We start from the raw sequence: 72,089 nt of genomic DNA on the forward strand, positions 1-72,089 counted from the left end.
TCAACCTCCCACCTAGAGTTTAAAATAATGATGATGAGAATGATGAACGAACTTAGTGAGAATTTCAACAAAGAGATAGCAAGCATAAAGAAGGATATACAATCCTTGAAAAATAACCAGACAGAAATAAAACATACAATAACTGTAGTGAAGAACACACTAGAAGGAATTACCAACAGGTTAGATGAAGCAGAGGATCGAATCAGCAATTTAGAAGACAAAGTAGCAGAATTCACCCAATTGGAACAACAAAAAGAAAAAAGAATAAAAAAACAATGAAAATAGTTTAAGAGACCTGCGGGACAACATCAAATAGAACAACATGATCATCATAGGAATACCAGAAGAAGGAGAGAGGGAGCAAGGGATTGAGAACATATTTGAAGAAATAATGACTGAAAAGTTCCCTAACTTGGCGAAGGAAATTGACATACAAGCCCAGGAAGTGCAGAGAGTTCCAAACAAGATGAACCCAAACAGGCCCACACCAAGACACATTATAGTTAAAATGGCAAAGGTTAAAGACAAAGAGAGAATCCTAAAAGCAGCAAGAGGTAAACAGTTACTTACAAGGGAGCTCCCATAAGACTGTTAGCTGACTTTTCTACAGAAAATTTGCAGGCCGCCAGAAAGGGATCCCAGGAAATATTCAAAGTGATGAAAAACGAAAGCCTATAACCAAGATTGCTCTACCCAGCAAGGCTATCAATTAAAATTGAAGGAGAGATAAAGAGCCTCTCAGAAAAGAATAAGCTAAAGGAGTTCATTACCATCAAGCCAGTATTGCAGGAAAAGTTAAAAGGGCTTCTTTAAGCAGAAGAACGGTGAAAACAAACTAACAAAGACAAGAAATATGAATAATAAAGTGGCAATAACAATGTGCCTATCAATAATCACTTTAAATGTAAATGGATTAAAAGCTCCAACCAAAAGACATAGGGTGGCAGAGAGGATAAGAAAACAAGACCCATGCATATGCCATATACAAGAGACTCCCTTAGATCAAAGGACACTCACAGGCTTAAAGGAAAGGAATGGAATAAGGTATTTCATGTGAATAAAAATGAGGAAAAAGCTGAGGTAGCAAAACTTATATTGAACAAAATAGGCTTTAAACAAAGACTATAATAAAAGACAAAGGGTGGCCAGATGGCTCAGTTGGTTAGAGCACGAGCTTTCAACAACAGAGTTGCTGGTTCAATTCCCACATGGGATGGTGGGCTGCACCCCATGCAACTAAGATTGAAAACAGCGACTGGACTTGGAGCTAAGCTGTGACCTCCACAACTAGATTTAAGGACAACGACTTGGAGCTGATGGGCACTGTTCCCCAATAAAAAAATAAAATAAAATAAAAGACAAAGAAGAGTACCACATAATAATAAATGAATCTATCCAACAAGAGGACTTAACCCTAGTAACTATCTATGCACCTAACATAAGAGCACCTAAATATATAAAACAGATATTGAGTGACATAAAGACAGAGGTCAACAGTAACACTATCATAGTAGGTGACTTCAACACATCACTGACACGAAGGGACAGATCCTCCAGACAGAAAATCAATATGGAAACAGCAGCCGTAAATGACACATTAGACCAGTTGCATTTAACTGATATTTTTAGAGCATTTCACCCCAAAGCTGCAAAATATACATTCTCTGACCACAGTACTATGAAACTAGAAATCAATTATAAGAAAAAAATTGAAAAACACTCAAACACATAAAAGCATAATAACGTGCTACTAAATAATGAATGGGTGAACAAGTGATCAAGGAAGAAATAAAATGATACCTCGAGACAAATGAAAATAAAATCACAATGAGCCAAAATCTATGGGATGGAAAGAAGGCAGTCCTAATAGGGAAATTTATAGCAATGCAGGCCTATCGAAAGAAATAAACAAACAAAAATCTCATATCAACAGTCTATCCTTACACCTAATGGCAAAATAAGCCCAAAAGGAATACGAGGGATGAAATAATAAAGATCAGAGTGGAAATACATGAAATAGAGACAAAAAAATAAAAAAGATCAATGAAACAAGAGTTATTTTTTGGAAAATATAAGCAAAATCAGCAAACCTTTAGCCAGACTCATCAAGAAAAATAGAGACATGGGGTGGCCAGATGACTCAGTTGCTTAGAGCGAGAGCTCTTAACAACAAGGTTGCTAGTTCAATTCCCACATGGGCCAGTGAACTGCACCCTCCATAACTAGATTGAAAACAGCACCTTGACCTTGAAACGGAGTCATTGGTGGGTGACCGGTTGGCTCAGTGGTTAGAGCGAGATGCTCATAACACCAAAGTCACCGGTTCAAGTCCCACATGGGCCACTGAGCTGCACCCTCCACAACTAGATTGAAAACAATGACTTAACTTGGAGCTGAGCTGCGCCCCCCACAACCAGATTAAGGGCGGCAACTTGACATGGAGCTGATGGGTCCTGGAGGAACACTGTTCTGCAGTATTCCCCAATTAAAAAGAAAAAGAAAAATAGAGACAGGATCCAAATTTAAAAAATCAGAAATGAAAGAGGAGAAGTGACAACAGACACCTCAGAAATACAAAAACTTTTAAGAAAATGCTACGAGCAACTATACGCCAACAAACTAGATAATCTAGAAGAAATGGATAATTTTCTAGAAGCATATAAGCTTCCAAGCCTGAATCAAGAAGAAATGGAAAATTTGAATAAATGATGACTACCAATGAAATTAGATCAGTAATGAACAAGCTCCCAATAACCAAAAGCCATGGACTGGATGGCTTTACAGGTGAATTCTACCAAAATTCAAAAAAGAATTATCACCTATTCTTCTCAAACTATTCTAAAAAATCCAGAACGAAGAAGGCCCCCAAACCCTTTTTACGAAGCCACAATCACCCTGATCCCAAAACCAGACAAAGATTATTCATTATAAAATCATTACAGAACCATTACAAAAAAGGAAAACTATAGGCCAATATTCTTCATGAACATAAGTGCAATAATCCTCAACAAAATATTAGCACACTGAATTTAGCAATACATTAGAAAGATCATACACCATGACCAAGTGGGATTCATTCCTGGTATGCAAGGTTGTTTTAATATCTGCAAATCAATTAATGTGATACACAACATTAACAAAATGGGAAATAAAAATCATATCTCAGTAGATGCAGAAAAAGCACTTGACAAAATTGAGCACCCATATATGATAAAAACTCTGAACACAGTGGTAATAGAGAGATCATATCTCAACATAATAAAGTCCATATATGATAAACCCACACCTAACATCATACTCAATGGGGGAAAAGCCAAAACCATTTCCCTTAAGATAAGGAATGAGACAAGGATGCCCACTGTAACCACTTTTGTTCAACATAGTTCTGGAAGTTCTAGCCACAGCAATCAGACAAGAAAAAGAAATAAAAGGCATCCAAATTGGAAAGGAGGAAATAAAATTGTCATTATAAGCATATGATATGATTCTATGTATAGAGAACCCCAAAGACTCCACCAAAAAACTATTAGAACTGATAAGGGAATTTCGTGAAGTAGAAGGATACAAAATTAATATTCAAAAATTAGTTGCTTTTGTATATATCTATAATAAACTATCAGAAGGAGAAGTTAAAAAAACAATCCCATTTACAATTGCTTCAAAAACAATAAAATAGTTAGGAATAAATTTAATGAAAGAAGTAAAAGACCTGTACTCATAAAATTATAAGACACTGGTGAGAGAAATTAAAGAAGACACAAATAAATGGAAACACATACCATGCTCATGGATAGGAAGAATTAATGAGTCAAAATGTCCACACGACCTAAGGCAATGCATAGATTCAACGCTATTCCTACCAAACTGCTGATGACATTTTTTCACAGAACTAAAACATACAATTCTAAAATTTGTATGCAACCATTAAAGACCCTGAATAGCCATGGCAATCTTGAGAAATGAGAACAAAGCAGGAGGTATCATGCTACCTGACATCGAATCATACTGCAAGATTATAGTAATCAAAACAGCATGGTACTGGCATAAAAACAGACATATAGATCAATGGAAGAGAATAGAGAGCCCAGAAATAAATCCTTCCCTATATGTTCATTTAATCTATGACAACGAAAGCAAGAATTTGCATTGGGGTAAAGACAGTCTATTCAATAAATGGTGCTGGGAAAACTAGGCAGATATATGCAAAAATATGAAATTGGACCACTTTCTTATACCATATACAAAAATAAATTCAAAAGGTATTAAAGACTTAAATGTAAGATCTGAATCCATAAAACTCCTAGAAGAAAACAGGAAGAAAATTTGCAGACATTACCTTAGTAATATTTTTACTGATATTCGTGCAATGGCAGTAAAAAGAAACAAATGGGAATACATCAAACTAAGAAGTATTTTCACAGCAAAGGAAACCATCAATAAAACCAAAAGGCATTCTACTGAATGGGAGAAGATGTTTGCCAATGATACATCTGATAAGGGGTTAATATCCAAAATTTATAAAACACTCATACAATTCAATACCAAAAAAAAAGAAAAACCCAAAAATAAATAACCCAATTAAAAATAGGCAGAGGACATGCAGAGACGTTTCTCTGAAGAGGACATACAGATGTCCAACAGACATATGAAAAAATGGTCAACCTCACTAATCATTTGAGAACTGCAAATAAAAACATCACTTTGCTTGGAATGGCTATCATCAATAAATCAACAAACACTAAGTGCTGGCGAGATGTGGAGCATAGGGAACCTGAGGGTTACTGTTGGTGGGATTGCAGATTGATGCGGTCACTATGGAAATCATTATGGTTGTATCTAAAAAATTGAAAATGGAACTACCTTATGATATGACCCAGCAATTTCACTTTTAGGTATCTATCCTGAGAAATCCAAAATGCTAATTCAAAAAAATACATGCACCCCTATGTTTACGGCAGCGCTATTCACAATAGCCAAGACATGGAAACAACTGAAATGCTCATCGGTAGATGACTGGATTAAGAAACTGTGGTACATTTATATAATGGAGTATTACTCGGCTATAAAGAAGAATGAAATCTTACCATTTGCAATGATATGGATGGACCTAAAGAACATTATGCCAAGTGAAACAAGTCAGAAAGACAAATACCATATGATCTCAGTTATATGAGAAATCTAATGAACAGAATAAATGAGCAAACTAAACAGAAATAGTTTCAGAGATATAAAGAAAAAAACTAATATTTTCTAGATGGGAAGGGGTTGAGGATGGGGAAGGTAAAGGGATTAGAAAGCACAAATTAGTAGTCACAATATTGCCACAGGAATATGAAAGGCAGTTTGGGGAATATAATCAATAATGTAAAGATTTTGTAGGGTGTCATATGGGCACTTGTCTTATTAGGGAGACCACTTCATGGACTGTGTAGATATCTGACCACTGCACTTTACAAAACCTGAAGGTGAAGCTGAATATTATTGAATGTCACCCATAATGTAATATATATATATATATATATATATATATATATATATATAGTCACAGGATGTGGAGCATAACATAGAGAATGGAGTAATGGAATTGTAACAGATATATACAATGTCAGAAGGATATTAGACTGGGGGAGGTGTTATCACTTAGTGGTGTAAATGTCTAACTATTACATTGTTCTGTACACCTGAAACCTATTAAAAATAAAGTGATTATTAATAGGTACATAGTTATTGACATTTTATTGTTCATATTTATGTCCTTCCCCCTATACGTGTTTTCTTAAAGAAGACTTTTTAACATTTCTAATAATACTGGCTTGGTGATAGTGAATTCCTTGACTTTTTCTTGTCTAGGAATCTGTTTCTCTATCTCCAATTTTAAATGATAGTCCTGCTGGGCAGAGTAGTCTTGGTTGTAGGCCCTTGCTTTTCATCACTTTTGAATATTTCATGCTATTTCCTTCTGGCTTGCCAAGTTTCTGTTGCGAAATCAATCTTATGGAAGCTTCCTTGTAGGCAACTAACTGCTTTTCTTTTGATTCTTTTAAGATTCTCTTTTTTGTCTTTAAGCTTTGGCATTTTAATTATGATGTGTGTTGATGTGGACCTCTTTGTGTTCATCTTGTTTGGGGCTCTGAGCTTCCTGGACTAGAGATCTATTTCTTTTGCCATGTTTGGGGAGTTTTCAGTCATTATTTCTTCAGATAGGTTCTCAACACCTTTTTCACTCTCTTCTTCTTGTACCCCTATCATGTAAATGTTATTACACTTGATGCTGTGCCAGAAGTCCCTTAAACTACCCTCATTTATTTAATTCTTTTTTTTTCTGTTCCAATTGGGTGTTTTCTGCTACTTTGTTTTCCAAATCACTGATTCGATCCTGTGCTTCCTCTAGTCTGCTGGTGATTCCTGCTAGTGCATGCTTGATTTCAGTTATTCTGTTCTTCACTTGTGACTGGCTCTTTTTTATGGTTTCTATGTCTCTTTATATGCATGCTATCTTTTTGTTGTAGTTCTCACTAAGTTCCTTGAGCACTCTTATAACCATTGTTTTGAACTCTGTATCTGGTAGATTGCTTGCCTCCATTTCCTTTAGTTCTTTTTCTGGAGTTTTCTGCAGTTCTTTCATTTGGGACATGTTTTTGTTTGTTTGTTTGTTTTGTTTCCTCATTGTGGTTGCCTGTCTGTGTTTGTGTCTATATATTAGGTAGATCTGCTACTTCTCCCAGTCTGGCCAAGATGGCTTTAAGTATTATAGTAGGTGGCCTGTGTGGCCCAGTGGCACAATCTACCTGTTCACCTAAGCTGTATGCTCCAGGAGTGTCCCTTGTGTTCGTTGTGTGTTGTAGTTGAGATTTAATTACTGATGGATTGTCAGTGGGTGGGATCAACCCTCAGGCTTACTAGCAGTCAGGATTGTCCATGACCACAGCATGCATGCTGCTCTGCTGGTGCGGAACCCATGAAGTGTTATTTGTCCCAAAAGGCTCTGGTGCCTGCCGAGTCCATCCTTTGGCTATGCACTTTGTTGGGCTAATTGGGTGGTGTTCTGCTGTGGTTTTAAGCTGGCCACTGGGTGTGCTAATTCTGGGGCCTCTTAGGAGGGACTCCTGTTCAGGTCAAAGTCAACACTTCTTGTGACTGGTTCAGGGCTACCTGGTAAGAGCTATAAAGTGATCCGCAGTTGGTTGCTGCCTTTGCTGAACCTGGAGGTGCATGGGAGAGGCCACAATAAGAACTGAGTTCTGCTGTCATCAGTACCAGGCCTGGGGCAGCTCAACAAAAGACCCTACCTCGAAGTCTGCCACCACCTGCCAGGTGTTCATAAGGCTCAGCCATTGAAAGAGTCTCAGGTAGTATGAGAGTTGGGTGGGTCAGGGTCTCAGGAAGTCATCAGCATGAGGCAAGTTTTGTTCAATGGGTTAATGCAGATTCAGATTCGAAACTTTCTGAGTCTGGGTCCACTCTGCAAAAGTCTCAGAGCACACTGAGGCCAGCGGCTGCCCACCTGGGATTTTCAGAACCCTGAGACTTGTCCACGAAAGACTGGAGTACACACCAACACTGGCTAGCTGCCAGCCACGAAAAAGCCTCTGGCATTGCACAAGTTGGGTGGGTGGTATTGCAGGGAGTCAGCAGGGTGAATGAGAGAGCAGAGCTCACCAGGCCAGTGAAAATTCAGATTTGGCTGTGTGTGGGAGGGCTCAATACAAGAAAGATGCCACCTTCCTACCAACTAAATGGGAGGAGGGCTCAACACAGGGACATTGGTGACTTTCTCTCCAGTGCCCGCCCTGAAGCTACAAAACTCAGTGTCCCCCTGTATGTCTCTGTATCTCCCAAGCTACAGGCCCTATACCACAGCCCAGGGTGAGTGCCTGGAGCGAGACAGTCTGTTTGTGGGCCCTTTAAGAGGATGCTTGAGTTTCCAGCCTCCTTTTATGTCACCCAGTTGGACAGAATCCCTGCTGTTTTTCATAACCAGTGGTTATGGGGACTTCTGTTCCTGGCACTGGTACTCCAGGCTGTGGAGCCTGGTGTGGGGCTGGGACATCTCATTCCTCAGGGGTCTTCTGCAGCCAAGATATCCCTCCTGATTCTTGATCACCGCACGTAGGTGTGGGGCTAGCCGGTTTCACATCTCCACCATTATCAATCTCAATGTGGCTTCTTCTTTATATCCTTAATTATAGGACTAGTCTTCAGATGGTTATCCAGGTTGATTGTTCTATAACTTAGTTGCAATTTAAATCTACTTACAGGAGGAAGCAAGCACAGAGTCCACCTCCCCTGCCATCTTGACTGCAGCTCTAGCAAATAATTCTTTTTTTCTTTCTTTTTCTTATTCTCCTCCTCCTCCTCCTCCTTCTTTCTTTTTTTTTATCAGTGAACCTCCTCATACACCTTAATTTTACAAAGTGGGATTAAAAATATGTAAAATGTTTAAATAAATTATTATTTACAGTAAAAGACACATTGCCATCAATCCCCCCCAAAACACTTGCCCTCACTTCAAACACACATACCCCACTGCTCCTGCCACCCTCTGAAGCATCTCCGGTAGTCCTCTCCAGTGAGTGTCCTTAGTTGCACTGTTGCAGCTACCTCAATGTCCTGAATCAATTCAAAACATTTACCTTTCATGGTCATTTTGACTTTGGAGAAGAGCCAGAAGTCACCTGGTGCCAGACCCAGTGAATAAGGTGGATGAGGACATACCCATAATGTTTTTATTTGACAGATATTATCATACCAGAAGTGATGTGTGACACAAAGTGTTGTCATGATGGAGGATGAAGTAAAGACACTCATGAAAGAGGACCTTAAGAACCGCCCCAGAAAGTGGCAAGAACGACAGGACAAGTGTATTTGAAGTGAGGGGGAGCATCCTGAAGGGAATCAATGGCAATGTGTCCCTTTTTTTCTTTTATTATTAGTATTTTTTAAATTAGTTTCAGGTGTACAAAACAATGAAATGTTAGACATTTACACCCCTCACATAGTGCTAACCTCCCTCCCCCAATCACAGAATACTACCACACAGAAATAACAGACAACCAACAAAAAGGAAAGAAACAATGGAGATACAGTCTTACCAGAAAGCCAAAGATAGAATGATTAGAAACCCTCATATATCAATAATCACCCTAAATGAAAATGGACTGAACTCACCAATAAAAGGCACAGAATGGCACATTGGATCAAAAAACTAAACCCAAACATATGCTGCCTTCAAGAGACACATCTCAGCTACAAGGACAAGCATAGACTCAAAGTGAAAGGGTGGAAATTGACATTTCAAGCAAATGGTATCCAGAGAAAATCAGGTGAAGCCATACTGATATCACATGAAACAGACTTCAGGGTGAAAAAGGTAACAAGAGACAAAGATGGACATTTCATAATGACACAGGGCACTATACAACAAGATCATACCAGTCATCAATATTTATGCCCTGAATCAGGGAGCACTGAAATATACCAAGCAACTACTAACAGAACTAAAGGGAGAAATTGACCAAAACACAATTATAGTAGGGGACCTAAATACATCATTGACAGCTATGGATAGATCATCCAAACATAAAATAAATAAAGAAAAACTGCCCTAAGTGATACATTAGATGAAATGGACATAATTGACATTTATAGAGCACTTCATCATAAAATATCAGACTATACATTTTTTTAATAGTGTATATGGAACATTCTCAAGGATAGACCATATATTGGGACATAAAACTAGTCTCAGCTAATTTAAGAAGACTGAAATCATACCAAGCATATTCTCTGATCACAATGCTTTGAAATTGGATATCAACTGCTAAAAGAAAGCAGGTAAAACCACATACGGGAGTTCAGTACCCCACTGACAGCAATGGACAGATCCTCAAAACAGAAAATCAATACAGGAACAAAGGCCTTAAATGACACATTAGAACTTTTGGATTTAATCAATATTTTTGGATCATTTCACCTCAAAGCAGCACAAAATACAATCAAGTGCACATGGAACATTTTTTAAGATAGAACATTTTCCATGCTAGGCCACTAAACAAGTCTTGCTAACTTTAGGAAGACTGAAATCATATCAAGCGTCTTCTCTGACCACAGTGCTGTGAAACTAGAAATCAATTACAAGAAGAAGACTGGAAAACACACAAACACATGGAGACTGAATAACATGCTACTAAATAATGAAAAGGTCAACAATGAGATCAAGGAAGAAATCAAAATACCTTGAGACAAACGAAAATGAAAACACAATGACCCAAAATCTATGGGACACAGGCAATGCAGTCCCTAAAAGGAAATTCATAGCGATGAAGGCCTACCTGAAGAAACAAGAAAATAATCAGTGTAACTTTACACTTAAGGGAACTGAGAAAATAGTAAATGAAGCCCAGAGTGAGTACAAGGAAGGAAATAATAAAGATCAGAGTGGAAATAAACAAAATAGAGACCAAAAAAACAATAAAAAATTATGAAAACAAGAGTTGGCTTTTTAAAACCATAAATAAAATTTAACCAAACTCATCAAGAAAAAAAGAGTGAGGACCCAAATTAATAAAATCAGAAATGAAAGAGGAGAAGTGACAACAGACACCACAGAAATACAAAAAATTTTAAGAAAATACTATGAGTAACTATGCACCAACAAATTAGACAATCTGGAAGAAATGGATAAATTCCTAGAATTTTCCAAGACTGAAACAAAAAGAAATACAAAATTGAAACAGAACACTTATTACAAACAAAATTGAATCAAGCTCCAAACAAACAAAAATCCTGGACCAGATGGCTTCAAGGATGAATTTTACCATTCAAAAAAGAATTATCACCTATTATCCTCAAACTATTGCAAAAAGACCTGAAAAATGGAAGGCTCCCAAGCTCATTTTACAAGTCCACTATTACCCTGATCCTAACACCAGACAAAGACATTACAAAAAAAAAAAAAAAAAAAAAAATCACTATAGGCCAATATCCCTAATGAACACAGAAGCAAAAATCCTCAACAAAATATTAGTAAACTGAATTCAGCAATACGCTAAAAAGATAATACACTAGGATCAAGTGAGATTAATTTCTGGTATGAAAGGTTGATTCAACATCCGCAAATCAATTAACATGATACACAACATTAACAAAATGAAAATTATATGGTCATATCAGCAGATACAGAAAAAGCATTTGACAAAATCCAGCATCAATTTATGACAAAAAAAAAAAAAACCCTTAGCAAAGTGGGAATAGAGGGATCATATCTCAACATAATAAAGGCCATATATGAGAAACAAAGAGCTAACATCATACTCAATGGGGAAAAGCTAAAACTATTTCCCTTAAGATAAGGAAAAATACAAAAAATTTTAAGAAAGATGCCCACTTTCAATATAGTTCTGGAAGCTCTAGCCACATCAATCAGACAAGAAAAAGAAATAAACAGCATCCAAATTGGAAAGGAAGAATAAAATTTTCCTTCTATGCAGATGACATGATTCTATATAGAGAGAAACCCAAAGATTTCACCAAAATCTATTAGAACTCATAAGTGAATTTAGTAAAGTAGCAGGATACAAAATCAATATTCAGAAATTAGTTGCATTTGGATATACCAATAACAAGCTATCAGAAGAAGAAATTAAGAAAATAATCCCATTTACAATTGCTTCAAAAAGAATAAAATGCTTTGGAATAAATTTAACCAAGGAAGTAAAAGACCTGTACTCAGAAATTTATGACATTAATGAGAGAAATTAAAGGAGATACAAATAAATGGAAACATATACCATGGTCGTGGATATGAAGAATTAATATAGTTAAAATATCCATACTACCTGAGGCAATATATAGATTCAACACAATCGCTATCAAATTACCAATGATATTTTTCACAGAACTAGAACAAATTAACCTAAAATTTATATGAAAACATATAGCGATATATGAATAGCGATAACCATCTTGAGAAATAAGAACAAAGTGGGAGGTATCACGCTATCTGACATCAAATCATGCGACAAGACTGTAGTAATCAAGGCTAAAGTAAGATGGTATTGGCATAAAAACAGATACGTAGATCAATGGAACAGAAGAGAGAGCCCAGAAATAAATCCATGGCTATATGCCCATTTAATCTATGACAATGAAAGCAAGAATTTACATTGTGGTAAAGACAGTCGATTTAATAAATGGTGCTGGGAAAACTGGACAGATGCATGCAAAAGAATGAAACTGGACCACCTTCTTATGTCTTATACAAGAATAAATTCAAAATATATTAAACATTTAAATGTAACACCTGAAACCATAAAACTCCTAGAAGAAAATATAGGAAGTAAATTTGCAAACATTACCCTTAGTAATGTTTTTACTAATATACTCTTTGTCCATGAGAAGCAAAAGAAAAAATAAACATGGGATTACATCAAATTACAAAGTTTTTTCACAGCAAAGGAAACCATCAATAAAACAAAAGGGTATCCTACTGAATGGGAGAAGATATTTGCTAATGATGCATCTGGTAAGGGGTTAATATCTAAAATTTATATAAACTCATACAACTCAACCCAAAAAAAACCCCAAAAAAACCCAATTAAAAAAATGCACAGAGGACATGAAGAGATATCTCTCTTAAAAAATAAAATCTAAAAAAATACTTGAACATGTGTCCACCTGCAAATTAATAAGAATGACAATGATGATGATGATGGTGATCACGAATTGATTATAATGTAAATCTTCCCTAACCTGGAAAAGGAAATAGATGTACAAGCCACATCATAATTAAAATGTTATTTCTGGTCTTGTATGTCTATTTTTTTGCCACGTTAGGAAACATTGCCTTCTTTTCTTTTTCTTTCTTTCTTTGTTTCTTTCTTTGTTTCTTTCTTTATTTCTTTCTTTCTTCTTTCTTTCTTCTTTCTTTCTTTCTTTCTTTCTTTCTTTCTTTCTTTCTTTCTTTCTTTCTTTCTTCTTTCTTTCTTTCTTTCTTTCTTTCTGTTTTTTTCTTTTTTTGTTTTTTAGCACCTGGATGCATGTTCATGTATGGGTTTTTTCTTAGATTTTTATTTCTTTTGTTTTTTTTTTCAGTATCAGGTGCTGTGGAGAAGCAATCCTCATACACTGTAGGCAGGAATGCAGATTGGTGCAGTTGCTATGAAAGGCAGTGTGGAGGTTCCTCCAAAAATTCAGAACAGAATTACCATATGACCCAGCAATCCCTCTCCTGGGTATCTACCCAAAAAATCTGAAAAGATTTATCCATAAAGATATATGTGCTCCTATGCTCATTGCAGCTTTATTTATGGTGGCCAAGACATGGAAACAACCAAAGTGTCCTTCAATAGATGATTGGATAAAGAAGATGTGGTATATATACAGAATGGAATACTATTCTGCCATAAGCAAAGATGAAATAGTGCCATTTGTGACAACATGGATGGATCTTGAGATTATGAATGATGCTAAGCAAAGTAAGTCAGAAAAAGTCAACAACCATATGGTTTCATTGATATGTAGGATAGAAAACTGAAAACAACAAAGGAACAAGACAAACAAATGAAGAAACGAAAACTCACAGATACAGACCAATAGTGGTTAGCAGAGGGTAAGGGGGAAGTAGGTGGTAGATGAGGGTAAATGGGGTCAAATATATGGTGATGGAAGGAGAATTGACTCTGGGTGACGAACACAAAATGTGATATATAGATGACATATTACACAATTGTACACTTAAAACCCATATAATTTTACTAACAATTGTCACCCCACAAATTTTAATTAAAAAAATAGAAAAAGAAAACAATTATTTTTAAAAATATGCCAAACTGTTTTCTTAATTGGCTATATCATTTTACATTACCACCATCAACATTTAAGAGTTCCAATTCCTTCACATTTTTTGCCAATATTAGGTGTTATCAAGTTTTTAAATTTAGCCATTCAAGTGGGTGTGTAATGGTATATTATGGTTTTATCTTACATTTCTCTGATGGCTAATAATGCTATGATGTTTAGCATCCTTCATGGTTTTTTTTATTAGTCTCAGGTGTACAAAACAATGTAATAGTTAGACATTTACACCTCTCCAAAGTGATAACCTCCCTCCCCCAATCTACTACCCCTCTGAGATCATATATAGCTGTTAAAATTCCGTTGACTCTATTCTGTGTGCTGTACTCCACATCCTGTGAATATGTATAGTGACATTCAGTATTATTCAGTTTCAGCTTCAGGTGTACAGGTGTACACTGCAGTGGTCAGGCATCTACACCATCCATGAAGTGGTCTCCCTAATAAGACACGTGCCCATCTGATACCCTACAAAATTTTTACAATGTTATTGATTATATTCCACAACCTGTCTTTCATATTCTTGTGGCTATCTTGTGGTTGGCAATTTGTGCTTTCTAATCCCCTCACCTTCTCCCTTTTATGTTCTTATTGACCATTTGTATACATATCTTCTTTTGTGAAAAATCTGGTCAAATATATTGCAAATAAAAACAAATGTATCTTAGAATTGAGTTGTTAAGAATTTCTTGTATATTCTGAATGCTTGTGTAGATATATGTATTGTGAATATTTTCTCCCAGTCTGGGACTTTTATTTTTTTTAATTAAAGTATATTGGGATGACAATGTTATTAAAGTTACATAGATTTCAGGTGTACAATTCTGTATTACATCACCTGTAAATCACATTGTGTGTTCACCACCCAGAGTCAGTTCTCCTTCCATCACCATATATTTGATCCCCTTTGGCCTCATCTACCACCACACTCCCCACTTACCCTCTGGTTACCACTAAACTATTGTCTGTGTCTATGAGTTTTTGTTTCTCATTTGTTTGTCTTATTTTTTTTATTGTTTTTGGTTTATATACTACATATCAGTGAAATCATATGGTTCTCTGCTTTTTCTGTCTGACTTATTTCGCTTACCATTATAATCTCAAGATCCATCCATGTTGTCACAAATGGTCCTATTTCATCTTTTCTTACCACCGAATAATATTCCATTGTGTATATATACCACAACTTCTTTATCCATTCATCTATTGAAGGACATTTTGGTTGTTTCCATGTCCTTACCACCATAAGTAAAACTGCAATGAACATTGGAGCACGCGTGTCTTTATGTATAAATATTTTCAGATTTTGAGCAGATACCCATGAGAGGAATTGCTGAGTCATACAGTAATTCTATTCGTAATTTTTTGAGGAACTTCGTCACTGCCTTCCATAGGGGCTGCACCAGTCTGCATTCCCTCCAACAGTGTATGAGGGTTCCTTTTTCTCCACAACCTCTCCAACACATGTTACTATTTGTCTTGTTGATAATAGCCATTCTAACTGGGGTGAGGTGATATCTCATTGTGGCTTTTATTTGCATTTCTCTGATGATTAGTGATGTTGAACATTTTTTCATATGTCTATTTGCCATTTGTATGTGCTCTTTGGAGAAATGTCTCTTCAGGTCCCCCCATTTTTTATTTGGGTTGTTTGTTTTTTTGTTGGTGAGTTGCATGAGTTCCTTGTACATGTTGCGTATTAGCCCCTTATTGGAGGCACTGTTTGCAAAAATCTTCTCCAATTCAGTTGGTTGCCTCTTATGCTTAAGTCTTTGATCCATTTGAATTAATTTTGGTACATGGTGATAGATAGCAGTCCAGTTTCATTCTTTGCACGTGGTTTTCCAATTCTCCCAGCACCATTTGTTGAAGAGGCGGTCTTTTCTCCATTGTATGTTTTTGGCTGTTTGTCAAAAATTATGTCCATATATATGTGGTTTTATTTCTGAATTCTCAATTCTATTCTATTGGTCTGTTTTTCTGCCAGTACCATGCTGTTTTGATTATTATTGCCCTGTAGTATAAGCTAAAGTCAGGGAGTGTGATACCTCCAGCATTGTTCTTTTTTCTTAAGATTGCTTTGGCTATTCGGGGTCTTTCGTGGTTCCAGACAAATCTGATGATTTTTTGTTCTATTTCTTTAAAAAATGCCATTGGGATTTTGATGGGGATCACAATAAATCTGTATGTTGCTTTGGGTAATATGGCCATTTTAACTATGTTGATTCTTCCAATCCATGAGCACGGAATGTCTTTCCATTTCTTTGTGTCTTCTTCAATTTCTTTTAAAAATGTCTTACAGTTTTCAGCATATAGGTCTTTCACATCCTTGGTTAAGTTTTTCCTAGGTATTTTATTCTTTTTGCTGCAATTGCAAAAGGGATTGTTGTTTTTATTTCTTTTTCTGAGATTTCATTGTTAGTATATAGGAATGCAATGGACTTTTGCATGTTGATTTTGTAGCCAGCAACTTTACTGTATTTGTTGTTTCTAATAGCTTTTTGGTGGAGTCTTTAGGGTTTTCTCTATATAGCATCATTGTCATCTGCAAAGAGTGACAATCTAACTTTTTCATTTCCAATTTGGATGCCTTTTATTTCTTTCTCTTGCCTGATTGCTCTTGCGAGGACTTCCAACACTATGTGGAAAAGCAGAGGTGATAGCGGACAGCTCTGTCGTGTTCCTGAACGTAGAGCAAAGTGCTTCAGTTTTTCACCGTTAATTATGAGATTAGCTGAGGGTTTGTCATATATGACCTTTATTATGTTAAGGTATTTTCCTTCTATGCCTATTTAATTAAGTGTTTTAATCATAAATGGATGTTGTATCTTGCCAATGCTTTTTCTGCATCAATTGATATAATCATATGATTTTTGTCCTTTATTTTGTTATGTGATGTGTCACATTGATGGATTTGTGTATGTTGAACCATACGTGTGCCTCTGGCATGAACCCCACTTTGTCGTGATGAATAATCTTTTTAATTTGCTAGAATTTTGTTTAGGATTTTTTTATCTGTATTCATCAGAGATATTGGTGTGTAGTTTTCTTTTCTTGTGTTGTTCTCACCAGGTTTTGGTATCAGGGTAATGTTGACCTCATAAAATGAGTTAGGGAGTACTGTTTCTTCTTCAATTTTTTGGAAAAGTTTGAGCAGGATTGGTATTAGATCCTCTCTGAAGGTTTGGTATAATTCACTAGTGAAGCCATCTGGTCCTGGACTTTTGCTTTTGGGAAGATTTTGGATGACTAATTCAATTTCTTTACTGGTGATTTTCCAATCTTCTGTTTAGATTTTCCAATTCTTCATGGTTCAGCCTAGGAAGCCTATGTGTTTCTAAGAACTTGTCCATTTCTTCTAGGTTATTGAATTTGGTGGCATATAGTTCTTCACAGTATTCTCGTTGATCCTTTGTATTTCTGTGGCATCAGTGATAACTTCCCCTTTTTCATTTCTGGTTTTGTTTATTAGTGTCTTCTCTCTTTTGATTTTAGTGAGCCTAGTCAAGGTTTCGTCAATTTTGTTAATCTTTTCAAAGAACCAGCTCTTTGTCACTTTAATTTTTTTCTATTGTCTTTTTGTTCTCTATTTCATTTAGTTCTGCTCTGATTTTTTATTATTTCCTTTCTTCTGCTGACCTTGAGTTTCATTTGTTCTTTTTTTTCTAGTTCTTTAAGGTGCATCATGAGGTTATTTATTTGGGATTTTTCTTGTTTCTTGAGATAGGCCTGTAATGATATAAATTTCCACCTTAAAACTGCTTTTGCTGCATCCCAAAAAGTTTGGAAGGATGTATTTTCATCCTCATTTGTTTCTATGTATCTTTTGATCTCTCCTCCAATTTCTTCTTTGACCTGGTCGTTCTTTAAAAGTATATTGTTTAATCTCCAAGTATTTGTGGTTTTTCCTGCTTTTTTTTTTTTTGCAGTTGATATCCAATTTCAAAGTTTTGTGATCAGAGAATATGCTTGGTATGAATTCAATCTTCTTAAATTTACTGAAGCTAGTTTTATGTCCCAGCATATGGTCAATCCTTGAAAATGTTCCATGTACACAAGAATAAAATGTATAGTCTGATGCTTTATAAACGTCAATTATATCTAATGTGTTATTTAGTTCTGCTTTTTCTTTATTTATTTCTGTTTGGATTATCTATCCATAGTTGTCAATGATGTATTTAGGTTCCCTACTATAATTGTGTTTTGGTCAATTTCTCCCTTTAGTTCTGTTAGTAGTTGCTTGTTATATTTCGATGCTCCCTGATTGGGGACATAAATATTGATGACTGTTATGTCTTCTTGTTGTATAGTCCTCGTTGCTATTGTGAAATATCCATCTTTGTCTCTTGTTACCTTTTCACCTTGAAGTCTGTTTCATCTGATATCAGTATGGGTACACCTGATTTTCTCTTGATACTATTTGCTTGGAGTGTCAATTTCCACCGTTTCACTTTGAGTCTATGCTTGTCCTTGTAGCTGAGATGTGTCTCTTGGAGACAGCGTATCGTTGGGTTTAGTTTTTTTGATCCAGTATTCTACTCTGTGCCTTTTTATTGGTGAGTTCAGTCCATTTACAGTTAGTGTGATTATTGATATGTGAGGATTTCCTATCATTCTATCTTTAGTTTTCTGGTAAGACTGTGTCTCTATTGTTTCTTTGCCTTTTTGTTGTCTATTATTTCTGTGTGGTGGTATTCTATGATTTTTTCCCTCTGTTTCTTCTTTTATTACAGTATATATTTCAGTTCTGGATTTTTTTTGAGTGGTTACCATTATGTCTATGTAAAAGAAAGTTTTATATTTAGCGTATTCCATTTTCTTCAGCATGCTTACTTTCTCCATTCCCATATTCAGGTTCAGGGCATCTTTTGATATGACCACATGACTTTTAATTTTTTATGTGTTGTATCACATTATTTGATTTGCAGATATTGTACCAATTTTGCATACTAGGAATGAATTCTCTTGATCATGGTGAATGATCTTTTTAATATATTGCTGAATTCAGTTTCCTAATATTTGGTTGAGGATTTTTGCATCTATGTTCATTTGGGATATTGGCCTATAGTTTTCTTTTCTTGTAATATCTTTGTGTAGTTTTGGAATCAGGGGTAATTGTGGCCTCATAAAATGAGCTTGTTAGCCTTCCCTTTTTCTGGATTTTTTGGTATAGTTTGAGAAGAATAGGTGATATTTCTTTCTTGAATGTTTGGTAAAATTCTCCTGTAAAGCCATCTGGTCCAGGGCTTTTGTTTGTTTGGAGCTTGTTGAGAATTGATTTAATTTTGTAACAACAAAATGTCTGTTCGGAATTTCTGTATCCCCTTGATTCAGCCTTGGAAGATGTATGCTTCTAGAAATTTATCCATTTCTCCCAGATTATCTAATTTGTTGGTGTAAATTTGCTCATAGTATTTTCTTAAAATTTTTTGTATTTCTGTGGTGTCTGTTGTCACTTCTCTTTCATTTCTGATTTTAATTTGGGTCCTCACTCTTTTTTTCTTGATGAGTTTGATTAAATGTTTGTCAATTTTATTTATGGTTTTAAAAAGCCAACTCTTGTTTTCATGATTCTTTTTATTGTTTTTTTAGTCTTTAGATTTTTTATTTCCACTCTGATCTTTATTATTTCCTTCCTTGTACTCATTCTGGGCTTCATTTGCTATTCTTTTTCCAGTTCCCTTAGGTGTAAAGTTACACTGATTATTTTCTTGTTTCTTTAGGTAGGCCATTGCTATGAATTTCCCTCTGAGGACTGCTTTTGCTGTGTCCCATAGGTATTGGGTTGTTGTGTTTTCATTTTCATTTGTCTCAAGTTATCTTTTGATTTCTTTCTTGATCTTATTGATGACGTATTCGTTACTTAATAGCATGTTATTTAGTCTCCTTGAGTTTATGTGTTTTTCAGTTTTGTTTTGTTTTTAATAATTGATTTCTAGTTTAATTCCATTGCAGTCAGAAGGGAATCTTGATATGATTTCAATCTTCTTAAATATAGAAACTTGTTTGTGGTGTATCATATGGTCTATCATGTAAAATGTTCTGTGTGCACTTGAAAGAATGTATATTCTGCTGCTTTGGAGTGAGATGCTCTAAAAATCTCAATGAAATCCACCTGGTCTAGTATGTCATTTAAGGTCGCTGTTTCCACGTTGAATTTCTGTCTGGAAGATTTGCCCATTGGTGTCAGTGCTGAAGTCCTGTATTATGATTGTGTTACTTTTGACCTCTGCCTTCATGTTAGTCAATATTTGCTTTCTATATTTAGATGCTCCTATGTTGGGTGCATAGATGTTTATTTACTAGGGTGATGTCCCCTTATTGGATTGTTCCCTTTACTATTATGCAATGTTCTTCTTTGTCTTTTATTATAGTCTTTGTTTTAAAGTGTACTTTTCCAATATAAGTATTGCTAACGCAGCTTTTGTCTCATTTCCATTTGTGTGAGCACATCTTTTTTCCACCTTTTACTTTCAGTCTGTGTGTGTCTTCCAATATGACATGGGTCTCTTGTAAACAGCATTTGCATGGGTCTTGTTTTCTTATCCACTCACCTACCCTATGTCTTCTGATTGGAGCATTTAATCCATTTACACTTAAAGTGATTATTGATAGGCATATAGTTATTGCTATTTATTATTCACTTAAAAAATCTTTTGTTTATTTTCTCCTTCCTTCTGCTTAAAGAAGTTTTTTTAACATTTCTTGTAATGGCTTGGTGGAGATGAATTTTTTTACGTTTTTATTGTCTGGGAAACTCTATATCTCTTCTTCAATCTTAAATGATAGTATTGCTGGGTAGAGTTGCCTTGGTTGTAGACCCTTGCTTTTTTTATTACTTTGAATATTTTTCCCCATTCCCATCTGACCTGTAAAGTTTCTGTTGAGAAATCAGCTGATAGTGTTATGGGAGCTCCCTTGTAAGTAACTAGTTGTGTTCCTTTATCTTTTTTTTTTTTTTATTAAAGTTTATTGGGGGTGTCAATGGTTAATAATTTACATAGGTTTCAAGTGTACAATTCTGTAATACATCATCTCTATATCACATTGTGTGTTCGCCGCCCAGAGTCAGTTCTCCATCCATCACCATATATTTGATGCCATTTAACCTCATCTATCACCCTCTCCTCCCTTATGCTCTGGTAACCAATAAACTATTGTCTATATCTATGAGTTTTTGTTTCTTTGTTTGTTTGTCTCATTCCTTTGTTGCTTTCAGTTTTACATCCCACATATCAGTGAAATCATATGGTTCTCGACTTTATCTGTCTGACTTATTTCACTTAGCATTATAATCTCAGGGTCCATCCAGGTTGTTGTGAATGGCACTGTTTCATCTCTTTTCTCATGGCAGAATAGTATTCCATTGTGTATACCACATCTTCTGTATCTAGTCATCTATGGAAGGACACTGTGGTTGTTTTCGTTTTGGCCACTGTAAATAAAGCTGCAATGAACATTAGAGCACATATATCTTTATGGATAAACGTTTTCAGATTTTTTTGGGAGATACCCCAGAGTGGGATTGCTGGGTCATATGATAATTCCATGTGTAATATTTTGAGGAACCTCCACACTGCCTTCCATAGTGGCTGCACCAGTCTGCATTCCACCAAGAGTGTATGAGGGTTCCTTTTTCTCCACAGCCTCTCCAACACTTGTTGTTATTTGTCTTGTTGATGATAGTCATTCTAACTTGTATTAGGTGGAATCTCATTGTGGTTTTGATTTGCATTCTTCTCCGATGATTAGTGACATTGAGCATTTTTTCATATATCTGTTTGCCGTTTGTGTGTCCTCTTATAACATATAAGGAGCAACAATAATTTCACGTGACTTTAATCAGAAACAACGGAGACCAGAGAACAATTGAACGACATTTTAGTGTTAAGTCAGAATTCTATATCCAGCAAAAATGTCATCCAAAAATGAAAACTGAAATAAAGATATTGTCAGATAGTGAAAATTGAGATAATTTTTGCAGTCAGAAATGCTAAAGGAAGCTCTGCATGAAGAGATACACCAGATGCAAGCTATAGACTTACAGAAAGAAATAAAGGTCACTAGAAATGGTAAATATGTGAGTATATATAAAAAGGTATTTTGTTTTTCTCCTATCAATTATTTAAATAATATATTATCATTAAAAAATTATTATGACATCATGTTATTAAGCTTATAATTTATGTAGATGTCATATGTATGACAACTATAGCACAAAAAGAGGTAAACATAACTATACTGTTATCAGATATCCGTTTAACAAGAGATGGTACAATTTTAAATCTAAGAAATATTGTAAGTTAAGAATGGCATATATTAAATTCATAGAGCAATATCAGTAAAATATGCAATGAGGTATAGCTAAGGCAATAGACAATTAAAATAGAATATTTTTAAAAAATGTTTAATACAAAAGAAATAATAAAGAGAGGAACAATACAAATGGAGCAAATAGTAAAAAAGAACAAACAGTAGACTTAACCCAGCAATATTGATAACTGTATTTTACCTACATATATTAAACATGTTAATGAAAAGACATTGTAGATTTGTTTTACCTTCATTTAAAAATTAATGTCACATAAATTAGGTATCAAAACAAGGAATATTACCATAAAGAGGGAGATTTTATTAAAATAAATGGCTTTAGTAAGACGTAACAATCTTAAATGTGCATGCTCCTAATAATAGATCTCCAAAATAATTAAAATAAAATCTAAGTTAAAGAGAGAAATAGACACATCTACAATTCAGATTGGAAATTTCAATATTCTCTCAGTGATGATTGAGTAGACAGAAAATAAGCATAAAGAACAGCTGTTCCAATTTCAATCAACTTGACTTATTGATATTTATAGAACATTCCAACCAACAACAGCACTTTCTTTCAAGTGCACATGGAATCACGAGAGCCCACGTAATGAATCATAAAACAAGATTCAATCAACTTATAAGGATTGAAGCCATAAAACTATATTCTCTGACAATGTAATTCAATTATAAATCAAACCAAAAGATCTGGAAAAAGAATTCCTAAAATTTTGAAAATCAAACAACACACAGCCTGATAACTGATGAGTTAAATAATAAATTATAAGAAAAATTCAAATATATTTTAAATTGAATAGAAATGAAACATATTAAAGGTTGTGAGATTAAGCTGAAGCAGTACTTAGAAAATTATAGTTGAATGATTAGTGTAGAAAGAAGTATATCAGTTATGGTTCATTCAGGAGACAGAAATCACACAGTAGTTTGAACAATGTCAGTTTAATACAAAGAATTAATTGTAACAGAGGATAACCTGTAGGTTTAGTGACACATTCAGCTAAAAAAGGTCTGGTGGTAATCTCACTTTCTAATTAAGTACACTATTTTTGTTGTAGTTCCTGGTGGAGGTATTTTCCCCATGGGACAGAAATAAAAATTTGACAAGTGAATTATTAGGTTTAATAGCAGTGAAAGAAGCCACCTCCACTTTCACCCCTTAACTCTTGGACCCATGAATTCTGGATATATAATTGTCTGCTTCAAAACATACACTGCTTGTTTTAAAACGAAACCCTATCATTTCAAGATATCAGTCAAATGGTGAGGTAACTGAGTCATTAGTAAGCTATCATCTTTAAAATCTGTAAGCTATTGCTGGATGATGGAATATACAGTAAGATCAGTTAATTCCATAGACACATGTCCTTTGCTGTACTTCCTTTACTGTGAAATGGCTTTCTTGATCAGATGCAATGTTGTGGGGAATGCCATGATGGTGGTTATGGCATCTGAGTGACCACAGGTTGTGATGTTGGCAGAAAGAGCATGATGGGCAAGGAAAACAAATCCATTTCCAGAATATATTTCCATTCCAACAAAGACAAATTTCTGCCCCTTCCATGATGAAAGAGGTCCAATATAATCAACCTTTCACCAGGTTGGCTGTTACAAGAATAATGACATATTTAAGGTCTATTACTGATCTTTGCTCTCAATGGATTAAGTGCTGAACAATAGTGTTAGCCAGCTCAGCCTTGGTAAGGGGAAGTCCATATTGTTGAGCTCATGTATAGTCACCATGCTTCCCAACATGGCCTTATCTATAAGACCTTTGAACAAACTGAGGTATTTGGGGCACCTCATGTCATTTTGTCCATATGACCACTATCAGCCCTAACTTTGATTGACTGCCACTGTGAGATTTTTTTAGTCAGTTCAGAGCCAATGCCAAGTAATCCTTGGAAAGTCTGAACATTTTCTAATCCTCAGTGCAGGCACTCTAGTATATGGACACAAGTCCCTTTGGGGGAAGGTTTGTTGGAAGATTTACAGTGTGTGTTTACATTAATGATGCAGGGTACTTCTTCAAGGAGCCTTGGCCTCTTTTTCAATTAAGGGCTCTGGATCTATGAATTGACATAAGTTTGGAAACAGGTTGAGAATCTGTGATGCTCTACTGTGTTGACTCAAGTCAGATGATAGATGGTAGTGTTAGCTCAGGTCTGACCCACAGTACATAAAGGACTCACCCTCTGGTCATTTCCTCAGTTTTTTGAATGTAAAATAAGAATAGACATTTGAAGTCAGACAATTAAGTTCATGAACTCATCCTAGAAAAAGTGCTACATACCTAATTGCTGAATATCACTATGGTCACCTTCAAAGTACTCCCCTTGGGAAGCTATGCATCAATGCCAGTTCCTACTCCACACTTCAAAGCAATTTTGGGACTCTTTTATCTGGAATGGCCATCAGAGCTGTCATTGTATTACGCTTGATGTCCTGAATGTCATCAAAATGTCTTCCTTTCACTATTTCTTTATCTTTGGGTAAAGAAAGAAATCATTGGGGGCCAGATCATGTGAGTATGACGAGTGTTCCAATATAGTTATTTGTTTACTGGCTAAAATCTCCCTCACAGACAGTGCCATGTGAGCTGGTGCATTATCATGATACAAGAGCCATGAATTTTTGGCAAAAAGTTTGAGTCACCTAACTTTTCATGCAGCCTTTTAGCACTTCCTAATAGCAAACTTGGTTAATTGTTTGTCCAGTTGGTACAAATTCACAATGAATAATCCCTCTGATATCAAAAAAACGTTAGCAACATCATTGCAACAAGTTTGTGAACTTAATTGCCAGAACTCATATATGAATGAGAGGGTAAGTTTTAATTCTACAACAGTCAGAGTCCATTATAAAACAAAAACAGTAAACCACACAGTGATTTGAATAGAGAGTTTAATATAAAGATTTATAAAATACAGTAAAGAGGGGACGGCCCGGTGGCTCAGGCTGTTAGAGCTCCATGCTCCTAACTCCAAAGGCTGCCGTTCGATTCCCACATGGGCCAGTGGGCTCTCACCACAAGGTTGCCAGTTCAATTCCTCCAGTCCCACAAGGGATGGTGGGCAGCGTCCCCTGCAACTAGAAACGGCAACTGGACCTGGAGCTGAGCTGTGCCCTCCACAACTAAGACTGAAAGGACAGCAACTTGAAGCTGAACGGCATCCTCCACAACTAAGATTGAAAGGATAACAACTTGACTTGGAAAAAAAAAAAGGCCTGAAAGTACACACTCTTCCTCCATAAAGTCCTGTTCCCCTTCCCCAATAAAATCTTTTAAAAAATACAGTAAAGAACTGTAGCAATGAGGTATTAGATAACAATTAGTAAAGATAATTTTAAGAATATAGGAATAAGAGCTATAAGGAATAGCCACTATCCCTGGGGCTAAAATCTAGTAGTATGGGAAAATAATGTTCTCTGGATTTTCAGTGTTCTTATAAAAACGTGTCTCCTGAGCCATGGAAATGTATACACTATAAGAGTATGTCTGCTTTCATTTTCTTGTAGAAACATTTTACTTTTTACATACAATGAGGACTAGATTTGCAGCCATTTGTTTTCTCCAGTGGTGGAGCTAATTGTTTTCCATTCTTATCTCTCCAGGAGACAAATAGTTACATTTTTGGTTAGGAACCTAAATTAGAGCATTATCTCACTGCTTGTTTACATTTCAAAAGGGGTGAGCTTGGAGTCATGAATAAATTTATAGGCTGTAAAAGCCATTGGGTTTATCTTCTCTTTGGAGAGATTTATTTATATGCCAAAGGATTAGGTAAAGATCTTTTTCATCCTGTCTCCAAGGAAACTCTCTCAGAGGAGAGGGAGAAAAATAGTCACTTTCTACATCTCTTGCATACAGAGTAATCCTTCCACTTGTTTAAGATATATTTTCTGTTTGGCTCTTATCATATCACTCTGTAGGGTTGCAAATGTGGAAGACTAATGCTCCAGTGTTATTCTGACAGTTGATTGTGCAATAAGCATAATAAGAAATCTACTTGATTCAGAAACCTCATGTGTTCATTTAGGAAAATTTAATAAACATATTAAAAATCTGACAAGCACTCAAGGAAGAGCTGCGACACTTGCTGCATGAGAACTAAGGTCCAGACTTTATTGGAGAGGGCACAGCATGATCCCCTGTATAACAGAAACATGAAATATGACATTCTGGGAGAACTTGTTAGAAATCTACACCTTGGAATTTGCCAGAAATATTTCCACCAATGTGCTGGAGAGAGTTATTTTGAAGATAGTGTCTTGCTTGAGTCACTCTTCTATGCAAAGAGGATGCTGAGGAAAACTGCTTATTGCTGGATGGCATTGATCACCATGCATTGCAGGATCTGGATGCTAGAGAAGCTGCGCTTGTTGTAGGAACTTGTTGCTGGTGAAGCCAGTTCATGCTGAAAAACCTGCCAGTGGAGCACACTGGAACAAGGAATAGAGTCCCTTCCTCCAACAATGTGTCTGCAGGAGGAAGACACTTAACATTGTACTGACAAAGCTTAACATTGTGCCTGCTGTCAAAGGCCAAGCTGAATTACTTCAGAACAAACAATGAAGTTTGAAGTTGAAGGGCAATAAAATAATAAATGACGCACAAAGAAAGGTATAATATCAATTATATATTGCTCCTTCAGTCAGGAGGGGGTAACTACTACTTAATTAGTCTTTCACCATACATAAAAAATTGGGGAAAATATATGCATCAGTTATTTTCAGATTTTACACAATAGGCAGGGAAATATTGATTCTTGAAAGAAGAAAAACAGAAAAGTTAAGCTTCATGATTGCCCTGGCCTTTTGCCTAAAGACACTTTGTAAAACATAGCATAGGGAAGTGAAGTCTAAGCAGAAGAAAGAATCTTATTGGAGTGAGGATACAAAAATTGAAATATAGAGCTGGAAATGTGACAGGAAATTGTGGGGCAGTGTATGAGAGAAGAGGAAGCTGCATAACATAAGAGCTCCAGAAATATACATAAGCATCTCTTGGTCTTTAGCAGAATACTAAGCTATGCATACTCTGGGTCAGGCACTATAAGGCAAAGAATTATAGGGAAATGTGCACTAAACAGAGATTCTGAAGTTTACACTCAGCTGTGAGACATTGATGTCTGACCAGCTAGATTAGAAAAGCTTAACTATACACCCTGGCATCTCAACTGGCCCCAGTATGACCATACATTAAGAATAGGGCTATTCTAAACCCTAAAGTGAAGACTAATGAGACATGCCCTGTCAAACACAGACAAGAGGGTCAAGAGCTCAAGAGGGTCAAGCTCGTAGAATCCACAAGTAACATACTTACATAACAGAACAAAGTTTGATGCTCCTCATAGATACACAAGAAAAAAATGCAGGTGTTCCACACATACAATTCAAAATCTCCAGCGTTCACACACACACACAAAAAAAACAACCCAAAAACCAAACAAACAAACCCTCAATATATGAAAAGCAGAAAATGTCACATAGTCAGAAGAAAAAAAGAAAGACATAAAAATGAAAGAAATGAATAGAATTAGCAGACAGGTGTGTTAAACAAATTACAAAAATTACAAATATATTCAAGCATTAAAGAAAACATGAATGTGATGAGGAGAGAAATGGAAGATATAAAAGAACCAATGTACTTTCCAGTCATAAAAGAATTATTACCTGCAATGAAAATTACTATACTAAAAACTATAATACATTTTTTTTTTAAATTGAAGAAGACACACAGAAAATGGAAAGACATTACATTTTCGTAGAATGGAAGAATCACCATAGTTAAAATGGCCATATTACCCAAAGCAATATACAGATTTAATGCAATCCCTATCAAAACCCCATGGCATTTTTAAAGAAATAGAACAAAAAATCATCAGATTTGTATGGATCCACATAAGACCCTAGATAACCAAAGCAATCCTAAGAAAAAAGAATAATGCTGGAGAAATCACACTCCCTGACTTTAGCTTGTACTACCAAGCACAATAATCAAAACGGCATGGTATTGGCAGAAAAACACGCCACACAAACCATGGACTAGAATTGAAAACCCAGAAATAAACCCACATAAATATGGACAGATAATTTTGGACAAAGGAGCCAAAAACATACAATGGAGAAAAAAAAAAACCCTCTTCAATAAATGGTACTGGGAAAAATAGGAAAGCCACATGCAAAGAATTGCTATCTGTCACCACGTACCAAAATTAACTTAAAATGAATCAAGACCTAAACATAAGACAATGAAAACAATAAACTGCATAGGAGAAAGTATAGGTACTAAACTTATGGACCTTGGGTAAAAGAGGTTTTATGAATTTGACCTCAAGGCAAGGGAGTAAAAGCTAAAATAAATGAATAGGACTATATCAGACTAAAAATCTTCTGCCCAGCAAAAGAAACCATCAACAAAACAAAGAAGCAACCAACCAAATTGGAGAAGATAATTGCAAACAATGCATCTGATAAGGGGCTAATATCCAAAGTATATAAGGAACTAATACAACGTAACAACAAAAAGACAAACAGTCCAATTACTAAATGGGCAGAGGACATGAACAGAAACTTCTCCCAACAATACATACCAATGGCCAATATACATATGAAAAAATGCTCAACTTCGCTAGTTATTAAGGAAATGCAAATCAAACCACAATGAGATATCACCTCACACCAATTAGAATGGCTGTCATCAACAAGACAAATAGTAACAAGTGTTGGAGAGGCTGTGGAGGTAAAGGAACCCTTATACACGGTTGGTGGGAATGCAGGACTGGTGCAGCCGCTATGGAAGGCAGTCTGGAGGTTCCTCAAAAAATTAAAAATAGAATTACCATATGACCAGCAATCTCTCTCCTGGGTATCAAAAAAATCTGAAAACATTTATACATAAAGACACATGTGCTCCAATGTTCATTGCAGCTTTGTTTACGGTGGCCAAGACATGGAAACAACCAAATGTCCTTTGATAGATGAATAGATAAAGAAGTTGTGGTATATATACACAATGGAATACTATTCGGCGGTAAGAAAAGATGATATAGGAACATTTGTGACAACATGGATGGATCTTGAGAGTATAATGCTAAGCAAAATAAGTCAGACAGAAAAAGCAGAGAAGCATATGATCTCACTGATACGTGGTATATAAAACTGAAAACAACAAGAGAACAACACAAAAAACAAGAAGAAACAAAAACTCATAGACATAGACAATAGTTTAGTGGTTACCAGAGGGTAAGGGGGGACATGGGCGGTAGATGAGGGTAAAGGGGATCAAATATATAGCGATGGAAAGAAAATTGACACAGGGTGGTGAGCACAGAATGTGATATGTAGATGATGTATTACAGAATTGTACACCTAAAATCTATGTAACTACTAACAATTGTCACCCCAATAAACTTTAATTGGAAAAAAGCATAATTTTAAACATTTTAAACTGGGTTGTCTTTTTATTGTTGAGTTGTAAGAGTTCTTTATATATTCTGGATACTAGAACCTTATCAGATATATGATTTGCAATTTTTTTTTTCCATTCTGTTGGTTGTCCTTTTTTAAAAAAAAGCCTTTACTTTTAAGATATTAATTAGGTTCACAGAAAAATTGTGGGGCGGTACAGAAATGTCCCATATATCCCAAGCTCCTACACATGCATAGCTTCCCCCATTATCAATATCCACCAACAGAATGTACATTTGTTACAATTGATGAACCTACATCGACCATCTGGGCCTGGTGCTTTTTCTTTTGGAAGGTTATTGATTTAATTTCCTTAATAGATATAGGACTATTCATATTGTTTATTTTATCTTGTGTGAACTTTGATAGGCTGTGACTTTTAAGGAATTGGTCCATTTAATCTAGATTATTAAATTTGTGAGCATAGAGTTGTTCATAGTATTCTTTAATTATCCTTTTAGTTTCCATGGGATATGTAGTAATGTCCTCTCTTTTATGTGATAGTAGTATTTTTTGTCATGTCTCTTTTTCTTGGTTAGCCCACCTACAAGCGTATTGATTTTATTGATTTTTTCAAAGAACCAACTTTTCATTTCATTGATTTTCTATAGATTTCCTATTCTCAATGTTATTGATTTCTGTTCTGTTATCATTTTTTATCTTCTGCTTACTTTGGATTTAATTTGCTCCTCTTTTTCTAGTTTCTTTAGATGGAAACTTAGACTATTAATTTTAGATCTTTCTTCTTTTATAATATATGTAGTCAATGCTCTAATTTTCTCTCTAAACACTCCTTTTGTTGAATCCCACAAACTTTGGTAAGCTGTGTTTTTATTTTCATTTAGTTCAAAATATTAAAATTTCTTTTGAGATTTCTTCTGTTACCCATGTGTATATTTGGAAGCATGTTCTTTAATTTCCACATATTTTGAGATTTTCGTGTTTATATTTCTGTTACTGATTTCCGGTTTAATTCCGTTGTGGTATGAGAGAAAACATTATATGATTTCTAGTCTTTTAAGTTTGCTAACTTGTGTTTTATTGCCCAGAATATGGTATATTTTTGGTGAATGTCCCATGTAAGCATGACAAGAATATGTAGTCTACTGTATATCCAGTTGTCCCAGAACCATTTGATAAAAAGACTATTATTTCCCCATTAAATTGTCTTAGCACCCTTGTAAATTTGTTGCACAAAATGTATATGGGTTTATTTTTGGACCCTCAGTTCTACTCCAGTGATCTATACATCTATCTTTATACTAGTTATACACAGTTCTGATTACTCTAGCTTTGTTGTAAGTTTTTGAAATTGGAAATGTTAGTCCTCCAGCACTGTACTTTTTCAAAATTATTTTTTTCTGTTCACTAACTCTTTATAAAAGACAACCAATTGTGTAATGCTAATACAAAACCAATATATTACGGGATTTATAACATATGTAGAAGTAAAATGAATTAGAAAAAGTACAAAGAAGAGGAAGGAGTTAGTGAAATTATACTGTTTAGTTTTCTCATATTTTATGTAAAAATTATATAATGTGAATTCAGGGTAGATTTTGGGAAGATAAATGTTCATATTGTAAACCCAAGGGCAACAATGAAGAAGAAGAAGAAGAAGGATGAGAAGGACAAGGAGAAAGAAGAGAATAAAGAGCAGCAGAAGAAGGTGGAGATAAAAAGCCAATATAGCAGATACAATGGAATACTAAAAATGCATGATTATTGCAAAATGAAGTAGGAAAGAAGTAACAAAGAAGAACAAAGGAACAACAAATAGGTAAAACAAATAGAAAATGAATAACTATGTGGGAGACTTAAACTCTCCTGTATAAACAACCAATTTAATATAAATGGACTAAACATCCTAATTAAAAGAGAAGTTTGTCAACATGGATTAAAAAACAGAACCTGTTACATGATGTGTATATGAGACGCATATTAAGTATAAATACCACATAGATTAAAAGTAAACAGATAAAAAATAAATGCCTATACAAATACCAAGCTTATAGGCTTCAGAATATAAATTATCAGGGAAAGTAGACTTCAGGGTAAGGAATATTACATAGATAAATAGGGACAGTTCAAAATGACAAAAGGGTCAATTTATCAAGAAGACATAACAATCTGAAATGTCTATGTACCTAACACTAGAGTTCAAAAAAAATGAAACATCTAGTAACATCTAGTAAGTTTGTTCTCTGTATCTATGAATCTGTTTCTGTTTTGTTTGTTTGTTTCTTTATTTCTTTCTTTTTTTTAAAGATTTTATTGGGGAAGGGGAACAGGACTTTATTGGGGAACAGTGTGTTCTTCCAGGACTTTTTCCAAGTCAAGTTGTTGTCCTTTCAATCTTAGTTGTGGAAGGCGCAGCTCAGCTCCAGGTCCTGTTGCCATTTTCAGTTGCAGGGGAGCAGCCCACCATCCCTTGCAGGTGTCAAGGAATTGAACTGGCAACCTTGTGGTTGAGAGCCCACTGGCCCATGTGGGAATCGAACCACCAGCCTTCAGCGTTAGGAGCGCGGAGCTCCAACCGCCTGAGCCAACGGGCTGGCCCCATTTATTTTAATTTTTTATATTTTTTATTACTTTCAGGTATACAAAACAATGTAATAGTTAGACATTTACATCCCTCACAAAGGGGTGTAGTTACACAAAGTAATAACCACACTTCCCCAAAATACTACCCCTCTGATATCATATATAGCTGTTAGAATTCCATTGACTCTATTCCCTATGCTGTACTCCACATCCCATTACTATTATATACATATATGTGTATATAACTATATATACATATATATGCGTATATGTGTATATACACACATATATGTATATATGTTTATAGTTAACATTCAATATTATTCAGCTTCAGCTTCAGGTGTATAGCACAATCCATGAAATGGTCTCCCTAATAAGAAAAGTGTCCATCTGACACCCTACAAAATCTTTACAACATTACTGATTATATTCTCCAAACTGTCTTTCATATCCCTTTGGCAATCTTGTGGTTACCAATTTGTACTTTCTAATCCCTTTATCTTCTCCCCCTTTGTCATCTCCCTCCCTTCTTGCAACCATCAGTTTTTTTCTCTATATATCTGAGTCTATTTCTGTTTAGTTTGCTCATTAATCTTGTTCTTTAGATTCCACATATAAGTGAGATCATATGGTATTTGTCTTTTTTAGTCTGACTTCTTTCACTTAGCGTAATACCCTATAGGTCCATCCATGTTGTCACAAATGGTAAGATTTCATTATTTTCTATTGCAGAGTAATATTCCATTGTATATATGTATGTATGTATCGTACATATGTATGTATACATATGATATATTGTTGCCTTACAGCTGCTGTTCCCCACGCCTTCCCCATGATATCACAAGGAAGTGTCTCAGGAAGCTGAGACCCGATGGAATGATATCAGTCAGGCTGTCTTATCTGATGGTATCAGTACAGTGATTCCATCCCCTGTGGTTATGCATGTGTGTGAAGGCACAGTACATGTTGGAGCACAATGTGGACTTTCGGGAAGAACAGCCAGTGAGGTACTTGACTCGTGGACCATGGAAAAAACAAGCGTTACTTCCTTGTATGATTACTAAGAAAAGCCATGCGTTGGCCCAATTTGGGGCTCAGTCCTTGAGGCTTGAGTCCCTTGGCCCCGCTTGCACTCTACTCTTGTCTACTGTCTTTCTTAACTTTGCGCCACACTTCTCGCTTTCCACTGCTGTTGTCGTGCTGGACACGACATCATATATGATATATATATATATATATTACATCTTCTTTATCCAATCATCTATTGATGGGCACTTCAGGTGCTTCCATATCTTGGCCATTGTAAATGGTGCTGCAGTGAACATAAGCGTTGGGGGACTGGTTGAGAAAAGTGAAGGGATTAAGAAGTACAAATTGGTAGTTACAAAAGACTCACAGGGATGTAAAGTATAGTATGGAGAATATAGTCAATAATATTGTAAAAAATATGTATAACATCAGATGTGTACTAGATATCAGGGGATCACTTCATTAAATTATATAAATGTCTAACCATTACACTGTGTATTTGAAACTAGTAGAAAGTAATCGTGAATGTTAACTATAAAAAACAGTCACAGGGATATATAGTAGAGCATAGGGAATATAGTCAATAATATTGTAATAACTATGTAGGGTGTTAGATAGGTAAGTAAAATTATTAGGATTATCACTTTGTGAGGTATATAAATGTCTAATCACTAGGTTGTTTTGTACACCTAACAGTTAATAAAAATAAATAAAAAATGAAACAGAAATTGATATAACTAAAAGGAGAAATAGACAAATTCACGATTATATTTGGAGATTTCAACACTTCTTTCTCAATAATTGATGTAATAAGTAGACATAATATCAGTACAAATATGGAAGAAAAATACAATATGGGAGAAAAAAGAAATATATTGAAGAATTAAAAAAAGAAGACCTATATTTTCAACTATCTTGATCTAATTGCCATTTATTGAACATTTCATCTAAAAACAGAACATTTCATCTAAAAAGAGCAGAATACACATCTTTTTTAGGTGTTCATAGGGCATTCACCAAGATAGATGATTTGCTGGGATTTAAAACAAGTCTGACTACATTTAAAAGGATTAAAATAACAGAATATCTTCTAATACCACATTAAATTAGAAATAAATGATAGAAATATATGTGGAAAATACCTGAAAATTTGGAAAGTTAACACCATACTCCTAAATAATCAATGGGTCAAAGGAGAAATTACAAGGAAAATTGGAACATATTTCAAATTGAATAAAAATGAAAACAAAACATCAAAATTTGTGTGATGCAGCTAAAGCAGTGATAGGGAGAAATCATAGCACTAAAATTTATATAAGATTAGAAGGATGGGGTAAAGTCAATGATCTATCTTTCCATCTTTAAAAGCTAGATAAAGAACAATTAAACCCAATGTAAGTAGTTTCAACCAAGTTGTTGCGTGCATCAATAGCTCATTCTTTTTTTATTGCTGAGTGATATCGCATGGTATGGATGCATTTTTTTTTTGCTCACTTTCAGTTGGATTGTCTGTTTTCTTATTGTTAAATTTTGAGAGTTTTACAAATTTTCCTAGGAATCAACTTCAATTACATTCCAAATTTTCACCAAAATTACAGATTATCATGGCAATAATGGAAGGAACTCTGTTAAGAAGAGGAAGGTGCAATAATCTGTAAGTAAAAATAATTACTAATTTAGTCATGGGATTACAATTATGATTATTTCTTCTTTAAAATTTTTAAATGTTAAAATTTTTATTAGAAAAGAAGCAAAATGTGGCTGCACTTGAGAAATATGTTTTTCTAAGAAGTTTGTTGATCATTGACCACATGCAAATAAAAACCATAAATTTTTATTGGTTTATAAATGACCAGATTTTAAACTTGAGAAGAACAGAAATTTGTTAAATTTAAACTATTTAATTTAAATTTGTTAAAATTAAGCTATAAAAATTTAATGTTATTTGCAGTATTAGCAACTTAATGCATTTTTCTGTTGACATGATGCTGACTTCACAGCTTCATTTATGAAAAATCAGCAGTTTCCATGTCTCAGACTGCACTCTGTGAAGCAGAAATTATTTGTAGGGTGGTTTGTTCTTAGCTCTGGGATACCTAGGGCAGCAACAGGGATACCTTTTCTCTAAAGAAGAATAGGCCAGAAAGGGAGGGTTAAAGTATGGGGCTTTAGGTTCCAAGTATAAAAACACTTTAAATCTTCTTTGTAAAATAGGAGGTGGTATAATATGCTGAGTGTGAGAGTGCTGAATAAGGTAGGAGACCTGAGTACAGGAGAGACTGGGAGACCCTCCATGGATGAAGCAAACAATAAATGATGGTGTTGAAAACAACACTTATCAAAGAATGATATCAACACTTATCAACACTTGAATCAAAGAATGATGTCCAGCACAATGAGGACAGGTCTGTTCAAGTCTCTACGTGGGACCAGTGACATGGGAAAGAAAGACCAATCACATATTTCCCTTCAGAGCAAAAATGTGTACTCTAAGTCTTCAGCATCATAATTTAGATGTGGGTGAATCTGAATTCACAGTGAATAATACTACAGTGAGTCTAGCAAAGGGAAAAAGGCTCTGAATCAGATGTTTTAGCTCTTAGGGGAAAAGGGAGAGGCTCTTGCATGTTTGGAAAGATTGGGGTGAAAAGGGATTTAGTGTAATGAAGGGTATAACAGAAACTTTAGAAAGGAATTTATAGTTAATTTGTAGTGGCAGAGGAATTCTAAGCTTCTGGAGGCCAGAGATTAAGTTCTTTGCACCCACCTCTGCACCTAGCAATGCTTAGATACATAATGAGTGTTCAAAAAATACTAGAAAGGGAGGGAGAAGGAGGGAGATAGATAAATAGAAGACAGATGATAGATTAGATAATAGATAGATGATAAATAGACAGATGATAGACAGATGATAGAGAGTAGATAGATAGATAGATAGATAGATAGATAGATAGATAGATAGATGATAGATAGATAGATAGACAGACACATAGATAGACAGATGGCAGACAGGCATTGTTCATGGGAGTGACTCTTCTAAGCAGGACAAGAGAAGCAAACATGCATACCTTAAATATATGTCTCACAGTCCACAGGCTAAAATTCAAGGAAACATTCCCTTTGCTAAATATACTTGATAGTGACAATAGAAAGGTCAAGTAGAGCTGTACTTTGAGAGTGAAAAAAGGATATCCACACTTGGGCTCCTGGGACACTAAGCTGTCAGCTGTATCCATCCTTTCTCTATTCTGGGTCTTTTCAGTATTGGAATCTGGGCCACAAAGTTTGGGATGCATACGATAACTGGTATCTTTAATAATAAACTACCATTGATTTCTCAGCCAAGGGTCAGACTCCTCTTCCTCCCTTTCAGAAGTTCAGACTCTTGGCACTTGTGTGCAGAAGTGAGAAATCATTTACACATTATTGATACTCTGCAACTCCCTCCACCTCCCATTCCATACATGTAAACCCTGCAAGGTCTGAGTTGTATGACAGAAGCTCCTACTAATTGGTGAGAAGCTATCACTTTGTGAGGGTGTGATGTTACATATGCCCACACTGCTGTTGGCTTTAGACTTTTCTCAGAAATGTCGAAGAGGTGGTGGGTGAGCTGGAGGACATGCAGTAAAAGGAGGTGAGCAATTGCTAATAAAAGGGTTACATCGGCTCTTTTCCTACCTGACATTTTATTGGCTAAATATTTTTCTGCTTTTCTCTTTTTTGAACAGGCAACAACAAGGAGGGATTTTGTTCCTAGAGGATCTACTACTTGCTACATGAGCTGGGTTCTACAGCTGGAGAAATTTCTGCAGAGATTTATTCTTTGTTGTTGTGCTTTCACTGACATGTCCCTTGACTTCAGACTCCTTTTCTCTGGGAAAGTAGTCCATCCTTTCCACAGTTTCACTTTCCATGGTTTCAGTTACCCACAGTCAATCTTGGTCCAAAAATATTAAATGAAAAATTCCAGAAATAAACAATTCATAAGTTTTAAGTTGGGTGCCATTCTGAGCAGCATGATGTAATCTTGTGCCATCCTGCCTGGAACATGAATCATCCCTTTATGCAGCATATCCATACTGCATATGTTTCTTGTCACTTAGTAGCAGTCTAGGTTGTCAGATCGACTGCTGTGGTACCACAGTGCTTGTGTTCAAGAAAATATTTTATTGTTATGACGATTGTTCTAGTTTATTATTAGTTATTGTTGTTAATCTCTTACTGTGCCAAATTTGTAAATTAAACTTTATCATCGGTATGTATATGTAGAAAAAACATACCGCATTTCCCAAAAATAAGACCTAACCAGAAAAAAAAACCCTAACATGATTTTTCAGGGTGACATCCCTGAACATAAGCCCTAATGCACCTTTTGGAGAAAAAATTAATATAAGACCCAATATTATTTTCGGGGAAACACGGTAGTATATGTGGGGTTCGGTACTATTAGGTTGGTGCAAAAGTCATTGCGGTTTTTGCAATTATTTTTAACCTTTTAAGCCGCAATTACTTTTGCACCAATCTAATATCTGGTTTCAAGTATCCATTGTGGGTCTTGGAACATACTGCCCATGGATAAAGGGGGACTACTGTACTTAGAGCAAGTATAGTAAATTAGTTCTCATTAGGCCTAGAATTGGAGAATACAGTTTGTACAATGGGGTTACAGTATGACCTCCAAAATTATCAAAGACTTAAGCACTCCTGTGCTCATCAGTGATAACATTGGAAGTCCTGGAGCACTGATGGACTCTGTATCAATAGGAAGCCTTGGTGAGGAAGTCTATGGTTCCACACCTCTGTGGAGCTCATCTCAAGACTGTCCTAGGGCAAGAACAGGATTCCTATGGGGATAGGTTTCATAAAGGCCATTCTTTGTGGAAGTAAAGATTTGGCTATTGTGATTCTGTGTCTTGTGTGTATATGAGATGCATTTCTAGTTCTGATATTCTAGTGTAGAATATTCTATCTTTGAACTCTGGGTGAAATGTTTTGTGTTATCAAGCTATCCACAAACTGGGAAATGAATATGACTGGCATATGAATGATATTGTTACTAGAATTTCTTACTTATATTTCTAATACTTCTTTTGCATTGCTTATGTTTCAAGTTGCCTTTAAACTCGATTAATTTATTAAATGTCTTGTTGAGTTTGTGAAATGCTTTTTTCTAAACAGAGGGCTTTCATGTATAGTTATTATGCTCGTCATTAATCAGCTCTTAATTACCTTGAGAAAAAGAGAATTAAAGAGTAAACCAAAATATATTATTGAAAAGTCAGAATGATGTCATAAAATAAATCTATGCTTGGTATTCTCATCTGGTATTAGTTTGCTAAGAGTTTCATCATAATTGGGTGCTAAATTTCATGAAACATTTTTTTCTGCATTCATTTAGATGATGATATGGTTTTTCTCCTTATTTCTGTAATTGCAATGAAATAAATGGATTGATTTTAAAGGATCAACCCAATCTCATATTTCTGGAATAAATCCAACATAATTTTGATGTATTACCAGTTTTAAATATTGTTGCTGTCCTCATCAGATTTTGGTGTCAGGTTATGCTTTTCTAAAATGAGTTGAGGAGGGTGATGTCATTATGATAACCAAATAAGACATCCCTCGTTTATATACCTCACTCAACAGCAATATTTGGTATCCATCCATGGAAAAAGGTACCTTTCTGGGAGCTTTGGATCCAGGCAGGAGATTGTGGAGACCCAGTTCAGTCCAATACTGAGAAGAGCCCTTTTGAGACTCAGGTGGCTGACTCTCTGACTATGGTTCCAACTACAGTCCTAGGAACAGCTCTATACCCTTGAGAAATCAGCTACAGCCCTGTTTGGCTGGTTCTGTCACTAGACCCATACACCAAGAGCCCCAGGATGAGCCATGCATTGAGAAATAAGCATACAGACTTGCATCCTGGCTGTGGACCTGGGAATGGACCTTTAAACAATGCCAGCCCCTCTTGGCCAGGATCTGGGACTCCTGGAGGTGACATCATCAAGAAGACCCATCACAAGAAGACCAGCCAGCAACTATCTATAGAAAAGACACTATTGTAAAATCCCCAGAGCCTGGGGTGAGGCTGAAGCACCCACCTGGAACACAGAGATGGAGAAGGACTGTGTTAGAAGGGTAAGAGGAGAGGTTTCACTTTGACCACATTGCCCCTCCCTCAGTCTGGAACAGAGTCACCCTGAGAGATGCCCCACTGGACCTACAGTTTCTCCAGTGGGAAAAGAGAGAGGAAGATGGATATTTAACTCCACCAGTTTTGGGTATGTTTCCCAGAAGGCCCACTTGGATCTTGCTTCATGGGGATCACTGGGGGAAACTGTGGGGTTTGATCACTGGAGATCAGATAGAGATGGAGAAGGGGGTGGGGCGTATAGCAACCAGAGCTCAGATGTTGATGGACTGTATTTCTGCTGTAGTAGTGCCCTAGCCAGGAACTCTGCAGAGTCACGCCAGTGACCCCATTTGTTCACGGAACTCAGTTTGCAGTTCTGCCAGATTTAGGGCTCTAATGGCCATGGAGCCTGTTCTATGGCCACATGCAGGCAGGGAGGAAAAATTGTAGTTCTGCCCAACTGCTAAGCAGAGACTCTAGTAGAACTAGAGTAGAAAGCCTGGCCAAAGAATCCAGAGAGCTATGCAACCCGTCTTACAGCCATGCTTGGGCAGAGAGCCAAGCAAGCAGCCAACTATTGAGCACAGTCTCAGGCACCACACAACAAGGGAGCCTAAATAGTGACCCTGGGTAGGCTAGAAACTCAGCCTATGGTCCTGCCTGATTGCTAAATACAGCTCATGGCCTCACCCAGGCAGGGAGTCCAGCCAGTGAACCCACCCAATCATGGAGCATAAGCTGTGGCCCCACCTGACCAGGGAACACAGATAGCTGCCTGCCGAATCATGGAGAATATTCTCCAGCCCCTCTCCCCCAACTGCAAGATACAACAGGAGGTGCTGCCTAACCAGAGAGACTAGCCAGTGACCTTGCTCAACAGGGGAGAACAGCCAGTGGCCTACCTGATTGCAAAGCCCAGCCTGTAGTTTCACACAACTTTAGTGCATAGCTTCTGGTCTTGTCTGATTGCAGAGCTCAGCCTGAAGCCCTGTCTGTGGTCCCACTAGAACATGGAGGCCAACCAGTGGCACCGTTAAGTTAGGGAGCACAGCCTGAGGCTCCTGGCAGCCACCTCCACCACATCTGTCTTTCTATCTTAGAAAGAACTTAACTTTCTCTTAAAAGTGTGTTGGAAGACTTAAGTTATAAAAAAACATCCCCAGGGATTATGAGGGAGGAAGGGATCAATATGTAGAGCACAGGTGATTTTATTTATGGCAATGAAACCATTTTGTATGATTCTATAATAGTGAATACATGTTGTTATAAATTTGTCAGAATTTTGTGTGCAACACAAAGAGAGAACCTTAATATAAACAATAGACTTTGGTTGATAACGATGTATTGATGTTGGCTCATGGATTATAACAAATGTTGCTGGTGGGTGGGCTCTGTGTATGGGGGGGTTGGGGGGACGTGTGGGAATTTTCTGTACTGTCTGCTCAACTTTGCTGTGAACCTAAAATGCTCTGAAAACTAAAGCTTATTAATTTAAAAATGTACAAAACAAAACAAAATCAAACATCCACCTTTTCCTGTTATCTCTTTCAAGAAATCTTGTAAAGACAAAAGGAACGGCCAGTATCCCAAAACACATGGAAATATATTCAATATGACAAATAGGGAACTGCAAGCCAAAAGAGTATTGGGATACCATTTCACTTCTGTCAATGAAAAAAACATCCAGCCTAAGAGAAAGCTTATGAGAGTTTATTTGAGGCAAACTTATAACAATTTCCAGGAAGAAAAATCTCAACGGATTGAGAAAATGCTCTGCAAAATGGCAGCTTGCAGCTTATTTTATATGTAGACTCAAAGGAGGAGGTTACATGAAATCCATTTGTGGTAGATTATGGGGTGGGAGAAAGCAAAGTAGGAAAATATCTGGGATTGGATAAATTGGAAAGACAGGTACTTCTTTTACATAGAGAAGTACCTACCGAATAGTTAATAGTACACTTTTTACAGTAAAAAGATTTGGTAATCAGGGGACAAGAATAATAATGAGGGATTCTGTAGTTTCCTGCTCTGGTCTGGAAGTAGAGATTACTGATATTCCAAGAATGTTATTTTAGGTGCAAAAAGACAATAGGCAGGCTCACTTAAGGTAAAATTGACCTTATCAAGGAAGCTTCAGGCTAAAGATGTGGCTTCCCGCCATGGCCCATCTTAGTTAGAAATTTTTATGTTCACACCATCCTATTTGGTTATTTTCAGTCTCCTGAGCTTGTCAGGTTTAACATGTGGCCCCTTTTCTGTTCACACTTCAAATATAGAACTTTATAACTCTTTACCCCTGTCAAGAATATGGAGACACAGGAACTCCTATACATTGGTGGTACAACTGAAAGGCTACAATCATTTTTAACAATTAGCTGAAACATTATAAAATCTTTACAAATTTATTCATTGACTCATAAATCACTGAGGGATAAGGTCTAAAGATATATAGGTCCCAGTAGGTAAAAATATATTTGAAAAGCTAGTTATTACACTATATTTTTAATATTAATTATTTTTTAATCAATAAGAGAATAGTGCAATAAATTATAGTGCATTCATACTATGGAATATTATGAAACAATGAGTTATATCTATTTATATTAAGAAGTGACATCTGTAATGTATTTTAAGTGAAAAAAATACATACCGCAGAGTAGTGAATATGGTGTAGGACTGGTAAAAAATAAATGAAACACAGGGAAACAAGTACAGTAGCTAGCTCCCTTATCCATGGGGAATGTGTTCCAAGAGCCCCCAGTGGATGCCTGAAACTATGGATAGTACAAAACCCTATATACACTGTTATCTTCTATTCATACATACCTAAAATGAAATTTAGTTTATAAATTAGGCACAGTAAGAGATTAACAACAAAAATAATAAAATAGAAAAATTATAATAATGTACTGTAATAAAAGTAATGCAGATGTGGTCTCTCTCTCTCTCTCAAAATACCTTATTGTACTCTACTCATCCTTCTTATAGTGATGTGAGGTGATATAATGCCTATGTGATAAGATGAAGTGGATATGCCAGACAAAGAGATGATCACAGCCTGGATAGGACAAGACTTTATTATGCAACTCAGAATGGCATGCAATTTAAACTTAAGCATTATATTTGGAAATCCTCATTTACATCATTAGACTGCAGTCAACCATGGATAACTGAAGTGGAAAGACAAACTGTTGTAAGGAGGACTATTGTAACTTGATCTTTGTTCATAAATATAGAGAAAGGGGGTAAAAAGACACAGAACAAACTGTTAACATGATTGCCTTGGGAATGGGGAAAAAGAGAAGATTGTTGGCTTTTTCTTTATACACTGGCAGTTTTTTTATTGTTGCAAAAGTAGGTACTTGCTTTTGTATCTTGAAGGAAAATTCAATATATTGTAGTGGAATAAAAACAATGAAAGAGAAGCTGTGGATTATATGGCCTCAGGGTCAAATATCTATAGACAGTCAGACCTTTTATATTGTCTAAAGTGACTACTTCTTAGTATTTAAACTCCTACGCATTTTATTATAGTAAAAAATCCATTTCTGTTCTATGCTTTGAGTAATGTTATAAAAAGACAAAACAAAACAACAACAAATCTTCTTATCTGAATTTGGTACACAGCTTACTTCAGGATGACTTGTCTGTTAGTCAAACCTTGTAAGTGGGCGAAGAGAAGGATCACTCTCTTTCCCCATTTTCATCCTGTTCCTAAATTGGTATGATCCAGTTTTAGAAGGGTGTATGAGATAACAGGTCATGCCCCAAAAAGGAAGTAGGAGGGGTATGAGGAAAAGATTGCTATTAAAATATGTAAGTCCAGTCTAGCTCAAAGCTCAAACATGGCATGTTAGCCCTAATGATGCATAACAAATTTATCCTAAAACATTAGCTTAAAACAACAGTAAACATTTATAATCTCACCACAGTTCTGTGGGTCAGAGCCCTGGGTTGTTGGGTGGTTCAGGCTCAGAGTCTCTCATGAGGTCAAGGCTTGACCAGGGCTGAGGATCTTCTTCTGTGTTGGCTTCTATATCTGGTGAGTTACAAGCTGGTGGTTGGAGAAAGGCCTGTTTCTCCCACGTGTGTTTCTGCATAGGACTGCTTAGTGTCCTTAGGATATGGCAGTTGGATTCCCCCAGAGCTAGTGATCCAAGAAGAAGAACAAGGTGAAGGTCCAAATAAATGTCTTTTACTCATATGGCTGTCTCAGAAGTCACATGCCATCATTTTTTGTGTGTTTCATTCCATTGGAATCAAGTCACTAAGTATGAGGGAGTGATGAAGAATGCTGATGCTGAGTGCCATCCAATGGAAAGGAAGGGATCGTCAATAAGGAAGTGCTGCATTAAACCTTCGTAACAGTGTGTGACAAGTTTCGACTTGTTCAGTGTGGCAGTTGGGTGTGAGCTATGATGAGAGAAGGTGTGTTTTAAAGTGTCCCATAAATCATGGATCACGAACAATGCATTTAACATGAAATGGGCAAATGGTTTCATCCTCCATCATGACAACACTCCGTGTCCACACATTGCTTCTGTATGGCAATTTCTATCAAATGAAACATGACAGTGTATCCTTATCCACCTTATTTCACTGGATGTGGCACTGTGCAACTTCTGGCTCTTCCCCAAAGTCAAAATGACCATGAAAGGTAAACATTTTGAATTGATCAGGACATTGAGGCAGCCACAACAGCATAACTAAAGACACGCGTGAAAGAGGACTTCCAGACTGCTTCAGAAGCGGCAAGAATGATGGAACAAGTGGATTTGAATCAAAGGGGAGGTATTTTGAGGGAGATTAATGGCAATGTGTCTTTTACTGTAATAAATTTATTTAAACATTCACTGTAGCTTTTAATCACACCTCATAGAGTATCCTTTCAAAACTCTGGCCCCTAGGTTTTTTTTCTAGCTTCCAATGATTGTTGTTCTCTACCTCTATTACCTATTTCTATGGTCTTAGACATGCGTTTCTATGTTCATACACTAGATTTTTCCATTATCAATAACTGTATCCCCTCAATAGTCTCTAAAACACCACTGTTTCCCTTTCCAAATCTCCCTCCAGTACCTAAAGGAAAAAAATCTTCAGCCCATATAAGACTTGGGTTCTGTGACATTGTAATTATATGAGAAATATTTATTTGGTCTATGTCCTGTTCTTGGCACAGAGCTCCCAAAACCCTTGGAATTTCCAGTGATGAGAGCAAAAAGATGTCTTTTGTTATGTTAATGAGGTGACTTTTGGAAAACACCAAAAAATGGGGCCTGGTGTGCCAGGGAAACCAACCATGTGATTAGAATGTTGGAACTTGCAATTTCACCCCCACCACAACTTCACTTCCAGGAGGGGAGAGGAGCTAGACATTAAATTTAATCACCAATGGATAATGATTTAACAAATCAATGACTATGTAATGAAGCCTCCATAAGAACCAAAAAGGAGCTGGGTTCAGAGAGCTTCCAACTATGTGAATACCTGGAGGTGTAGGGAAGAATGGCATCTTTGGAAAGAGCATCAAAACTCCATGCTCAGTTTTTACTCTTTGGTGCTAGATGGGCGGGAGGGGTGGGGGGGTGGGGGGGGAGGGTGAGGGGATTGGAGGGCAGTTGGTGACCACAGGATGGCCCACGGGATTGAAAATTAATCTGGGGGACGTAATTTGCTGGTTACCAGAGGGTAAAGGGGTTGGGGGGTGGGGGATGAGGGTGAGGGGGATCAAAATGTATGGTGATGGAAGGGGAGCTGACTCTGGGTGGTGAACACACAGTGTGATTTATGGATGATGTGATACAGAATTGCACACCTGAAATCTATGTAATTTTACTAACATTGGCACCCCAATAAATTAAAAAAAAGAAAACAAAAACAAAAAAAACTCCCTGCTCTTTCCCATACGTTGCCCTATGCATCTCTTCCATTTGGCTACTCCTGAGTTATATTCTTTTATAATAAATTGGTAATCTAGATAGTTAATGTTTCTCTGAGTTCTGTGAGCTGCTCTAGCAAATTACTTGACCCAAGGAAGGGGTTGTGGGACGCTCTGATCTACAGCTGGTTGGTCAGAACTGCAAGTAACAACCCCAGACTTTCAATTGCATCTGTAGTGGAAGCCAGTCTTGTGGGACTGAACCCTTAAACTGAGGAATCTGATGCTATCTCCAGGTAGATAGTCAGAATTTTGTTGAATTTGTAGGGACACCAGCTGGTGTTGGTGAATTGCTTAGAGGTGTGGTTACAATAAAACCTACACATTGTAACTGGAAGCAGAAGTGTAAGTTCACTGATCATAACACTGTTCCTTACTCCACTCCAGTCTTAACTTCTCTCCTTACCCCACTTAGATTCCTTGGGCCCTCATTATAATCACTCACTTGCATAGTCTCAACGTCCTTGTTTCTCTTTTTCTACTCACCCTGGCATACTTTCAAACCTAGCTAAGTCTAACTTTCTGACAACTTTGTATCTGATACAGGCAGCAGAACTGGTTGGAGGAAACACACAAGCACTTTGATTGATCTCACTCTATGTTTATGACACTGAGCCTCTGCGGGCTGAAGTACTGCTTGCTAGACAACCATACCATATTTCCATAGTCTAAACTTTCTTACACACTAGACTCTCTTGGACAAGCTTTTACAAAAATTGTGATGTCAGGCCATGCACACAGACCAATTAAATCACAGTCTCAAGGGATGGGCATAGGCAGCAGTTTGTTTTTTTTTTCAAACTCCACAGGTGATTACAATGTACAGCCAAATTTGAGGACCACTGCCCTAGTCCATTTATTCCTCTGCTCTTTGAGATGACTCAGTTTCATCTACACTGGTTTCTTTGCCATTCCTCTAACATGGCTGAGTACAGTTCTGCCACAAGGTTTTTGGAATGATTCTCTCCTTCTTCTGAAATGCTATGTCCCCAGAATGTTGCATGGTTGGCTTCCTCACACCTTCAGGCTTCTGCTGTAAATATCTATTAGTAATGCCTTCTGAACTATCCCATATAAAACAGGAACCACCTCCTGCCACTTTATCAATTCCTGTCTCCCTTGCCTTGTTTTGTTTTTCTCTTAAGCACTTATTACCCTTTAACATATTATATATTTATTTGTTACTTATTTATTGTCTGTCTCCACCTACTAAAAAATAGCAGGGACTGTGTGCATTTTCTTCATTGTCCATAGCAAAATATGCACCGTAAATTTATTTTACTAATAGATCATAGGTGCTCAATAAATATTTTTTAAAGTTAGACAACAGAAACTCTCAGGATTTTATTGTGTTCAAGGCAACTGTTATTTTATGCAATAAATGCATTTTCTAAACCTAACAAAAGGGTCTGACAGCTTTCTAGTGGAAATTGGGTCTGGGGACTGACATCTTTAATGTCTTGAGAGCTAGTCTTAGATATTAAGAGTGAGGCTTGTTGGGATGATGGGGGAGAGAGAGTAGCGGCAGCAGCATTAAGAGCAAATAGGAAATGTCACAGTACTGAGTGTGCGGGACTGTGTTTTCAGCAACCAGAAAGAGATCAGCAGGAGAACCAACTTTTAATTAAGCTCAAGGCCCAGAGGGACAAAACTGGTGATCAGGAGTTGACTAGTGCTTGCCATCACAACACACAGATATGACAAACTGCTCCAGCGGGCTTTTGGGAAAGAGAGAGTGTCTAGAAAAAGTTAGGGTGGCAGTAATTATAAAGGTTAAGGCTGAGCTTAGTAAAACTGGGTTTGGATATCAGTGGATTTTCTTTTCTTTTTTGGTGTAATATACATGGCCTTTTAGAAGACCTAATACTAAAGAGAATTTACAGACTGGTAGTGGATCACATTTTTAAAAGCCTATTGACAGATCGTGTGGAGTTTAATTTTTTTCTATTAAGTATAATGAATAATCATTACAAGAGATCAAAGATGAGTAGTTAGTCAATACTGCACCAAAATTTGCTCAAATTACCCTATTTTTGAGTAATAAACACATAATCTTTTTTTCAAATTAAATTATTGCAGTGACAATGGTTAGTGAAATTACATAGTTTCAAATGTGTACATACTATAATACATCATCTAGTCATCACATTGGGTGCACACCACCCACAGTCAGTTCTCCTTCCATCACCATATATTTGACTCCTTTTCCCTCTTCTATCACCCCCTCGCCCTTTACTTCCTGGTAACAATTTAAAATGTCGTCTATGAGTTTTGTTTCTTTATTTGTTACTCTTGTTCCTTGTTCTTCTCAGTTTATATCCCACATATGACTGCAGTCATATGGTTCTCATCTTTTTCTGTCTGACTTATTTTGCTAAGCATAATAATCTTGAAATCCATTCATGTTGTCACAAATGGCAGTATTTCTTTTCCAATGGCAGAGTAGTATTCCATTGTGTATATATATTACATCTTTTTTATTAATTTAATTTAATTTTTATATAAGTTTCAAGTGTACAAAACATCTTAATGATTAGACATTTACACCCCTCACAAAGTGATAACCCTCCCCAAGTCTACTACCCCTCTGAGACTGTATATAGCTATTACAACACCATTGAATATATTCCCTATGCGGTACTTTATATCCTGCAAACATCCTCTGTGTGTGTGTGTGTGTGTGTGTGTGTGTGTGTGTGTGTGTGTTTATACACATATACATACACACACGAGGTCTGACAATTAAGTTAGTGAACTTGTTGCAATGATATTGCTAACCTTTTTTGATATCGGAGGGATTATTCATTATGAATTTGTACCAACTGGACAAACCGTTAACCAAATTTACTATTTGGAAGTGCTGAAAATGCTGCGTAAAAAAGTTAGATGACCTGAACTTTTCACCAACAATTCATGACTTTTGCATCATGACAATGCACCAGCTCACACAACACTGTCTCTGGGAGTTTTTAGCCAGTAAACAAATAACTGTATTGGAATAACCTCCCTACTCACCTGATCTGGCCTCCAATGACTTCTTTCTTTACCCAACGATAAAGGAAATATTGACAGGAAGATATTTTGATGACATTCAGGCCACCAAGGGTGACAGCTCTGATGGCCATTCCAGAAAAAGAGTTCCAAACTTGCTTTGAAGGGTGGACTAGGCTCTGGCATTGGTGCATAGCTTCCTAAGAGGAATACTTCGAAGGTGACCATAGTGAATTCAGCAATGAGGTATGTAGCACCTTTTCTAGGATGAGTTTGCGAACTTAATTGTCCAACCTCATATATATATATACAAAATTAAATTTATTGTATAATAATATATATAATTAGTTTTAATTTAAACTATAATTATAGTGACATTCAGCATTATTCAACATTATTCTATATCAGCTTAGGGTGTACAGTGCAATAGTCTGGCATTTACACAATCTATGAAGTGATCCCCCAATAAGTCTAGTACCAATCTGGCACCCTACATAATTTTTACAACCTTACTAATTATTTCCCCATACTGTATTTCACGTTCTCATGACTAATTTGTAACTACCAATATGTACTTTCTAGTCCCTTCACCTTCTCTCCCATCCTCCATCCCCCTCCCACCTAGCAACCATCAGTTTTTTTTTTCTGTATCCCTGCATCTATTTCTGTTTTGTGAGCTCCTTTATTCTGTTCTTTAGATTCCACATATAAGTGAGATCATATGATATTTGTTTTTCTCAGTCTGACGTATTTCACTTAGCCAATACATTCTGGGTCCATTCATGTTGTTGCAAATGGTAAGATTTCATTCTCTTTTATGGCTGAGTAATACTCCATTGTATACGTGTACTACAATTTCTTTATCCGGTCATCTATTTTTGGGCATTTGGGTTGTTTCCATATATCGGCTATTGTGAATAGTGCTGCAGTAAACATAGGGGTGTATATATTTTTTTCAAATTAGTGTTTTGGATTGATTTGGATAAATACTCAAGAGTGGAGCTGCTGGGTCATAATGTAGTAAATTTATAATTTTTTTGAAGAACCTCCATATTGTTTTCTATAGTGGATGCACCAATGTACAATCCCCCCAACAGGGCATAAGGGTTCCCTTTTCTCCACATCCCTGCCAACACTTGTTTGTTGGTTTATTGATGATAGCCATTCTAACAGGAATGAGGTGGTATCTCATTGTGGTTTTCATTTGCATTTCTCTAATGATTAGTATGTTGAGTATCTTTTCATATGTCTTGGCCATCTGTATGCCCTCTTTAGAAAATGTCTCTTCATCCTCTGCCCATTTTTTAATGGTGGTGTTTATTTTTTTGGTGTTGAGTTGTATGAGTTTTTTAAATAAATTTTGGATATTAACCCTTTATCAAGTATCATTGGAAAACATCTTTTCCCATTCAGTAGGATGTCTTTTAGTTTTCTTGATGGTTTCCTTTGCTGTGAAAAGTCTTTTTAGTTTTATTTGTTTATTTGTTTCATTTGTTTATTTTTTATTCTGTTTCCCTTGCTGAGGAGATATATCAGTAAAAATATTGCTAAGGGTAATATTTGAGAGTTTATTTCCTATATTTTCTTCTAGGAGTTTTTATTATTTCAGGTCTTATATTTAAGTTTTTAATCCATTTTGAGTTTATTCTGTATATGAGATAAGAAGGTGGTGCAGTTTCATTTTTTGCATGTATCTGTCCAGTTTTCCCAGCACCATTTATTAGATAGACTGTCTTTACCCCAATGTAAATTCTTGTTTCCATTGTTATAGATTAAATAACCATATGGTCATGGATTTATTTCTGTTCTCTGTATTCTCTTTCATTGAGCTATTGATCATTGATTAGTTTTTACACTAACACCATGTTGTTTTGATTACTATAGCCTTGTAGTATAATTTGATATCAGGTAGTGTGATATCTCCCACTTTGTCTTATTTCTGAGGATTGTCATAGCTATTCAGGGTCTTTTACAGTTCCATATAAATTTTAGGGTTATGTGTTCTATTCTGTGAAAAATGTCATTGGTATTTTGATAGGGATTATGTTGAATATATTGCTTTAGGTAGTTGGACAGTTTAACTATATTAATTCTTCCTATCCATGAGAATGGTATATGTTTCCATTTATTTGTGTCTCCTTTAATTTCTCTCTTCAACGTCTTATACTTTTCTGAATACAGGTCTCTTACTTCCTTAGTTAAATTTATTCCTACGTGTGTTTTGGGGATGCAATTGAAAATAGGATTGTTTTCCTTTTTTTTTTAATTTACTGGGGTGACAATTGTTAGTAAAATTACACAGATTTCAGGTGTACAATTCTGTATTACATCATCTATAAATCTCATTGTGTGTTTGCCACCCAGAGTCAGTTCTCCTTCCATCACCAAATATTTGATCCCCCCTTACCCTCATCTCCACCCCCCCACCCCTCTTACCCTCTGGTAACCACTAAACTATTGTCTGTGTCTATGAGTTTTTGTTTCTCATTTGTTTGTCTTGTTCTTTTGTTGTTTTTGGTTTATATACACATATCAGTGAAATCATATGGTTCTCTGCTTTTTCTGTCTGACTTATTTCACTTAGCATTATACTCTCAAGATCCATCCATGTTGTCACAAATGTTCCTATATCATCTTTTCTTACCTGCCGAATAGTATTCCATTGTGTATATATACCACAACTTCTTTATCTATTCATCTATCAAAGGACATTTTGGTTGTTTCCATGTCTTGGCCACCGTAAACAAAGCTGCAATGAACATTGGAGCACATGTGTCTTTATGTATAAATGTTTTCAGATTTTTTGGGTAAATACCCAGGAGAGGGATTGCTGGGTCATATGGTAATTCTATTCATAATTTTTTGAGGAACCTCCACACTGCCTTCCATAACGGCTGCACCAATCTGCATTCCCTCCAACAGTGTATGAGGTTTCCTATTCTCCACAGCCTCTCCAACACTGTTACTATTTGTCTTGTTGATGATAGCCATTCTGACTGGGGTGAGGTGATATCTCATTGTGGTTTTTTATTTGCATTTCTCTGATGATTAGTGATGTTGAGCATTTTTTCATATGTCTACTTGCCATTTGTATGTCCTCTTTGGAGAAATGTCTCTTCAGGTCCCCCCATTTTTTATTTGGGTTGTTTGTTTTTTTGTTGTTGAGTTGCATGAATTCCTTGTACATGTTGCGTATTAGCCCCTTATTGGAGGCACTGTTTGCAAAAATCTTCTCCCATTCAGTTGGTTGCCTCTTATGCTTAAGTCTTTGATCCATGCTTAAGTCTTTTTATTTGCATTTCTCCCATAAGTTTGGTACCTATGTTTTCTTCTATGCAGTTTATTTTTTCAGGTCTTATGCTTAAGTCTTTAATCCATTTTGAATTAATTTTGGTTCCAGGTGACAGATAGCAATCCAGTTTCATTCTTTTGTACGTGGCTATCCAATCCTGTCAGCACCATTTATTGAAGAGGCTTTTCTCCATTGTATGTTTTTTGCTTCTTTGTCAAAAATTATCTGTCCATGTTTATGTGGGTTTATTTCTGGGTTCTCAATTCTATTCCATTGGTCTATGTGTCTGTTTTTCTGCCAACACCATGCTGTTTTTATTATTGTACCCCTGTAGTACAAGCTAAAGTCAGGGCATGTGATACCTCCAGTATTGTTCTTTTTTCTTAAGATTGCTTTGGCTATTCGGGGTCGTTTGTGATTTCAAACAAATCTGATGATTTTTTGGTTCTATTTCTTTAAAAAATGCCATTGGGATTTTGATGGGGATTGCATTAAATCTGTATATTGCTTTGGGTAATATGGCCATTTTAACTATGTTGATTCTTCCAATCCATGAGCATGGAATGTCTTTCCATTTCTTTGTGTCTTCTTCAATTTCTTTTAAAAATGTCCTTGGTTAACTTTATTCCTCGGTATTTTATTTTTTTTTGCTGCAATTGCAAAAGGAATTGTTTTTTTATTTCTTTTTCTGAGATTTCATTGTTAGTATATAGGAATGCAATGGACTTTTGCACGGTGATTTTGTAGTTGGCAACTTTACTGTATTCATTGTTTCTAATGGCTTTTTGGTGGAGTCTTTAGGGTTTTCTATATATAGCATCATGTCATCTGCAAAGAGTGATAATTTAACTTCTTCATTCCCAATTTGGATGCCTTTTATTTCTTTCTCTTGCCTGATTGCTCTGGCAAGGACTTCCAACACTATGTTGAAAAGCAGAGGTGATAGGGGCCAGCCCTGTCGCATTCCTGAATGTAGAGCAAAGGGCTTCAGTTTTACACCATTAATTATCAGATTAGCTGAGGGTTTGTCATATATGGTCTTTATTATGTTAATGTATTTTTCTTCTATACCTGTTTTATTAAGTGTTTTAATCATAAATGGATGTTGTATCTTGTCAAATGCTTTTTTCTGCATCAATTGATATAATCGTATAATTTTTGTCCTTTATTTTGTTTATGTGATGTATCACATTGATGGATTTGCGGATTTTGAACCATCCTTGTGCCCAGGGGATGAACCCCACTTGGTCATGATGAATAATCTTTTTAATGCATTGTTGTATTCGATTTGCTAGAATTTTGTTTAGGATTTTTGCATCTGTATTCATCAGAGATATTGGTCAGTAGTTTTCTTTTTTTGTGTTGTCCTCACCAGGTTTTGGTATCAGGGTAATGTTGGTCTCATAAAATGAGTTAGGGAGTACTGTCTCTTCTTCAATTTTTTGGAAGAGTTTGAGCAGGATTGGTATTAGATCTTCTTTGAAGGTTTGGTAGAATTCACTAGTGAAGCCATCTGGTCCCGGACTTTTGCGTTTGGGAAGGTTTTGGATGACTGATTCAATTTCATTACTGGTGATCAGTCTGTTTAGATTTTCCAGTTCTTCATGGTTCAGCCATGGAAGGCTATATGTTTCTAAGAACTTGTCCATTTCTTCTAGGTTATTGAATTTGGTGGCATATAGTCCTTCATAGTATTCTTGGATAATCCTTTGTATTTCTGTGGTGTCCGTGATAACTTCCCCTTTTTCATTTCTGATTTTGTTAATTAGTGTCTTCTCTCTTTTTATCTTAGTGAGTCTAGCCAGAGGTTTGTCAATTTTGTTAATCTTTTCAAAGAACCAGCTCTTTGTCACATTAATATTTTCTATTGTCTTTTTGTTTTCTATTTCATTTAGTTCTGCTCTGATTTTTGTTATTTCCTTTCTTCTGCTGACCTTGGGTTTCCCTTGTTCTTCTTTTTCTAGTTCTTTAAGGTGTAACATGAGGTTATTTATTTGGGATTTTTCTTGTTTCTTGAGATAGGCCTGTAATGATATAAATTTCCCTCTTAAAGCTGCTTTTGCTGAATCCCAAAATTTTGGTAGGATGTATTTTCATTCTCATTTGTTTCTATGTATCTTTTGATCTCTCCTCTAATTTCTTTTTTGACCCGGTCGTTCTTTAAAAGTATGTTTTTGGGCCGGCCCGGTGGCTCAGGCAGTTAGAGCTCCATGTTCCTAACTCCGAAGGCTGCCCATTCAATTCCCACATGGCCCAGTGTGCTCTCAACCACAAGGTTGCTTGGTTCAACTTCTCAAGTCCCACAAGGGATGGTGGGCTCCGACCCGACCCCTGCAAGTAAGATTGAACATGGCACCTTGAGCTGAGCTGCTGCTGAGCGCCCAGATGGCTCAGTTGGTTGGAGTGCATCCTCTCAACCACAAGGTTGCCGGTTCGACTCCCGCAAAGGATGGTGGGCTGTGCCCCCTGCAACTAGAAATGGCAACTGGACCTGGAGCTGAGCTGCACCCTCCACAACTAAGACTGAAAGGACAACTTGGAAAAAAGGCCTGGAAGTACACAATGTTCCCCAATAAAGTCCTGTTCCCCTTCCCCAATAAAATCTTAAAAAAAAAAAAAAAGTATGTTGTTTAATCTCCATGTATTTGTGTTTTTTCCTGCTTTCTTTTTCTAGTTGATATCCAATTTCAAAGCCTTGTGATCAGAGAATATGCTTTGGTATGATTTCAATCTTCGTAAATTTGCTGAGGCTGATTAGGATTGTTTCTTTAATTTCTCTTTCTGATAGTTCATTATTGGTGTATAAAAGTGCAATGGAGTTCCGGCAGAGAACGTGGTGAGAAGCGGAGCACGGCTTTCTATTCTGGGCCCCTCTAGGCCCTCCGGCCTCGGGCTGGGAGGTGAGCTTGGGGGGCCCAGGGACAGGCCCTGCAGGCTCTGTCCTGCAGAGACCCAGACCCCTTCCGAGCTTCGGTTGCCCACTGGCTGGGCCCAGGCCTTGAAGCCGCAGCGAACCTCTCGCCCTACCCCCACCTCCATCTCCGCGACCTGATGGCGGCGGCTTCTCTGATCGCACATCCCACCGATCGCCTGGTCTCCTGGCCCAACCCTGCGGGGCCTAGGCGAAGCCCCGCCAAGCGGCAGACGACGCCAAGCGTTTGAGCGAAGGGCGTGGAGGGGCGAAAAGAATGGCGGCCACTCGAATGCCGCGGAAGGCCGTTAGGACCTTTGGGGGTCCGAGAAGGCGGGTCTACGTGGTCGCAAGCTGGCCCACCCTTAGGCCTTCAAGCCGCGCAGATACAGGACTTGGGGTAACTCCTCTGACCCAGTTGGACGAGATCTCACCTTGCACAGACAACGACGGACAAAGGCCGTAATGGGCCCGGAAGGTGAGCAGAAAGAACCCAGTCGACGTCGGGTGGAAGGGTTAGTGGGCCATCGGGCGGTTGGTCTTCGTTCTACTAGACCTTGATTACGGAAGAAAGAAAAGGCACAACAATATAACCACAGTTGGCCAACAGGAAGTGCCCACCACCCTTTGGGAAGATTTACTGGCCGTATATAGAAGGCCTGTGTATATAATATGAAAAAGCTGCTCTCAACTTTACCCCCCAACCTTTCAAAAGAAAACTGCTACATCTAGGCCTTTAGATGTAAAGAGGTTGCCGAGGTATGATAAAGAAGAGTTAGAAAATCACACGTCTTGCAAATGCACATTTGTGGGGGTTTTTTGTGTTTTTTTTTAATCGAAGAAATGTCTTCTGAAAATGACTTTGAAATAGAATTGTTAGACTATCCCTAGAAGCGACATCAGGAGCAACACACATTCACGTTTGTTCAGTGGGGTAGAGGACATGGAGAAGACCTTGAGGAGGAAGAGAAGGTTCTATACTAACTGGTCTTATTTAGAAGACATTTTCAGAGTATAATTATTGTTTGTGTATGTATTTCATTCCTCACTACTGTATAATAGTTGAAAACGCTAAGTACTTTTTTGAAATATTTATCTTTCTAGATATTCTGAAGTGCCTGATAAAAGTAGACGTAGTAAAATTAAAATTCATGTGAAATATTGTTATTTTGGGGAATGGCCAAACCACCTCCTTTGAACAGTGCACACTGAATTTGTGCACTGGTTCGAGGGAGGAGGGAGAAAGAAGTGCAAAGAGCTCTATGCCAGTGTGTTTCTAGTGAGGTAAGATAAACCATTGTCCCTTATGTTCATGCATTTTGTTTTAGTTTGCTGTGTATATAGTGTATATAATGGACAAATAAGTCCTAATTTACAACATCAAGTCTTTCTAGATGTTAAAGAGGTTGCCAGTGTATGACAAAAGTAGAGTTAGTAAACTAATAGATTTTGTACATTTTGTGTTAAAAATCCCTAGAAAGACTGTCTTGAAAATTTGAGCATTATAGCCCACTTGGTTAGTAGAGGAGGGGGAGAAGGGAAGGCTTGATCTTGGACTAGAATGTTCCTATTTCGAAGACAAGACACTTTCCAATTATAACTGTTACATGTGTGCAGTTTATTCAAATCTGCTGTGTATATAGTGGACAAAGTCCTTATTTGAAACATCTAGTCCATCTAGATGTTTAGAAGTGCCCGATGTATGTTAAATGTAGAGGTAGTAAAATAACACTTTGTAAATATCTTTTTGCTAAAATTCATAGGAAATACTCTCTTGGGAATGGAATTGTTAAAACCACCTCTGAGCAATATATTATATACTTGTTCAGTGGTTTGGAGGAGGTGGGAGGCAAATTGCAAAAGGTAATATGCCAGAGTGTTCATACTTGGACATTTTCAGACAAAACCATTTTTGTATGTTATGTGCATTTCGTTTTGCTGTGTATATAGTGTATATAATGGACAAGTAAGTCCTAATTTTGCAACATCTAGTCTCTAGATGTTAAAAGAGGTTGCCAGTATATGACAAAGTAGTTAAATTAGCACATTTTGTACACTTTGTGTTGCAATTCGTAGAAAGCTTGTCTTGTGTAAATGACTTTTGGATGTGAATTTGTTCAACCACCTCTAGGCATTACATATATCTGTACTTGTCCACTGGATTGGTGGTGGAGAGAAGGGAGTGAGAGGGGGAATGGTTCCGGCCAACACGGTCATATTTAGAAGATACCTCAGACTAACCATTGTTACATGTGTGCAATTTTAACAGTGCTGTGTACATAGTGGCCACGTAAGTTTGTATATTAAATATCTTTGTAGATATTTAGAAGTGCTTGATGTATTTAAAAGTTAGGAGTAGTAGAATAACGCTTCTTGTAAATAACTTTTAAAAACTGTCTCGGGAAATACTGTCTCTGGAAATGGAATTGTTAAAGCACCTCTCTGAACAGTGTATACTCTTATGTACTTGTTCATTGGGTTGAGGGAGGTGGGAAGGAAGAAATTTCAAAATACATTTTGCTAGTGTGTACTAGAAATTTTTAGCTTATCTATTGCCCTGTTACATGCATTTCATTTAACTTTATATATTGTGTATATACTGGACAAATGGGTCCTAATTTTATAATATCTAATCTCTAGATATTAAGAGGTTGCCAATGTATGACAAAAGTAGAGTTAGTAAACTAACACATTTTGTATACTTTGTGTTAAAAGTCACTGAAAGGCCGTCTTCAGAAAAGGACTTTTGAAAATGACATTGTGAAATCACATCTAAGTGATACATGTGCCTATACTCAACCCACTGGATTGATAGTAGACAGGAGGAATTGGGAGAAATGGAGAGTTCTAGACGAGAATGTTCCTATGTGGAAGACACTTTCAGATATAACCATTGTTACATGTGTGTGGTTTATTCAACACTACTCTGTATATAGTGGACAAACTTAAGTCCTTATTTGAAACATCTAGTATTTCTAGATGTTTAGAAGTGCACAAAGTATGTTAAAAGTAGAGTTAGTAAAATAACACATTTTGTAGATATCCTTTTGTTAAAATTCATCTGAAATACTGTGTTTTAGAAATGGGATGATCAAACCACCTCTCTAAGCAGAACATGTTACTATATTTGTGTAGGTTCAGGGAGGAAGGAGAAGAAAGTGCAAAGCGCTTTATACCAGTATGTTTAGTTTGGCAAGATTAACCACTGTCCCCGTTTGTGCATTTTGTTTTAGTTAGCTGTGTATATAGTGTATATAAAGGACGAATGTCCTAATTTGAACATCTAGTCTTTCCAGATGTTAAAGAGGTTGCCAGTGTATGACAGAAGTAGAGTTAATAAACAAATACATTGTATACAGTTTGTATTAAAATTCCTAGGAAAGATTATTCTGAAAATGTGAGGAAGTGACATTTTAAAAATCCCCTCTAAGCATTACAGATGCTTATTATACTTGCCCACTGGGTTGACAGATGAGAAGGGGAAGGGCTCTAGGCCAGAATGTTCCTTCCTATTTAGAATACACTTTCAGATTATAACCTTTCTGTGCAGTTTATTCAATGCTACTAGGTGTATAGTGGCCAAACTTAAATCCTTATTTGAAGCATCTAGTCTTTTCTGGATGTTTAAAAGTGTACAACATGTTAAAAGAGTTAATGCCCTTTAAGTTTTTGGGTTTGTTTTTTTTCCTAGGAGTGATTGTATTTGGTGAATGCAGTCTTGATGTCTTGGAGCGGATGCTGACTGTTCACAGGGTGGGGGGAGGGAAGGAAGTACAGAGAACCTGTCGGTTCTGTGCCCAGGAGTTTTCAGACAAGTTCAGATTGTCTAACCATTGTTATAAATGTGCATTTTAGTTAATAGTGCTATGTATTCAAGGATAAACAAGTCCTAATGCCCAAAGTATATCAAAAGTAGAGGTAGTAAAATAATCCCTTTACAAATGCCCTTTTGTTAGTTTTTAGGAAGGACTGTCTTCTGGGAGTGTCTTTGTTAATCCACCTCTTGGAGCTACTAGATGTAATTCTATGCTTAGTAATTGACGTGGTGGAGGAGGGAGAAGGGGAAAGGTGACGGGAAGGGCTCTTGGCTAGGATCCCCACATCTAGAAGACAGTTTTAGGTTAGAATCATAGACCCATGTGCATTTTTGTAAAGTACCTGTGTTGTGGACAAGGTTCATTCTTTATTTTGGAATAGCTGAGCTTTTTAGATGTCCTGAGGTGACTATGATAAAAAGTAGAGCTAGTGAATTAACCAATTTGTAAATATCTTTTTGCTACAATTGCTAGAAAAGAGGCAGCTTGGACATGGAATTGTTAAACCATCTCTGAGAAATGGACGTCCTGACTTGTTCATGACACTTGTTCTTGAGGTTGGCGGAAGAGGGGCAGAAGGAAGGATAGAAGGAGGGATGTATGCAGATGTGTTCGTATTTACATTGTGATAACGACTGATGTGCGTGCATTTGTTGGCTTTACTATCAAAATACACTTAAGTATTTCCGTGGAAATTTGCCTCGTTAATATTTTAAAAGTGTAGATCATAATGAATTCTCTTAGAATACTTTGTGTACTCTGTTGCTTTATGTTTCATTTTTAATTGAATATTAAGGGAATGCAGTATTTTAATTGTAACTCTGCCAATATCTTTATCATAGAGGCCTGTTGCCGTTTTTATCCTTTATGAAATTTTTGTCGCCAAGAAAGGCAGGATTACATTTTTTTTTCCAGATTGAGTTGGTGTAGTGTGTTCTTGGTTATCAAAATACTCATATAGTATTGGGATTTTGAAATAGTAATATTCATATGTGTGAAAAAGCTTGATACATAACTATACAATCTTAATTACATAAAAATGGAAGCTTAGTTGTGTAGATACACACAGGACCTAGAAGGACACATTAAACTAAACTGCTTGTGATTATGACTTTGTCTTGTGTTTTCACTTTCTTATTATATGCACATGTTAACTTTTAAAAAATAAATGTTATTTCCAAAACCTAAAAAAAAACAAAAAGTGCAATGGATTTCTGAATATTAATTTTGTATCCTGCTTCTTTACTGAATTCATTTGTGAGTTCTAATAGTTTTTTTGGTGGACTCTTTGGGGTTCTCTCTATATAGTATTATACCATCTGCAAATAATGCCAATTTTACTTTCTCATTTCCAATTTTGATGCCTTTTGTTTCTTTCTCTTATCTGATTGCTATGGCAAGAACTTCCAGTATTATATTGAATAAAAGTGGTGAAAGTGGGCATCCTTGTCTTGTTCCTGATCTTAAGGGGAATGTTTGCTTTTTCCTATTGTATGTGATGTTCCCTGTGTGTTTCTCATATAGGGCCTTTATGATGTTGAGATTTGTTCTCTCTATTCCCACGTTGCTGAGAGTTTTTATCATAAATGGCTGCTGGATTTTGTCAAATACTTTTTCTGAATCTATAGGTATGACCTATGATTTTTATTTTTCATTTAGTTTATGTGGTGCACCATGTAAGTTGATTAGCGAATATTGAACAAAGGTAGCATACCAGGAATGAGTTCCACTTAATCATGGTGTATGATCTTTTTAATGTATTGCTGAATTCAGTTTGCAAATATTTTGTTGAAGATTTTTGCATCTATGTTGATTAGGGATATTGACGCATAGTTCTCTTTTCTTGTAATGTCTTTCTCTGGTTTTGGAATCAGAGTAATGGTGACTTCATAAAATGAGCTTCGGAGCCTTTCCTCCTTCTAGATATTTTGGAATCGTTTGAGGAGAATAGGTGTTAATTTCTTTTCTTTTTTTTTTTAATGTATGGTAAAATTCACCTGTGAAGCCAACATCAGGTCCAGAGCTTTTGTTTGTTTGGACCTAGTTGATTATTGATTTAATTTAACTGGTAGCAACTCGTTTGTTCAGATTTTCTGTTTCTTCTTGATTCACCCCTAAAAGACTGTATGCTTCTAGGAATTTATCCATATCTCCCAGATTGTTTAATTAGTTGGCATATAGATGATTGTAGTATTTTCCTGTAATTTTCTTCTTCTTTTTTAAATTAAAGTTTATTGGGGTGACAATGGTTAGTAAAGTTACATTAGGTTTCATGTGTACAATTCTGTAATACACTATCTATATATCACATTGTGTGTTCGCCACCCAGAGTCAGTTCTCCTTCCATCACCATATATTTGATCCTGTTCAATCTCATCTACCACCCCATCCCCCCTTATCCTCTGGTAACCATTAAATTATTCTCTATGTCTATGACTTTTTATTTCTTTATTTGTTTCCCTTGTTCCTTTGTTGCTTTCTGATTTTATTTATTTGGGTTTTTTCTCTGTTTTTCTTGTCGAGTCTGGTTAAAAGTTTATCAGTTTTATCTTTTCGAAAAACCAGTTCTTGGTTTCATTGATTTTTTTGTATTTTTTAAATTTCTATTTCATTTATCCCCACTCTGACCTTTGTTATTTACTTCCTTATACTCACTTTAGGCTTATTTTGCTCTTCTACCTCCAGTCACCTTAGGTGTAAAGATAAACTGTTGATTTGAAATTTTTTTATTTCTTTAGGTAGACCTGCATTGCTATGAATTTCCCTCTTAGGACTGCTTTTCCTGTATCCCACACATTTTGGGTCATTGTGTTTTCATTTTTATTTCAAGGTATCTTTTGATTTCTTCCTTGAGCTCATTGTTGACCCATTCATTATTTAGCAGCATGTTATTCAGTCTCTATGTGCTGTGTGTTTTTCAGTTTTTTTCTTGTAATTGATTTCTAGTTTCATAGCACTGTGCTCAGAGAAGACGATTACTATAATTTCAATCTTCTTAAATTCATTGAGACTTGCTTTGTGGCCTAATATGTGGACTATCTTGGAAGATATTCCATGCACACTTGAAAAGAATGTATATTCTGCTGCTTTGGAGTGAAATGCTCTAAAAATATCAATGAAATCCATCTTGTCTAATGTGTCATTTAAGGTCACTGTTTCCTTGTTGACTTTCTGTCTGGAGGATCTGTCCATTGGTGTCAGTGGGATGTTGAAGTCCTGTGCTATGAATGTGTTACTGTTGATCTCTGTCTTTATGTCTGTCAATATTTGTTTTATGTATTTAGGTGCTTCTATGTTGGGTGAATAGATGTTTACTAGAGTTATGTTCTCTTGTTTGATTGATCATTTTGTTATTATGCAATGTCCTTCTTTGTCTTTTATTATATTCTTCGTATTAAAGTCTATTTTGTCAGACGTAAGTATTGTTACCCCAGGTTTTTTCTCATTTCCATTTGCATGAAATACCTTATTCCATACTTTTACTTTCAGTCTGCATGTATCTTTTGATCTGGGGTGGGTTTCTTTTGGACAACATATGTATGGGTCTTGTTTACTTATCCACTCAACCACACTGTGTCTTTTTATTGGAGCATTTAATCCATTTACAATTAAAGTGATTATTGATAGGTAGATAGTTATTGCTATTTTATTAGTCACATTTTTGCTATTTGTTTTTTAGTTAGTTTTCTCCTTTCTTTTGTTTAAAAAAGGCATTTTAACATTTCCTGCAATACTGGCTTGGTGGTAATGAATTCCTTTCGCGTTTTCTTATCTGGGAATCTCTTTGTTTCTCCTTCAATTTTAAATGATAGCATTGCTGGGTAGAGTAGTCTTGGTTGTAGACCCTTGTTTTTCATTACTTTGAATATTTCCCGCCATTCCCTTCTGGCCTGCAAAGTTTCTGTAGAAAATCGGCTGATAGTTTTATGGGAGTTCCCTTGTGATTAACTAGTTTTCTTTTGCTGCTTTCAGGATTCTCTCTTTGTCTTTAACCTTTGCCATTTTAATTACGATGTGTCTTAGTGTGGGCCTGTTTGGGTTCATCTTGTTTGGGACTCTTTGCACTTCCTGAGATTGTATGTCATGTTCCTTCACCAGGTTAGGGAAGTTTTTGGTCATTATTTCTTCAAATAGGTTTTCTATCCCTTGCTTCCTCTCTCTTTTTTTTTTTGGTAGTCCTATGATGCGAATGTTGTTGTGCTAGATGTTGTCCCACAAGTCCTTTAAACTAGCTTCATTGTTTTTTATTCTTTTTGTTTTTCCAATAGGGTGTATTGTGCTACCTTGTCTTCTAAATTGCAGATTCGATTTTCTGCTTCATCTAATCTTCTGTTAATTCCTTCTAGTGTATTCTTCATTTTTAGTTATTGTATTCTTTATTTCTTACTGGTTCTTTTTCATGGTTTCTATGTCCTTCTTTATGCGTGCTATCTCTTTGTTGAAATTCTCACTAAGTTCGTTAAGCATTCTTATCATCAGTTTTTTATACTGTCTCTGGTAGGTTGGTTGCCTCTGTTTCATTCAGTTCCATTTCTGGAGGTTTTACCTGTTACTGCATTTGGGACATGTTTTTTTGTTTCCTCATTCTGGCTGTCACTCTGTGTTTGCTTCTATGTATTAGGTAGCTCTCCTATGTTTCTCAGTCTTTGCTGGATGGCCTTATGTAGTATGTGTCCTATGTAGTCCAACTGTACAGTTTCACTAATCTCTTGTGCATATGCTCCAGGAGTGCCCCTTATATTGTGTGTGTTCTCCTGTTGTAGTTGAACCTTGATTGCTTTTGGCACATCAGTGGGTGGTATAGATTTCCGGGCTGACTAACGTGAGAATGGCTATGCCCACAGTGCATGACTTGCTCCTTGGCAGCTGACCCCTCAGAGGAGGCTTTGTTCCTGCAGACTCTTGTGCCTGTTGAGATCCATGTTTGGGTGTGACACTTGTGGGGCTAACCAGATAGTGCTCTTGTGTGGTTTGAAGCTGGCCTTTGGGTGTGTTTTTTTCTGGTGTCTCTTGGGCAGAGCTCCTGGCCAGGGAAATTTCTGCATTGCCTATTACCAGCCTACAGCTACCTGGTAGGTGCCTCAAAGCTATATGTGGTTGGATGCTACCTGTGCTGGACCTGGAGCTATATGTGGGTGGCCTCATTCTGATTGGAGGCTGGCTGCCACCAATATTGGACCTAAGGCCCAGGGACCCCTAAGCCTATTGCCACCTGCCAGCTGCTCATAAAACCTAGCCATTGAAAGGAGCTCCTTAGGTTCTCATGCCAGTTTGGTTGACCCAGTGTTGAAAGTGCCTTTGGTGATGCAGCACTAGCTGGGTGTGGTAGAGTTCAAGGGAGTCACGAAATGTGGCTGTTTGTTTTTACAATGTTAATTCAGATTCAGTTCTTATGCCAGTGCCCAGCATGTGACCACCTTGCCCAGCATCTCAAGAACACTGCAGCCAGCCACCACCTTGAGCTTGCAAATTCCTGAGAGCTGCCCCTGAGTGGCTTCAGTGCATTTTTTGGGTAACTGTCCACCACCAAAATCTTTCTGGGTTGTCTGTGTCTATGAGATTTATTTCTTCATTTGTTTGTTGTCTTCCTTTGTTGCTTTCAGTTTTACATCCCACATATGAGTGAAGTCATATGGTTCTTGACTTTTTCTGTCTGACTTATTTTGCTTAGCATAATAATCTCAAGATGCATCCATGTTGTCGAAAATGACAGATTTACCTTTTCTTATGGCAGAGTCATATTCCATTGTGTATATATACCACATCTTCTTTATCCAATCATCTATCCAAGACACTTTTGTTGTTTTCATGTCTTGGCCACTGTACATAAAACTGCAGTGATCACTGGAGTACGTATATCTTTATGGATAAATGTTTTGAGATTTTTGGGTTTACATGTAGGAGAGGGATTACAGGTCATATGGTAATTCTATTCTTAACTTTTGAGGAACCTCCACACTGCCTTCCATAACAGCTGTACTGATCTACATTTCCACAGCAACTGTAGAAGTGTTCTTTTTCTGCTCTGCCTTTCCAACATTTGTTATTATTTGCCTTGTCGATAGCCATCTAACAGGTGTGAGGTGATAGCTCATTTTGGTTCTGATTTGCATTTCCCTAATAGCTAGTGAAGTTGAGCATTTTTTCATATATCTGTTGGCTGTTTCTATGTCTTCTTGGGAAAAGTTTCCATTAATGTCCTCTGCCCATTTTCTAATTGGATTGTTTGTTTTTTATTGTTGCTGTTGTTGAGTTGTATGAGTTCCTTATATATTTTGGATATTAGTCCCTTATCAGAAGCACTGTTTGCAAAAATCTTTTCCCATTTGGTTGGTTGCTTCTTTATATTATCAATGATTTCTTACACTGTATAGAAGCTATTTAGTTTGATGTAGTCCCATTAATTTATTTTAGCTTTTACTTCCCTTGCCTGTGAGGTCAAATTCAAAAAATTATCTTTGAACCCAAGGTCCATAAGTTTAATACTTATGCTTTCTTCTATGCGGTTTATAGCTTTTGGTCTTATGTTTATGTCTTCGATCCATTTTGGTACACGGTGACAGATAGCAGTCTAGTTTCATTCTTTTGCATGTGGCTTTCCAACTTTCCCAGGATCATTTATTGAAGAGGCTTTCTTTTCTCCATTGTATGTTTTTGGCTTCTTTGTCAAAAATTATCTGTCCATACTTACGTGGTTTTATTTCTGGATTTTCAATTCTATTCCATTTGTTGAGTGTCTGTTTTTCTGCCATTATCATGCTGTTTTGATTGTTGTTGCTTTTTAATACCAGCTGAAGTCAGGGAGTGTGATACCTGCAGCCTCCTTTATTTTTTTAAGGTTGTTTTGGCTATCCGGGGTCTTTTTTCATTCCATACAAATCTGATGATTTTTGTTTTATTTCTTTTAAAATGCCATTGGGATTTAGATGGGGGTTGCATTAAACCTGCATATTGCTCTATGTAATATGGCCATTTTAACTATGTTGATTCTTCCAATCCATCAACATAGAATGTCTTTCCATTTCTTTGTGTTGTCTTCAATTACTTTAAAAAGTACCTTAGCTTTCAGTGTATGTGTCCTTCACATCCTTGATTAAGTTTATTCCTAGGTATTTTATTCTTTTCATTTCAATGGCAAAAAGAATTGTTTTTTCTTTTTTATTTACTTTACAGAAATTACATTGTTAGTATATAAGAATGAAATGGATTTATTATTATTTATTATTATTTATTATTTTATTTCTTTTTATTAGTTTCAGTGTCCAAAACAATGTAATAATCAGAAATTTACACCCCTCACAAAGTGATAGTCCCCTCCCCCAATCTACTACACTTCTGACATTGTATATAGCTGTTACAATTCCATTGACTCTATTCCGTATGCTGTAATCCACATCCTGTGAATATATATACACACATATATATATATATGTGTGTATATATGTGTATATATATATATGTGTATATATATGTGTGTGTGTGTATATATGTGTGTGTGTATATATATATATATATATATATATATGTATATATATTTATAGTTGACACTCAGTATTATTCAGCTTCAGCTTCAAGTGTACCCTGCAGTGGTCAGGCATCTACACCATCCATGAAGTGGTCTCCCTAATAAGACAAGTGCCCATGTGACACCCTACAAAATCTTTACATTATTGATTATATTCCCCAAATTGTCTTTTGTATCCTTGTGGCAATCCTGCAGTTATCAATTGTGCTTTCTAATCCCCTCACCTTCTACCTCATCCCCACTCCAATCCCATCTAGCAAATTACATTTTTTTCTCTTTCTGTTTAGTTTGTTCCCTTATGAGACTCTTTCTGTTTAGTTTGTTCCCTTATTCTGTTCTTTAGATTCCACATATAAGTGAAAACATATGGTATTTGTCTTTCTCTATCTTACTTATTTAATTTAGCATAATGTTCTATAGGTCCATCCATATCATAGCAAATGGTAAGATTTCATTCTTCTTTATGTCTGAGTAATACTCTATTGTATAAATGAGCCACAGTTTCTTAATCCAGTTGTCTACCAATAGGCATTTCAGCTGTTTCCATGTCTTGGCTATTGTGAATAACATTGAAATAAACATAGGTGTGCATATATTTTTTCAAGTAAGCATCTTGGATTTCTCTGGATAAGAACTAAGAGTAAAATTGCTGGGTCATAAGGTATTTCCATTTCCAGTTTTTTGAGATACCTCCGTACTGATTTCTATAGTGGCTACAGCAATCTGCAATCCCACCAAGAGTGCATGAGGGTTCCCTTTTCTCCACATCTTCATCAGCGCTTGTTGTTTGTTGATTTATTGATGATAGCCAATCTGACCGAGTGAGTGATATCTCAATGTGGTTTTTATTTGCATTTCTCTAATGATTAGTGAGGTTCAGCGTTTTTCATATATCTGTTGGCCATCTGTATGTCTTCTTTAGAGAAATGTCTTTTTATGTCCTCTGTCCATTTTTTAACTGTGTTGGTTGTGTTTTTGGTTTTGAGTTGAATGAGTTTTTTTATACATTTTGGATATTAACCTCTTATCAGATGTATCATTGACAAATACATTCTCTCATTCAGTAGGATGCCTTTTTGTTTTATTGTTGGTTTCTTTTGCTGTGAAAAACTTTTTAGTTTGATATAATCCCAAATGTTTATTTTTTCACTTACTTCCCTGGCCTGAAGCGATATTTCAATAAAAAGTTTACTAAGGGTAAAGTCTCCAAGTTTACTTTCTATATTTTCTTCTAGGAGTTTTATGGTGTTGGATCTTATATTTAACTCTTTAATCCATTATGAATTTATTCTCGTATAGGGCATAAGGAGATTGTCCAGCTTCATTTTTTGCATGTCTCTGTCCAGTTTTCCCAGCACAATTTATTGAATAGACTATCTTTATCCCAGTGTAAATTATTGCTTTCATTGTTATAGATTAAATGACCATACATGTATGGATTTATTTCTGTGCTCTCTATTCTGTTCCATTGATCTATATGTGTGTTTCCCTGCCAGTACCTTGCTGTATTGATTACTATAGCCCTGTAGTAAAATTTGATGTCAGATATGGTGATACCTCTCACTTTGTTCTTATTTGTCAAGATTGCCTTTGCTATCCGGGGTCTTTTATGGTTCCATATAAATTTTAGGATTATATGTTTTATTTCTGTGTAAAATGTCATTGGAATTTTGATAGGGATTGTGTTGAATCTATATATTGCTTTAGGTAGTGTGGACATTTGAAGTATATTAATTTTTCCTATTCATGAGCATGGTATGTGTTTCCATTTATTTGTACCTTCTTTAATTTTTCTCTTCAGTGTCTTATAATTTTCTGAGAATAAATTTTTTACTCTTTGGTTAAATTTATTCCTAAGGATTTTATAGTTTTGAAGGAATTAAATTGGGACTGTTTCCTTAATTTCTCCTTCTTATAGCTTATTACTGCTGTATACAAATGCAACTGATTTCTGTATGTTAATTTTGTATCCTGCTTCTTTACTAAATTCATTTATTAGTTATAATAGTTTTATGGTGGAGTCCTTGGGGTTCTCTATATATAGTACCATGTCATCTGCATGTAATGACAATTGTACTTCCTCCTTTCTAATTTGGAGGCATTTTATTTATTCATTTTTTTTGTCTGATTCCTGTGGTTAGAACTTCCAGAACTATGTTGAATAAAAGCGGAGAAAGCAGGCAAACCTTCCTGATCTTAAGAGGAATGGTTTTAGCTTTTCCCCTTTCATGTGATGTAAGCTGTGGTTTTCTCATATATGGCCTTTATTATGTTGAGATATGATCCTTCTATTCCCCCTTTGCTAAGTGTTTTTATCCTAAATTGCTGCTGGATTTTGTGAAATGTTTTTTCTGCATCTATTGATATGACCGTATGATTTTTATTTTCCATTTTGTTAATGTGGTGTATCACATAATTTGATTTGTGGATATTGAACCAACCTTGCATACCAGGAATGAATTCCACTTGATCATGGTGTATGATCTTTTTTAATGTATTGCTGAATTCCGTTTGCTAACGTTTTGTTAAGATTTTTGCTTCAAATGTTCATTAAGAATATCGGACTGTAGTTTTCTTTTTTTTTAATGTCTGTGCGTGATATTTGGATCAGGGTGATATTGGCCTTGTAAAAAGAGTCTGGTAGCCTTCCCTTTTTCTGTTTTTTTTGGGAATAGTTTGAGGAGAATAGGTGATAATTCCTTTTTGAATGTTTTGTGAAATTCACCTGTAAAACGATCTGGTCCAGGGCTTTTGTTTTTTGGGAGCTTGTTCATTACTGACTCAGTTTTTGAGATGTCTTGATTTTTTCCTTGATTTCATTGTTTACCCATTCATTATTTAGTAACATGTTATTCAGCCCCCATATATTTGTGTGTTTTCCAGTTTTTTTCTTTTAATTAATTTCTAATTTCATAGCAGTGTGGTTGAGAAGATGCTTGATATGATTTCAATCTTCTTAAAATTATTGAGACTTGTTCTGTAGCCTAACAAGTGATCTATCTTGGAAAATGTTTTATGTGCACTCAAGAAGAATGCATATTCTGCAGCTTTGGGGTGAAATGCTCTGAAAGTATCAATTAAATCCAGCTTGTCTAATGTGTCATTTAAGGCTGCTGTTTTTATATTGATTTTCTGTCTAGAGGATTTGTCCGTTGGTGTCAGTGGTATATTGAAGTCCTTTACTATGATAGTGTTACTGTTGATCTCTGTCTTTATGTCAATCAATGTCTGTTTTATATATTTAGGTGCTCCTGTGTTGGGTGCATAGATGTTTAATAGGGTTATGTCCTCTTGTTGGATCGATCTCTTTATTATTATGTAGTGCCCTTCTTTGTTCTTTCATTATAGTCTTCATTTAATATCTATTTTGTCAGATATAAGTATTGCTACTCTAGATTATTTTCTCATTTTTATTTGAATGAAATATCTTACTCCAACCCTTTACTTTCAGCCTGTGTGTGTCTTTTGTTCTGAGGTGAGTCTCTTGTAAACAGCATATGCATCGGTCTTGTTTTCTTAACCACTCAGCCACCCTATGTCTTTTGATTGGAGCATTTAATCCATTTATATTTAAAGTGATTATTGATAGGTGCATAGTTATTTCCATTTTGTTATTTGTATTTCTGGTCTTCATTAGTTAATTTTCATCTTTTTTTTCTGCTTAAAGAAGACCTTTAACATTTCCTGCAATGCTAGCTTGGTGGTAATGAAGCTCTTTATCAGTCCTTCAATTTTAAATGATAGCCTTGCTGGGTAAAGCAAGGTTGTAGGACTTTGTTTTTCATCACTTTGAATAATTCCTGCCATTTCCTTCTGGCCTGCAAAGTTTCTGTAGAAAAGTCAGCTGATAGTCTTATGGGAGCTCCTTGTAAGTAACTGGCTGTCTATCTTTTGCTGCATTTAGGATTCTCTCTCTGTCTTTAACCTTTGTGTCTTTTACCTATAATGTGTCTTCATGTGGGCCTCTTTGGATTCATCTTGTTGGAAACTCTCTTCAGTTCCTGGGCTTTTATGTCAATTTTCTTCACCATGTTAGGGAAATTTTCAGTCATTATTTCTTCAAATATGTTCTTGATGCCTTGCTCTCTCTTTTTTTCTGGTAGTCCTATGATGCGAGTGTTGTTGTGCTTGATGTTGTCCCAGCCGTCTCTTGAACTATTTTCATTTGTTTTCATTCTTTTTTCTTTTTATTGTTCTGATTGGGTGAATTCTTCTACTTTGTCTTCTAAATCACTGATTTGATCATGTACTCTAGTATATTTTTCACTGCAGTTAATGTATTCTTTATTTCTGACTGGTTATTTTTAATGGCTTCTATATCCTCACTAAGTTCCCTTCATCATTCTCATGAACATTATTTTAAACTGTGTATCTGGTAGGTTGACTTCTTCCATTTCATTTAGTCCCATTTCTGTAGGCTTCTGCAGTTCTTTTGTTTGGGATGTGTTTCTTTGTTTCCTCATTTTGGCCGTCATTTTCTGTTTGTTTCTATGTATTACGTAGATCACCTATGTCTCAGTCTTTTGCTAGGTGACCTTATGTAGTATGTGGCCTTTGTAGTTAGCTTGCTCAATTTCCCTAATCTCCAGTGCATGTGTTCCAGAGGTCTCCCTCATGTTGTGGTTGTTCTTCTGTTACAGTTAAGACTTGATTATTTTGAGATTGTCAGTGAGTGGATGGCCCCGTGGCTGAGTAGCTATGAGGATTGGTAATGCCCACAGTTTATGAGGTGCTGTGTGAGGGCTGGCCCCTCAGTGGAGGCTTTTGACCCTGTGGGTTCTTGTGCTTGTTGAGAATTCCCTTTGTGTATGTCAGTTGTAGGTCAAACCAGGTAATGCTCTGGTTTGGTCTGAAGCTGACCTTTGGGTGTATTGATTCTTGTTCCTCTTGGGCTCGGCTTTCATGCAGGGTGATTTCAGAACAAAACAGACAAACAAGCACAACAACAGCAAGCAATAGAAAAACCCAAGTACACTCACACACGAAAACAAGCAACAACCAACGCACAACGCAAACAAAGATATCAAAAATAAAAAAAAAAAAAAAAAACCCAAAAAACAGAACTAAACAAAAGAAAAAAATAACAACAACAACAGAAATCAATACAGAAAATCAGAAAGAAGGAAAAATAGAGCAAGGAAAAGAAAAAACGAAAAGGAGAGAAAGAGAAAGGAAAAAAAGAAGGAAAAATATATATCTAAAAATGATAATAATAATAAAATAAAATAAAAACAGTGCCAGTCTTCGCTTAAGTCTACCAAGCTATCTCCAGGTTGTCCTCTGCTGTAGAAAATGTCCTCTGCATTTCGTGGAAGTGGAGCCAGCTCCCCATTGCGCAGAGTGACCCTGGCAATGCAGTTTTAGATGGGAGGGGCTATGGGGTCTGGTTGGTAATTTTTAGAAATTCACTGCAGTTTCTGCTCTCACCTGCACAAATGTGCACTGAACACACCAGAGCCAGTCACCGGGAGGTGGGTTTCTTTTCTGTGTGAAGGTTACCTGGATCTTAAGGCACTCCTTCCATGGGAGTGGTGTGGAAGGCATTAGACTTTCAAGCTTCTGAAAGCCCAGAGTTGCCTCTGTCATCTGCTGCTAATAGCTACTAATATGTATGTGTGTCTCAGCAGCTTTAATTGCCCTGCTGGGAGCTGCCTAGAAAAGGTGGTGGCTGGGTAGGCAGGTGCCTTTGTCTCCCTCACCAGCCCAGCAGTATCACACTTGTCCCAGCCTCTTCCCTAGGCCACAGGTGTCAAACTGTTTTTCCAGTTCTTGAGGGCCACAGTTCCTCTGCTATCTGACACTACTCCTTCCAGTTCTGAGACCTGCTTAAAACTCTGGACTGGTAGAGTGTCCAGCAGAGCTGCTTAAAACTCAGAACTGGGGGAGGGATCCAGGCACCACTTTTTCTCTCCTCTGCGGGACCATGAGAGCTTAAACTGCAATTTTCAGCTGAGGTCTCTGCCTCAAATGCTGGGCACCACCGTCCTATATGCTGATCCCTCAGCAGGACTGTGGGGCAGAGGGAGAGAGTCCACAGTGTGGCTGTTGGGATCTCTGGTCTGTGTCCTGGGTCCCTGCATCTACACCTCTGTGGACCAAATCTCCGTGGCTATGGGACACATCTCTATACTTCCCCTTTCCCTCTTCACCCACTCGCCCAGTTTGTCCATCTTTAGGTAATCCACATGCGTGTTCTGTGTGATGAGCAGAGAATTCTTTGATGAATTACATATGTTCAATTTGT

General features: G+C 36.4%; 1 long non-coding RNA gene across 1 annotated transcript; it reads left to right on the forward strand.

The window, feature by feature from the left end:
* Positions 1–17,792: 17,792 nt before the first annotated feature.
* Positions 17,793–37,448, forward strand: LOC117015462 (uncharacterized). The gene is made up of 3 exons (XR_004421711.1): positions 17,793–17,826; positions 34,830–34,885; positions 36,963–37,448. It is a non-coding gene; the product is annotated as an uncharacterized LOC117015462 (long non-coding RNA).
* Positions 37,449–72,089: the final 34,641 nt, after the last annotated feature.

The sequence above is a fragment of the Rhinolophus ferrumequinum genome, chromosome 22, assembly GCF_004115265.2.
Source record: "Rhinolophus ferrumequinum isolate MPI-CBG mRhiFer1 chromosome 22, mRhiFer1_v1.p, whole genome shotgun sequence".
Taxonomy (NCBI): Eukaryota; Metazoa; Chordata; class Mammalia; order Chiroptera; family Rhinolophidae; genus Rhinolophus; species Rhinolophus ferrumequinum.